Source organism: Henckelia pumila, chromosome 3, assembly GCF_033568475.1.
Source record: "Henckelia pumila isolate YLH828 chromosome 3, ASM3356847v2, whole genome shotgun sequence".
NCBI lineage: Eukaryota > Viridiplantae > Streptophyta > Magnoliopsida > Lamiales > Gesneriaceae > Henckelia > Henckelia pumila.
Window position 1 is genome coordinate 147,534,440 of NC_133122.1, and position 72,089 is coordinate 147,606,528.

The 72,089-nt window shown below is 36.2% G+C and overlaps 5 protein-coding genes across 17 annotated transcripts; 1 reads left to right on the forward strand and 4 right to left on the reverse strand.

The window, feature by feature from the left end:
- Positions 1–14,741: 14,741 nt before the first annotated feature.
- Positions 14,742–18,315, forward strand: LOC140887547 (putative pentatricopeptide repeat-containing protein At1g26500). 9 transcript variants are annotated; one of them, XM_073294848.1, is made up of 4 exons: positions 14,742–16,357; positions 16,446–16,566; positions 16,740–17,420; positions 17,831–18,315. In XM_073294848.1, exon 1 carries the CDS (start codon positions 14,761–14,763, stop codon positions 16,300–16,302), a length of 1,542 nt encoding a protein of 513 aa, XP_073150949.1. In that variant the 5' UTR covers positions 14,742–14,760; the 3' UTR covers positions 16,303–16,357; positions 16,446–16,566; positions 16,740–17,420; positions 17,831–18,315. The 9 variants fall into 9 exon arrangements, with proteins under 9 accessions (XP_073150949.1, XP_073150950.1, XP_073150951.1 ...); XM_073294849.1 differs by having other exon boundaries at positions 16,740–17,086; XM_073294850.1 differs by having other exon boundaries at positions 16,740–16,819; positions 16,887–18,315.
- Positions 18,316–20,833: 2,518 nt separating this feature from the next.
- On the reverse strand, positions 20,834–25,345 carry LOC140891530 (pentatricopeptide repeat-containing protein At1g77360, mitochondrial). 2 transcript variants are annotated; one of them, XM_073300057.1, is made up of 4 exons: positions 25,240–25,345; positions 23,235–24,847; positions 22,622–22,712; positions 20,834–21,409 (listed from the first exon to the last, which is right to left on the reverse strand). In XM_073300057.1, the coding sequence occupies exon 2, from the start codon at positions 24,810–24,812 to the stop codon at positions 23,370–23,372; it is 1,443 nt and encodes a 480-aa protein (XP_073156158.1). In that variant the 5' UTR covers positions 24,813–24,847; positions 25,240–25,345; the 3' UTR covers positions 20,834–21,409; positions 22,622–22,712; positions 23,235–23,369. The 2 variants fall into 2 exon arrangements, with proteins under 2 accessions (XP_073156158.1, XP_073156159.1); XM_073300058.1 differs by having other exon boundaries at positions 22,618–22,712.
- LOC140889703 (VQ motif-containing protein 25-like) lies at positions 21,078–21,446 on the reverse strand. Its single transcript, XM_073297427.1, has one exon. It carries the CDS (start codon positions 21,444–21,446, stop codon positions 21,078–21,080), a length of 369 nt encoding a protein of 122 aa, XP_073153528.1.
- Positions 25,346–35,335: 9,990 nt separating the features above from the next.
- Positions 35,336–38,819, reverse strand: LOC140887478 (zinc finger CCCH domain-containing protein 52-like). 2 transcript variants are annotated; one of them, XM_073294731.1, is made up of 4 exons: positions 38,774–38,819; positions 38,562–38,673; positions 37,947–38,007; positions 35,336–36,258 (listed from the first exon to the last, which is right to left on the reverse strand). In XM_073294731.1, exons 2-4 carry the CDS (start codon positions 38,647–38,649, stop codon positions 35,511–35,513), a joined length of 897 nt encoding a protein of 298 aa, XP_073150832.1. In that variant the 5' UTR covers positions 38,650–38,673; positions 38,774–38,819; the 3' UTR covers positions 35,336–35,510. The 2 variants fall into 2 exon arrangements, with proteins under 2 accessions (XP_073150832.1, XP_073150831.1); XM_073294730.1 differs by having other exon boundaries at positions 38,562–38,813.
- Positions 38,820–39,230: 411 nt separating this feature from the next.
- On the reverse strand, positions 39,231–55,202 carry LOC140892554 (protein PHOTOPERIOD-INDEPENDENT EARLY FLOWERING 1). 3 transcript variants are annotated; one of them, XM_073301479.1, is made up of 22 exons: positions 54,798–55,202; positions 53,260–53,311; positions 52,982–53,074; positions 51,683–51,763; positions 51,494–51,601; positions 51,257–51,337; positions 51,075–51,163; positions 50,742–50,881; positions 50,587–50,648; positions 49,845–49,980; positions 48,852–48,920; positions 48,706–48,776; positions 48,482–48,616; positions 47,734–47,784; positions 47,330–47,398; positions 47,115–47,177; positions 43,938–47,043; positions 43,575–43,639; positions 43,338–43,408; positions 41,936–42,686; positions 40,627–41,141; positions 39,232–40,257 (listed from the first exon to the last, which is right to left on the reverse strand). In XM_073301479.1, the coding sequence occupies exons 3-22, from the start codon at positions 53,039–53,041 to the stop codon at positions 39,810–39,812; spliced, it is 6,171 nt and encodes a 2,056-aa protein (XP_073157580.1). In that variant the 5' UTR covers positions 53,042–53,074; positions 53,260–53,311; positions 54,798–55,202; the 3' UTR covers positions 39,232–39,809. The 3 variants fall into 3 exon arrangements, with proteins under 3 accessions (XP_073157581.1, XP_073157580.1, XP_073157582.1); XM_073301480.1 differs by lacking the exon at positions 53,260–53,311 and having other exon boundaries at positions 39,231–40,257; XM_073301481.1 differs by lacking the exon at positions 39,232–40,257 and having other exon boundaries at positions 41,017–41,156.
- Positions 55,203–72,089: the final 16,887 nt, after the last annotated feature.

Consider the following 72,089-nt stretch of genomic DNA (forward strand, 5'->3'; position numbering starts at 1 on the left):
TCCTTCCTATATATTTAATTTAATTTTTATACTAACATATAAATACTAAAATAACTTTCATGCATAAAATAATTAAATATATAATTAGGACACATGCAATTTCTTATGGTTTGTGCTGAACTGCTGGCCCTAACACTCAAATCCATTTTCTTAAATTCTGGCCCATTAACACTGAGACTAGCTCATTACAAACTTAAGCCCAAAAATACATTTCTAAGCCCAATTAATTTATTCAAGCCCATTAACACACACTTGGCCCAATAACAACTTAATCTGGCCTAATGGGCTCAAAAGCCCAAAGACTGGCCCAATAACTTCCATGGGCCCCCAGGCCCATAAAAATTATTGGACTAACTTAATTAAATTTATTTAAGCCCAATAATAATTAAATTCAACCCAATTAATTAAATGGAACCCAATTAAATTTTTGAATTTAATTAGGCCCATTTAACACTTAATTAAACTTAAAACTTAAAAAAATAAAATACCCGAGCCCGACTCACTTAACCCAGACCCGGACCCAACTAACATAACCCATGACCCATTGACTTGACCCGGACCACCAAACCCGACCCAGACCCATCACTGAAACCCTAACCCGTTCCACCCCCTTACCCGTCTTCCCCTCGGCCGTGAGCAGCAGGCCTTCATGGCCTGCTGTCGGCCAGCTCCGGCCACCCCTGGCCGGAGCGCCGCCGCCCAGACGTAGCCCACGTCTGGGCAGTCCTAACCCACCATGGCTCAGCCCGAGCCATGGCCCCTACCTGAAACCCGAAGCCTCCTTCCACTGAACCCTAAACTGCCGACTCCCATGACCCATCTCGATCCCAGCCTTGAACCAGGCCAACTCCAGCCCTTAGCCCGACCATGGTTCTCTTCCTAGGACCCTAACTCACCTCTTGACCGAGCCCTAGCCCCTGGACCGAGCCATGCAATTAAAAACGTGAGCCATGAGTGAAAGAATCATCAACATGCATCAAAACCTTACCCACATGTATAAATCGAAAAGTTCATGATGATAAAAAAAAAAAACTGGAATAAAACCATCATGCATGAATAGTAGCTTATATGGTGTTCAAACGAAAGAATAGACATGCCTTGATAATTAAATCGACGAAGATAGATGCGTTTACGGGCTCCGGGACGACGAAAGGACCAAAATCTTCAAAGATGGAGCTTGGTTGGATCGGCTATAGGTGTTTTCTGCTGAAGAAAACGTGAACAAGGTTGAAGAAAGGGGTTGGAGGCGGCTGATGGTTTTTTAATCGGTCATAGGGATTTAGTTTAGGTTTAAATTTGAGTAGATAATAGGTTTAAAATATCTCAATAATTTAATATATAAATATTATACCTTAAATATAAAGTTTTAAACTCCTAAAATATTTAAAAGTCTGATAACACAGCCAAAATCCCGAAATATTAATTTTAGGGAATTTTAAAGGTAATTAAAAGTCAATATTTTGGCTAAATTTGGATAAAAATGGACTCCTAAAATTATATAAAATTAAATACTGATAATTTTGAGGAAATAAAACTCAAAATAATATTTTTGGGCTCCTAAAAGACTCATAAAATAATTTGGGTAGAAAGTTGTCATCTCGTCCGTCCACGGTCCCGTCCTCGCGATAAAATAACTAAATTCCCATAAATCATGAAAATCACTAATTATGGGTTAAATGCTTAAAAATAACTTAAAACATGCACAAATAATTTCACATAATTATTTAACCTGTAATCTAAAATTCTAAATAAATAAAATCCCTAATTATGCATGCGAATTTACGTACTAAAAATACTGGGTGTTACAATACTCCCCCCTTTAATTTGAATTTCGTCCTCGAAATTAAAGTACTTACCCGAACAACTCCGGGTAGCGAGTCCTCATGTCTACCTCGGTCTCCCAAGTAGCTTCCTCCTTCGAGTGATTCAGCCACTGGACTCTGACCATCGGTATAACCCGCGTTCTCAATCTGCGCTCCTCCCTAGCCAAGATTCGTATAGGCCTCTCCTCAAATGCTAACTCCGGTGTCAACTAAAGAGGCTCAAAGTCCAACACATGTGACGGGTTCGAGATGTATTTCCAAAGCATGGATACATGAAATACATTGTGCACTGCCGCTAGCCCTGGTGGTAGAGCTAAACGGTAGGCCAACGTGCCAACTCTCTCCAAGATCTCGAATGGCCCTATATATCTAGGGTTAAGCTTGCCTCTCCGGCCAAATCGCACTCCCTTCATAGGTGACACCTTCAGGAATACGTGATCACCTACAGCGAACACCAAATCTCATCGTCGAGTATCTGCATAACTCTTCTGACGACTCTGAGCAGTCCTCATGCGATCCCGAATCTGGGTCACAATATCAGCAGTCTGCTGCACTATCTCAAGACCCAATAGGATTCTCTCTCCAACCTCATCCCAATGAAGAGGAGATCTGCATCTCCTCCCATACAAAGCTGCATAAGGAGCCATACCTATAGACGCCTGAAAGCTATTGTTATAGGTAAACTCCACTAACGGCAATCTCGTCTCCCATGAGCCCTGAAAATCGATGACACAGGCTCTCAGTAAATCCTCAAGAACCTGTATCACCCTCTCAGACTGACCATCTGTCTGGGGATGAAAAGCTGTGATGAACAGTAATCTGGTCCCCAATGCTGTATGCAGACTCTTCCAAAATGCGGATGTGAATCTCGGATCTCTATCGGATACGATAGACACTGGTATGCCATGCAGTCTAACAATATCCTTGATGTAAAGTTCTGCATACTGTGTCAAGGAGTAGGTAGTCCTCACTGGCAAGAAATGTACTGACTTGGTGAGTCTATCCACGATCACCCAAATAGCCGTGAAACCTCTGGCACTCCTCGGTAAACCAACTACAAAGTCCATTGTAATGTTCTCCCATTTCCATTCCGAAATAAGAAGAGGTCTAAGTAGTCCTGCTGGACGCTGATGCTCAGTCTTGACCTGCTGACAAGTCAAGCACTCTGACACAACTCTCCCGATGTCTCTCTTCATCCCGGGCCACCAATACAATAGCTGTAAATCTCGGTACATCTTCGTACTTCCGGGGTGAATGGAGTACGGAGATGTATGAGCCTCTGCTAAAATCTCAGCTCTCAACTGATCGACGTTCGGTACCCACATCCTACCACGGTACTGAACAATGTCATCCACAACTGTATACAGAAGACCACCCTTGGCCTCATCTCTCTGCCTCCAACGCTGCAACTCCTCATCTGTAGACTGTCCCTCTCTGATCCGATCCCATAGAATCGGCTGCACCGTCAACACTGACAAGCTCGGTGCATGACCACTTGAGTAAAACTCCAAATCAAACCTCTGAATCTCACTCTGCAGTGGTAACTGCACTGTCAAACACGATACCACTAACGACTTTCAACTCAAAGCATCGGCCACTACATTAGCTTTACCTGGATGGTAGCTAATGTCACAGTCGTAATCCTTAACCAACTCCAACCATCTCCGTTGCCTCATGTTCAACTCCTTCTGAGTGAAGAAGTACTTGAGGCTCTTGTGATCAGTGAAAATCTTACACTTCTCGCCATACAGATAGTGCCTCCAGATTTTCAAAGCGAAGACCACTGCTGCTAACTCCAAATCATGTGTCGGGTAGTTCTGCTCGTGAATCTTCAACTGCCTCGATGCATAATCAATAACCTTACCACACTGCATAAGTACTGTGCCTAAACCTAGCTTAGATGCGTCGGTGTACACCACTAACTCCTCGTGTGGTACTGCCATCGCAAAAACCGATGCGATAGTGAGTGCTTCCTTCAGCTGATCGAAGCTCCTCTGACAGTCTGGACTCCAAATAAACTTCGCATTCTTCTTGGTTAAGGAAGTCAAGGGTACTGCAATAGAGGAAAAACCCTTGATGAACTTCCTATAATATCTTGCCAAACCCAAGAAACTACGAATCTCCGAAGCATTCCTCGGAATACCCCATTTCTGCACTGCCTCAACCTTCGACTGATCCACTGCAATCTCATCTCTCGAAATAATGTGGCCAAGAAATGCCACCTGCTCAAACCAAAACTCGCACTTGCTGAACTTGGCATACAAACGATGCTCCCTCAAAGTCTGCAAGGCTGTCTGTAAATGCTGTCTATGCTCCTCAACGCTCCTAGAGTAGATCAAGATATCATCAATGAAGACTATGATGAACTGATCAAGATACGGCTGAAATACCCGGTTCATAAAATCCATGAAAACCTCTGGAGCATTGGTCATCCCAAATGGCATCACTAAGAACTCGTAATGCCCATAACGTATCCGGAAATCAGTTTTGGACACGTCTGCATCTCTAACTCGCAGCTGATGATAACCAGATCGCAGATCGATCTTGGAGAACACTGAAGCTCCCTGCAACTGATCAAATAAGTCCTCTATCCTCGGCAGTGGGTACTTATTCTTCACCGTGATTCTGTTGAGCTCTCGATAATCGATGCACAGTCTCATACTGCCATCCTTCTTCTTCACAAATAACACTGGAGCTCCCCATGGAGAAAAGCTAGGACGCACAAAGCCTTTCTCTAATAACTCCTGAATCTGCTCCTTCAACTCTTTCATCTCGGTAGGAGCAAGTCTGTATGGTGCCTTTGAGATAGGCACCGTGTCTGGCAATAAGTCGATACTGAACTCCACTTCTCTCACTGGTGGAATCCCTGCAACATCCTCCGGAAAGACGTCCGGAAAATCACGAACCACCTCTATCTCTGATAATGATCTACTAGCTGGTTCTGAGTCCGTGACAATACTTGCTAGGAAACCTCGGCAACCCCGTTTCAACAGCTTCCTCGCCTGAATAAGAGATATCACCTGAGGAATATCACAGCTCTGAGATGCATGAAAAGTAAACGGGTCGCCTCCTGGCGGTTTCACTGACACTGTCCTCCGACGAAAATTAATCGAAGCTCCATTGACTGTCAACCAGTCCATACCCAATATCAAATCAAATCCGCTCAACGGCAAAACCACCACATCTGCGCGAATGGAGTGCCCCTGTAGCTCCAACTCCAGCTCTCGAATGACACTAGAGGTAGAAATAATCTGTCCTGACGGCATAGTGACATCATAACCACTGTCGGCAATCTCAGGTGTGATGCCTATCCGTCTGATAAACTCTAGAGAGATAAACGAATGCGTAGCCCCTGAATCTAGCAACGCAAACGTGGAGTTGCCTCCAACTAGAATTCTCCCTGCACGCAGAAGAATTCCAACAACTTCATACCACTACTAAACTTTTCCCCCAAAGATGAGTCACTAATAACCCTTAATTCTAATCACAAGTAAAACATGCTTCCTATTCTAACATGCAGATAGAAAAATCCCAAATAACAAATTATTCCACAAAGAAAAATCGAAATTCTTAACCAAAAGAAGAAATTATAAAATACTAGGGGTAAGATATACCGGTGATCAAGGAGGTATTTGGGTCTGCCTCCTCAGCCTGCATCACGAACACTCTCCCTGTAGTGTTCTTCTTCCTCGGGCAATTGGCCATCTGGTGCCCTGACTCTTTACAATGAAAACAGACGCCCGCTCCTAGAAGACATAGTCCTGGATGCATCTTCTGGCACTTCGGGCAAGTAGGATATCCTCCAGCATTAGGAGCCCCGCCCCTAGGCTGCTGTCTCTGCTGCTGTGGCTTCTGCTGATTCGGGCCCTTAGACGGCCCAATAAACTGCTTCTTCGCAGAAGGCTGCGAAGATGGTCGCTGATACCCAGACAGAAACTGCCTCTTACTCTGCTGCTCCCTCTGAATCTCTCTCCTACCCTCCTCAGAACGCAAGGCTCTACTGACTGCAGCCTCATAAGTGGGGACGTCCGCCATGCAAACGTCATGCTTGATTTCTTCCCTGAGCCCCTCAATAAACTGTCTCATCTTCTCAGGTGCACTGTCAACAATCAATGGCACAAGGTGACAGCTCCTCTCGAACTGTCGGATGTATTCCACAACGGTCTTGTCCCCCTATCGGAGACTCATGAACTCTCGGATCATGCGGCTGCGCACGTCCTCAGTAAAATACTTGGAGTAAAACATCCTCCGAAAGTCTTCCCAAAGCATAGTAGTCAGATTCACTCCTCGTGATGCACTCTCCCACCATAAGTCTGCATCACCCTTCAGCATGTACACTGCGCACCTCACCTTGTCCGCATCAGTCAACCCCATATAGGCAAAGATACTCTCCAAAGAACGGATCCACCCCTCAGCAACGAGTGGATCTGTGGCACCTGTGAACTCCTTCGGTCCCTTATTCTGGAACCTCTCAGCCACGTCCTCATCATGGGAAAGTCTCGGACGCGCCGCCTGCTGCTCCAACAGAGCAGTAATCCCAGCCATCATGTTTGCATTAGCTTGCTCCAATGCTAAAAGAGGGTTTTGCGGAGGTGGGGAGGCTCCACGCCTGTTCACTGGTCTCGGAGGCATTCTGCACTATCACATATTTCTTTACGTAAATAGACATGCATAACTAAGTACTTAGAAATTTTCTGCTAACATAAATGCTTAATTCTTAAACATAATACGACTAAATCATACTAAAAGCAATTAAAACTTACAGACCAGTAGCGTGGATTTCTGAGCTCGTATAGCAGTGATGACCCCTCCAAGAACGCGGCTCTGATACCAATTGAAACGACCCAAACATTCTAAAATAATATATGCGAAAATTTTTTTTTTTTAAATAATACTAAGTAAAATAGATGTACATACATGCCCATACATATATGCACAAAATAAACAGATTTAAAAATAACATAAATAAAATGCAACATTTTTACTTAAATAACCTGAGTCAAACTTAAATAAAATATTTCCAAACAATTCCCTTAAAAGTTTGCATGCAATAAAAATTAATTAATAAAAATAGTACTAAAATTCACCACTGGAAACACATAAAAAAAATAAATAAGAAACGGAGTTTAAAAATTCTTAAAATGTTCATAAAGACTCAGCCGACGGTCACGGGGGATCACTGCATGTCCGCTCATACATCCTCACCATCGGTAGGAACTACATCTTCCTCTATGTACTCACCTGCACCATATAAGTGTAGTGAGCCTAGAGGCCCAACATGCTAACATAACAAGGGTTTAAAATAATTTAAATCACTGGAATACTAATACATAACGAATACATGAATGAGCATGCTTAAAAATCATAACACATAACTTAAAATCTTGCTTAAACTTGAACTTAAATATAATCATATAATACATACATAACATTGTTGAGCATATCATTTTTTTCTAACATCGCATGGTCATATCCGTAGTGTAACCTTAAACTTAAAAGGTTCGACTGATCAATCTCTTAAAACCAACGTACGCGGCGGTGACGAATCACCTCTTATTGGTAGTAATCTACTCTTAACATGTGGGGACTTGTCCCCCTTAAATTGTCACACTACTTCAACTTTCAACATAAAAATTATTTTCTAGCTCAACCTTAAACATTAAATCATGCCATAAAATTATTTCATGAATGAATGTACTTAAATAAAAATGTGTGTCCTTCCTATATATTTAATTTAATTTTTATACTAACATATAAATACTAAAATAACTTTTATGCATAAAATAATTAAATATATAATTAGAACACATGCAATTTCTCATGGTTTGTGCTGAACTGCTGGCCCTAACACTCAAGCCCATTTTCTTAAATTCTGGCCCATTAACACTGAGACTGGCCCATTAACAAACTTAAGCCCAAAAATACATTTCTAAGCCCAATTAATTTATTCAAGCCCATTAACACACACTTGGCCCAATAACAACTTAATCTGGCCCAATGGGCCCAAAAGCCCAAAAACTGGCCCAATAACTTCCATGGGCCCCCAGGCCCATAAAAATTATTGGACTAACTTAATTAAATTTATTTAAGCCCAATAATAATTAAATTCAACCCAATTAATTAAATGGAATCCAATTAAATTTTTGGATTTAATTAGGCTCATTTAACACTTAATTAAACTTAAAACTTAAAAAAAATAAAATACCCGAGCCCGACTCACTTAACCCGGACCCGGACCCAACTAACATAACCCATGATCCACTAACTTGACCCGGACCATCAAACCCGACCCGGACCCATCACTGAAACCCTAACCCGATCCCCCCCTTACCCGTCTTCCCCTCGGCCGTGAGCAGCAGGCTTTCATGGCCTGCTGCCGGCCAGATCCGGCCACCCCTGGCCGGAGCGCTGCCGCCCAGACGTAGCCCACGTTTGGGCGGTCCTAACCCACCATGGCTCAGCCCGAGCCATGGCCCCTACCTCAAACCCGAAGCCTCCTTCCACTGAACCCTAAACTGCCGACTCCCATGACCTATCTCGATCCCAGCCTTGAACCAGGACAACTCCAGCCCTTAGCCCGACCATGGTTCTCTTCCTAGGACCCTAACTCACCTCTTGACCGAGCCCTAGCCCCTGGACCGAGCCATGCAATTAAAACGTGAGCCATGAGTGAAAGAGTCATCAACATGCATCAAAACCTTACCCACATGTATAAATCAAAAAGTTCATGATGATAAAAAAAAATCTGGAATAAAACCATCATGCGTGAATAGTAGCTTATATGGTGTTCAAACGAAAGAATAGACATGCCTTGATAATTAAATCGACGAAGATAGATGCGTTTACGGGCTCCGGGACGACGAACGGACCAAAATCTTCAAAGATGGAGCTTGGTTGGGTCGGCTATGGGTGTTTTCTGCTGAAGAAAACGTGAACAAGGTTGAAGAAAGGGGTTGGAGGCGGCTGATGGTTTTTTAATCGGTCATAGGGATTTAGTTTAGGTTTAAATTTGAGTAGATAATAGGTTTAAAATATTTTAATAATTTAATATATAAATATTATACCTTAAATATAAAGTTTTAAACTCCTAAAATATTTAAAAGTCTGATAACACAGCTAAAATCCCGAAATATTAATTTTAGGGAATTTTAAAGGTAATTAAAAGTCAATATTTTGGCTAAATTTGGATAAAAATGGACTCCTAAAATTATATAAAATTAAATACTGATAATTTTGAGGAAATAAAACTCAAAATAATATTTTTGGACTCCTAAAAGACTCATAAAATAATTTGGGTAGAAAGTTGTCATCTCGTCCGTCCACGGTCCCGTCTACGCGATAAAATAACTAAATTCCCATAAATCATGAAAATCACTAATTATGGGTTAAATGCTTAAAAATAACTTAAAACATGCACAAATAATTTCACATAATTATTTAACCTGTAATCTAAAATTCTAAATAAATAAAATCCCTAATTATGCATGAGAATTTACGTACTAAAAATACTGGATGTTACAACTATACTCCAACCAATCACCAAATTCCTTGAACCATGAAGGATTAAACCGTCTAAATTGGCTTAATCCAAATTTTCGTTTTGGGAATTCATAACTTGAAGGTTGACATGGACCTTTTTGCAGATATGTCCTTCGAACTTGATCTCTAATATTAGCATTATAAGAACAAATTGGAGTTCTTAGTCCAGGATCTGCCGGTAGTTGTGAAAAATCAAATTCTTCAATCCTAACATCTCCAATGCTTTGTTCATCTGGTTCTGGTTCTGGTTCTGGTTCTTTTCTTTTAAAATATCTATGCATTATAGATATATGGATTTTCTAGAAAAGTAGCAATTGTCAAATTAGGAAATATCATATTGTTGAGCACAAAAAACCAGTTAAATAAATCAATCAATCCTAAAACCAATTAAATAAATCAATCAGTGCATTCAATATACGTACAGCCTACTCCACGTGATATACATCTGTTATTGGTCTAACTTTTGTAAATCATTCCAGAAAAATAAAATATAATAAAATAATAAATAAATAAATAAATGTAAACGAAAATTACTTTCTAGATGATGCACCACCCCATTTAATATCCACTACATATAAATATTAAAATAACTGAAATTCTGGAAACTATCTTCATCTTAATTCTTAAACCTAATTAGTAATTATTGTTTTTAATTAATGCATGGAAATATCATTAAGAAATCAACGAATAGAACCCTAACCTTTATTCTTTAATCTCTTCTTTCTTCAAACAATTTCTCTTCGAATGCAGGCTTCTGCAATCTACCGTTCTACCAATTAAAAAAACGAGAGAAAAGAAAATACAAAAATCAACCGATTGCAATTTGCATAAAGGAAAAAAAAAAAAAAAAAAAGCGTAACAAATTCTGAGTGTGGGCTAATTAAACTTTTGGGCCTATAAATATTTTTTTTTTAACTAAAAAAATTGGCCCACCCCACACTGGGCCAATATTAGCTCCGCCCCTGCAGATGCATTTGAATCAAAGATGACTGTTATCTTGCATTTATAAATAAGAGACCACAACCAATAGAAGAATTATCCGGCTCCCAAGAACTCACAATCACTTACAACTTATCAAAAAACTATTAAACACTTTCAGTTGTTCATATCCACAGAAGAAGAGTTCAAACGCTTACATAGAAGATCATGCAAAAGCCGAAGAACACCAGCACACGCATCAAGTCTATCAGATCTTTTAGGATCATATTGTGCTAAGTGTTGAGTTGTACAAATATTGTATTTGTAATAGTTGAGGTACTGCAAACCTCCGTGTATCAAAGTTTTCTATTGATATCTTTAATTTGAAAACAGAAGAAGGGGTGTGAGGTAGAATCAGTTGAGTCTCCAAACATCCAGAAACAAATTGTTGTGTTGATTACTTTCTGTTGAACACACACACAACCAGCAGAGCTGGCTGATGTAAATTCAATCTCCAAGTTGACCTTTTTTTCGCACAACCGTATATTTGTTGGTTGACTCTCGGAGATCTAAGAGAAAAGAACAGTATGATGTACCATGTTATCCACATCCGTTTCATTTATTTTTCTTGTTGTATGATGTACGGTTTCTTCTTGTGGAGTTTTCAGTTCTTGTTTTTCTTGCACCTTTCTTTTTCTAGGTACTGTATCCTTCGAACCAATCGATCGACCGTGCTTCTGACGTTTTTAGACTCATTTGCGAGTAAAGTATTATATGGTCCTACAGAAACATCGATCTTTACTAGAGTATTCTCTAATTGTATGTGTGACTTTGTTACATTTTTTGTGTTAACAAAAATATCGGCAATTGATTTGCAATTCGTTGAAAGTGAATGATTCTTTCAACTTCTTCCTCACATTGATTGTTTCAAAGATCGTAATGAATTAATATTTTTTCATTCCAACAAATTTTTCGTTATTCTTTAGGATACAATTTGTTCCTCCTAGTGTTGGAAAATTAATTTCATCAAAATGATAATCTGAAAATCTTGGAATAAACAAATCGCCTTTTAAGTGTTCCAAATATCTAATGATAGACGGTGAATCATATCCCACATAAATTTCAAGTCTACGTTGTGAATCCATTTTGGTCTATTGTGTAGGTGGGATAAGGACTTGTACCGCACAACCAAATTCTCTAATGTAAGAAACTTCAAGTTCTCAACCATATTCAAGTTGCAAAGATGAGTATTGGTGGTAATTAGTTGGACTTACATGAATCAATGATGCAGCATGTATGATAGCATGACTTCAGGCTGAATATGGTAGTTTTGTTTTTATGAGTCATAATACGGTGACGAAGATATAGTGTAGAAATTTTTAAATTTTAAATACGTGCAAACATTAATAAATAATTGTGTTAAAAAAAATTAAGTATATAATAACAATCAAGGTATCATAATACGGCGACGAAGATATAGTGTAGAAACAACATTTTTTTGTCAAAAATATATATTTCATTTCTTAAAAAGTTATGAAAAGATTAGGAAACGCAAAGGTTCATAAAATAAAATAATAAGGTTCCGTTTGAACATGTATTTTAAAAAAGTTTTTAGTGTTTTATTTTTAGTGTTTTATAAGTTTAAAAAAAACTTAAAGAATGTGTTTGGATAAAATTTTTGAAAAATATTTTTGAAAAATATTTTTTAAAAAGTGTTCTTTAAGTATAGTTTTTAAAGAACACTTGAAATGTATTTTTAGATGTTTTAACATGGAATCGTGAAAGACAAAGATGAATAACATGATTTTTGAAATGCTAATGTTTTTTATAGAATAGTTGTTCAAACACATATTTTTTTTCTTAAAACAACTTTAAAAACATTTTATAAAAAGTTTTAAAAAAATATTTTTATAAAAACGTTTTATAAGTACGTGTCCAAACGAAACCTAAATCTTCACACAAGCAATAACATCGATTAATGTTGAGGAATATAAACAAATAAATGCGTAAAAAATATTAATAACAAAACACGCAAATATAAAGGTTTATAAAAGTAAATATATTTATAATTTGCATTTAGTCAATATTCTTTGAAAATATTGGTAAACTTAAGATCTTGAATAATATTTTTTTAGGAATATTGATAAATATTATATAATTATATTGCATCCATGATCTATGGAGATTAACAATATAAAAATATGTTGTGCTACTTCAAGAACAAAAACATAAAATTAAAATTTGTGCTTCTTCAGGAGCATCAATATGAACATAAAATTTGTGCTACTTCGAGAACATCAATATTAAATTTTAATATTATGTTACTTCCGGAGCATTAATATAAAAGTAAAACTATTGACATAAATAATATTTGTGCTATTTTGAGAGCATCAATATGAAAGCTACATATTGTAACGAGAGCATCCATACAAAGACTGCAAATGAAAATTATTTATGATCAGTTCTACTTGAAGAGCACTCGTGTTGGTAACATGTTATAAATTTAGTGGAAAAAAAAATGAGATGAGAGAATGAAAGTTCGAGAGATATACAATACAGAAAGATACGTGTAATTTTTTTTTAGAGTACAATTACAATCAGAATACAACGAAATAAACAAACTGCTCGCTGATAAGTGCATTTTGTATGCATTATTTTGTGTTATTTTTAGGATTATTTGGCATGCAGTCATATTGTTTTATGTATGTGTTTATTGTGTTTTATTGCATTTGTGTGCATTTCACTTTTCGGGTTTTATTTGTAGGAAAAATGAGAAATTAAAGTAGTTTTGTGCAAAAGAAAAGAAAAGACAAGAACGAAAAAAGAGAAGCTTGAAGCGCCGTGAAGAAAAAAAGTAGAGCAACAGCTCTATACAGCAGCTCTAAGAGAAAAAAGAGCGTTAATAGCACTTGGAAAGAGAAGAAAGTAGAGCAATAGCGCTTAAACTAGCGTTATTGCGCTTGCAGCTGTGCATGCCTTGAAGAAGAAAGAAGAGGCACCTCTGTGCTAAATTGATGGAGCAGCTGCGCTCAACCTGTATGTGGAGAAACATGGAGCCGCGCAATTGCGCCTGAAGGAGCGCTGCTGCGCAATATGTAGAAACAACGAAGCGCAATTGCGCTTAAAGATGCGCATTTGCACTGATGCTGTGTCGGGGAGAATTTCGAAGCAGAAAAGCTCTCGCTCGAGCGCAACTTTATGCTTTCGAGAGAGCCTGGAGGAGCGTGAAAAGAAAAGAGACAGAACATGTCTTGCTCGAGCGCAACTTTATGACCTCGAGCGAGAGATCGCGAATCAGAATTTTCCAAAATTAAAACTCCTATTTTGCGGGTTTTATTTCTTGGGCTTTATAAAACATACGAAATTGAGAGGAGAAAAAAAGGGAATCGGCTAGGAGGCATGAAGATTTGAAGAACACTCTATTCTAGTTTCTTCTTCTTTTTATTTTTATTTTTGAATTATTGTTTTCATTTATTGAGTAGTTTTTCTTCAACAAAAACGGCGAGATTGGGCCGAATAATTTTATGTCGAATATGTGGATGTTGATTTGGGGTTTTTGGATTTTTATCTAGATTATTGATTTTTGGATTTATATTTTGTTCTTGTGAATACTCTGATCAATTATTTACTTGCATGTTAATTGATTCTGAGTTGACAAATTAGGAATTGATTTCGATCGCTCCAATAATTAACATATGGTTAAACCGACTAGAAATAGTATTAGGTTTCAGTATGCGGTTTTAGGTGAAAACTGAATTCTCATAATTCTCAATGCATTTGAATTTGATTTGAATTATGAAAGATTAATCCGTTAATATTTGAATGGTTTAACTGTTCTAGAAATATATTGTTAAATAAATTAGGAAAATTCGCCGTGATTTAAGATTTAATCTGGATCATATATTTGTCACTTGTTTGCATAATTTGTTTAGTATCTGCGTGTGTTTTGGTTGTTTCAATTTAATTGAATTTATTTTTCTTCTATTTTAAATTCTTATTATTTTTAATAATTGAATTTTTATTTAATTCTTAGCACTCCTGTTTATTATTCTGTCTAGATTAAGCTAAATAATTAAATTTTGAGAGACTTACAGTCTTTGTGAGATCGATACTTGGACTCGTTGTCCACTTACTATTACTTGACCTAGTATACTTGCTAGTAGACACCGAAATAAGCGGTCACTCGCACAATCAACGAGACTCAAACATAGACCCGAGACTTGCTTATCTCGAGCAAAAAATTACAAATAAACCACTAAATCTACCCGCAAGCAGCGAAAATCGAACTTGAGACCATATGGCGCAGGGCCTCAACCTTAACCAATAAACTAAAATCACAAAAGATAAATATTAATATATATATAAATATTACAATCAAATCAATAAACTAAAAATATCATTTATAAAACATTTCCCAATTTTTTAAAATATTTTTACCCTTCTTTTTCGATCCTGAAAACCGAGGCGAAACCCGTCCCAAATGCTCCGGTTCACAAAAATCAGCAGACCTCCCGTAAGCCACTTCATTCTCCGCCTTCACTCTTTTTCCACCACCGCCGAGGCCGCCGCCGCTCCTCCTCCGACTCAAAGTTCGGTAGCGTCGGTAAATGAATCTCACCTGCTCAAAGTCTGCACTGTCCTCTATCAACAACAAAACTCTCCCAACACTAAGCTCCAGGCCAGCCTCTCCAAAATCCCTTTCAATCTCAACCACGAGTTCTTCCTTCAAGTATGCGTCAAATTCCCATATTCATGGTGCCCAGTATACAAATTCTACCAATATTCTATTTCCCGGTCTCATTTCACCCACAACTCCACCACCTTCAACAAGATGCTTGATGTTGTGGGAAAGTCAAGAAACATTGAGCTCTTATGGGATCTCTGTCAAGAAATTGGAAAACTCCATTTAGTGAACATCAAGACATATATAATTGCATTGAGAACTCTAGCAGTGGCGAGGGAGTTAAAGAAATGTGTGGAGTTTTTTCATATGATGAATGGATTTGGTTATGAATATAAAGTTGAGACCTTTAACAAGGTGGTGGAGGTTTTGTGCAGAAATAAGCTTGTTCTGGAAGCCAACCATCTTGTGGTGAAGTTGAAGGATGTTTTTAAGCCTGATGTCGAGACGTATAGGTGGTTGGTATATGGTTTTTGTGATATTGGTGATTTGATTGAGGCCTCAAAGGTGTGGAATTTGATGGTGGATCAAGGTATTAAACCGGATGTTAATTCTGTCAACACTATGTTGGATACCCTTTTCAAGAACAACAGTTTTGGCGAGGCTTTGAAGCTCTTTCAATCAATGAGAGTGAAAAGAATGGATGATTTGGGAGTTTCGACTTATGGGCTAGTGATCAAGTGGCTGTGTAAAAGAGGCAAGATTGGGGACAGTTATGCAGTACTTGAGGAGATGAAGATGAGGGGACTGAAACTTGATAATGAGATCTTGGGATCAATAATCTATGGGGTTATGAGTAGAGGAAGGGTTGTGGAGGGTTACAAGATCTTTCAAGGGGTTGAAATGCCAGATATAAGTGTGTACAATGGGATGATTAAGGGGCTTTTGAGATTAAAGAAGGCAGGCGAAGCAACACAAGTGTTTAGAGAGATGATCGGCCAAGGGTGTGAGCCTACGATGCATACATATATCATGTTATTGCAAGGTCATTTGGGGAAGAGAGGAAGGAAAGGGGATGATCCATTGATTAATTTTGACACCATTTTTGTTGGAGGTTTGGTGAAGGCAGGGAAATCACTGGAAGCAACAAAATATGTGGAGAGGGTGATGGATAGAAAAGTTGAGGTGCCAAGATTTGACTACAACAAGTTTTTGCATTACTTTTCAAATGAGGAAGGTGTGGTTATGTTCGAGGCAATGGCTGAGAAGTTGAGAGAAGTTGGATTGTTTGATTTAGCGGATATATTTGCTAGGTATGGTCAGAAAATGGCGACTAGAGATCGACGGAGAAACATAACAATTGATGACATAAGTTGCAGTAGCAATTTCTGTGAGACTTAAGCAAAATTTTATTGTCGATGAAAGGGCTTTTGGCATTGTGCATCCTCAAAGTCGGGTACTATTACATTTGCTTTTTGGCATGTTCTACCATCCTGAGATCATTGCACATTGCACTGTCCTAACCATTTGTGCACAATCTGTAGCCAGAGTCCCAATTTCAAGAGTTTGTCCTGGGTAGTTTTATATTTAAGCTAAAATGGAAGGAAGTTATATTTATCCATATGCGGCTTCCCCAAATTCTACATTGTTTGGGAGAGGAATGAGGTAACCTGCATTTCATTCTGCAAGGAACCCTCCCTTTTCTTGTATTAATTACTAAAATAAAGTTATCTTTCAATGGCAAATCACGAGAATGCAAGATGGATTGATGCCACAAATGATGGTTTCTCTTTTGAATGGTTAAGTATCAAATATCAATGCACTTGTTTATTTTGCAGGGAAGTTCAAGTAATTACAATAATGTTTCATCAGTATCTCGGCAATTGTATTTCAACCACAAAAGTCCCAAATGCAAGAAGTAATGTTCATAGAGAATTATAATTTCTATATCATAAAAGTATACTGATCTTTACTTATTTCACCAGTTGCTCTGCTACACCAATCTACCGTTGTGCTTGCCTTTTTTCAGAATGGATCCACGCCTGCTTCTGCTTGATCCCAGAGTTTCTTGCGCTCTTATCCAGTTTTTGTAATTCCGTTGCAAGTGTTTTGTTCACATTATGCCTATTGGGCACTGCCATCAAGTTCATTATTTCCTTCCTGCAAATAAAGTTTCTGATTCAAGGTTTTTGAATTTATCCCGTGTCTATTAAAAAATGAATTCAGTAGTCTAATTTACTGGAATGCCTTATTTAAAAATGCCATAAAAGAACCTCCCAACTTTCACTCTTGAGAAAACGGATGGAAGCCTTCTCTTTTGCAAATAATTTTCGCTCTCTTCCAATAAAAATCCATGGCCTGCTCAATTTCAGTTAAGAGACATTCAGTCACTTGTTCAAAAAATATGAAGAGACACGCTTCTTGCTGTTTTTTTTTGGGTTGGGTGGGGTTATTGGTAGTGTTTTTTTAACGAAATTAGTGATGGGTCTGATGTGCATGCGGTTGCTGCTGCATGTTAGGTAATCATTATTTTTTATTTTCATTTTTAGAATTGTTAGGTAATCATTATTAAATTGCTTTAGTTGTGTATTCTGGAGGTTGTTTTTGATTTCATATCTTGGTGAAGAGATTCCAGTGAGTAGTATTATTGTCCTTCAGTAATTTGAACTCTCTCTTTGGTGCAAATGAAGCACATGTATCAAATCTAGTCGATGCACTAAAATCTCTCGTATAAAAGGAGATAGATTCTGAGAAGCAATCTTCTGTCTATTCTTGCTGCATTTCAGGGAATGTAAGGCGTGAACATGACTGAGTTCAAATCTATTCTTTTGTTTTGTGCTCCTCCTGTTTTTGCCTGAAACAATTATGATTATTTTGACTCTCGATGCATTTCATCTCATATATGCTGGATTCTCCATCTTAAATGCAGATAAGAAGAGATACTGTTGGAGTACTTGATGTTCTCGCAAGACTATGGTAGTGTTTGGGGTTGATTCTAGGAAGATTTTGCGAAGGAAAAGCTCAAAAGTACTTCAAGCAATCTCAAACACTACCTATAGCGTGTACTACCTTCACGAATTGTTGAGCTGATGACCGAATAAAGGCACACATCTGAACCCTCGATTTTGACCCATCCAACGATGAACTAGTAAATGCTTTCTTGGTTTAGGGATGCAAGTCAAAATTAGTTAGAAAAAGAAGCAGGTAGTAACTAGAAAAGGAGGAGTTGTTATCGAAGTCATCATCATGTTCACACCTGGATTAAGCGCGTTTTACTACATTTGAATCGGGTTGTTATGATCTCATGTTGCAGTTCACACATGTTCAACACCATATAGACAAGAGTGTATGTGTGGGTCTATGTTTATTTCACCTATTTACTATATTTTATTTTTATATCAATTGTTTACTGTATTTCGTGAGTGGCAAAATCAATTCCAGAATGCAACTCTTACATGTACATTGATAAAGAAATGGTGCAAGTTGAGCGTTTCTTGTACAACTTGTTTTAGACTGGAGATAGATATTAGTAGAAGTAATTCTTTACTATCGAGTCACATTTAGACTTTGCAGCTTCTAAGTCAATATCAATGTTATAAAAAACGTTAAGACAGTAGGAAGAGCGGTAACTCACCGCCTAGCACTTAGTCGTCTAGGCGGTTTTTTTTAAAAGCTTAAATAATAAATACCTTGGAATATTCATGAGTTTTATTATAAAATATTATTTTTATGTTTTATGTTTTTCAGTTTTTGTACTAAATTTTTATAAAATTTTAATAATAATAATAATAACAACATGGATATTACTCCCTTCATTTTAATTATATTGTTCACGTTTTTTTTTTTGTTCCAAATATATAATCATATCATATTTAATAATATTTTTTATATTTCTTTACTAATATATCCCTATTAACTATATCTTGAAAATTGTGCAATCATTTTTTAATACATTGAATAGAGATAAAATAGAAAGTTTATATAAAATTTGCTTTTTCAATACATTTTTCTTAATCTGTGTAAAAATCCAAAGAGGACAATATATATGAGATGGAGGGAGTAATAGATATCAAGTCTTCATACGTAATATGAGATTTAATTTTTTGTTTGATTTTCTTTTCTGCAATTTTTTGTTCTTTCTGTGTTTGTTTCTCGCGTCGCATCTTTCTATTTTATTTTTTATTTTTATAAAAAAATAGTAATCGTCTAAACGGATTTTCTAAACGCAACTTTTTAGAACACCGATCAATATTGTTGCACGCGTGATCTTTGCTAAAATTTGGGTTCCCATGATTGGATTTTCTGATAATTCAGTCCCCCTCTTCTTTTTCTTCGTGAATTCATGAACGTTTGGAGTATTACACACTATTCAAGTTGCGCACACGTGAACTTCAAACAATATGTTATTTCCCATTGGGTAAAGTAAAATATAAAGCAGTCAAATATTCAAATTAATCCATCGAATTATTACGCATGAAACAGGATGCCCAACAGCATAGATTTGACCTGCGTCTAAACAATTGGCAACTACTCTCATTCATGTTGGAAATTGTTATTGAATGAATTGTGGAAATAATGAGCTTGAAAAGCTTGTCCCAAAACGCTTGAAAAGTTTGTCCCAAGTGTTACAAATAATTTGAATTTGGTGAAATAAATTGAAGAAAAATGGGGAATTGGTTGTCCCACATTGGAACAACTTCAATTTGTTGCTCACCTTATATAATCCAACTTAGGATTATGGAATTGGGCCCTTAGGGCACCGATGTTTTGTAAAGGGGCAAGATGTTAATCGATGCAACAAACACGCGCGCGGCCGGCTCGGCTCGGTGAGGCGAGGTCTTATGATAAATTATTCTTTTTGGATAAAATTTGGTTTAAGAATAATATTTTATTATTTTTGTGAGTGCGATCGATCGGTTAAAAACAACCGACCGAGCGCAGCCCTCCTCTGCCGAGACAAAATGTTTCATAAAAGTTGGGCGCTCGGTCCGCTAAATTTAACCGACCGAGCGCACCATGGTTTGAGCGAGACAGAATGTCTGTCAGAAGAGGGGCGCTCGATCGGTCAAAAATAACCGACCGCGCGCGCCTTTTGCAGACTGAAAAGTCACGACTGTTTTTGGGTTTTTTCTGTCATGGGTTGCATCCTTACACCTTATAACGTGTTGTTTCGTGTATAAGTCTATATATACGGTAGTTATAACACATAAAAGATAGACAAAACATTTGATAACAAGTATACATCAGATTTCTGCAAAATCTTCCTTCTCTCTCACAAAAAAAAAAGTTGATACATATTTTAGTTCGACGAAGATCGAGATATTTGTTGTGCTGCTATATCTCGATTGTATAGTCATTGTATCTTAGAGACGATTGCCGCCAACGTTGAGCACTGTTAACGGGCAATTTCGTCTTGCGGATAGAGAGTTTTTCTCGCCTCAACTTTGTTCGTCTTTGTTGCTGCTGTTGTTGTTGACGCACTAATTTTCAGAATTCGAAGTGCACCCTATTAACAATTCCTTCATCAAATTATATTGATTGATTTGGATTGTGGACCAAAGCCATGAAAATGTTACGTAACGCCAAAATAATGATGATGATTTGTTACAGTAAGGTAAAAATGTTTCTCTAAAAAAATAACAAGGTAGAAATGTTTGAATTACATGCACGTAGGCCTAAATTAGCACATCAAACTCTTGGTTTAGCAAGAATTAGTACTAATACTAAACCTCAAATGAGGGGAAAAATTAATTAACCTATTGTAATCTCATTAAAAGATGGAACCATGAAAAATAAAAGGAGCTCCAATTGGTATACAATATTTCTTTAAAAAAAAAGTGTTGAACCACTGATTTCAAGCTAAAAAATATAACCACGTCTATGTAAGAATATCACTGCAGTATGTACCACATTAACCATTAGTATTCTGATCGTAAGTTATAGCTTATACCACGGATTTAGTTCAAGATAACAAATACAAAAACAAAAATATATATATAAATAAAACAAAGCAAAAATAAAAACACATGACACAAGTACACAGTCATTAAACTCAGGACTCAGGAGAATCTTGATATGGTAATCATTAGACTCCATCTTTAATTTATAAACAGGAAAGAAGAAGTAGCTTGACTAGTTAATTAACTGGTAGCTAGGCGTCCCGTTTGATCAAGTGCTTAATATTCTTCAACAATTGGAAACTGATTGAATATATCTTGCATGAATCCATCAATCTCTGCAGAGAATCCGCCGCTTGAATTTGAACCTCTCCAAATCTCTTCTTCTCCCTTTATCCTCATGCAGCCACCTACGTCCATTCTCTTGTTGCTTTTCTTGGCCATGTTATCTTCTGTGGGCTTTCCAGTGAGTCTCTGCACCACTTCTCTAAAGCTTTCAGCATTTATCTTGATAATCTCTGGTGCAAATATGTGTATTATTCGGATCGGCTTCACTTTGGATATAAGATGTGTTTTCTTGTGCATCGTGCGAGCTGATGGAGTGGTGTAATCTGCAGTACAAACTTGTTTCTCAATCAACCTTTTCATTGTGTAAATGGGTTTCCAGCTAGAAACACTCAATTGGAAAAGTTATATGCATAGAGAGAGTAGGTGTTCGTGTTGGTAAGAAGAATAAGAGGATGTTGTTATATAAAGCAAATTAAACAACTTTTGATTAACCACGGGTAAAAAAATCCAATGCTGCAGTAAATAAGAATTTTAATAACCAAGACAAGATATAGTATTTTGTGACCAATTCTTTGGAGCACTGAATGCCCAAGTACGCTTAAAAGAGGAAATAATATATTTTAAAGCTGAGGCAAGGATTGCATGAATATCTTATTTTCATCACATATTGAAAAGGACGGAATCCTTAGAAAATATAGTAACTCAAATGGTCCCCCCAAGCCCAATCCCTCCCATCATGATCATATATTTCTATGTTTGAGCATACATGCATTTCATGTCTATCTACCTCATATGACCCGAGTAATTTATAAATACTCTTTAATTAAAGATTATGACAAAACAATGATATAACATAATATATACTAAGTTAACCATCTTTGGAGTATAGCTACACAATTTTTTTTTCTGCTAACTTTTCATTAATATTTTCTCGGTCTATCCTTCCCGATTGTTTTTGTCCAAATTGAGGTATAGTTTTCATATCTGTTCTCCATTGATAGTAGTTATTGCTTTGCACTCATCAAATACAGATGATTTTTAAAGGACCTAAGCAAGTGATCAAACTAATTAAAAGTCATCTGACTAATTGGGTGGACTCTTTCTCAATGTCATTATAATGGTAGGCTTGTACTTAGAATGGATAATTATAAACTAACTTAATCAAAATATCCTTGGTGTGAATGCCTAATCTTTTGACTCAACTCGGACATAATGTGAAAAGTTCTAGTCCATATTTACATTATTACATATCACAAGTATTTTATATTACTTGGAAGGTTTGAATTTTGCAACCAATAATCGATTATTTATCTTAGTAAACGTCTAAAAGATTTTGACTTTGTTCCAAACAATTAAAAGCAACAGTAAATTAGTACTCGTTTGAACACAACTCTTAGTTAGTACACAGATGAAGGGGAGAGATATAGGGTGAACGACAATGAGGCAATATTAATTGGTGGCAACGTATAATCGTGTATGGAATAATTAAATGGATAAAAACAATAAGGCAGTAAGATTATCTTGATCTCACCAACCATTAATCGAGGATTTGTGTTTGAGAACTTCAGATTTGGACTTGATACCTACTCGAGGAATAGAAAGTAGGCTTCTAACAAATTGTTTGACCTGCAAGGAGAGTAGATAGATACCAAGTTAAATATCTGTTCGTAACTAATGACCAGACAATTAGATCGACAACCATAAGAAGATACATTATACAGCGGAGTCCACCTGATATTTATACAGCATGCTCAAAAGAATTTGCACCAGATGATAAACCAACATGCATCCACTAAAATTAGGAATCATTTATTAATAATCAGTAAAAAACTGAATTTCTGAACTACTTCTACAGGAGCGTATTCTTGCATGTTAGCCACATTATGTTTAATCTTCACAGCAACTCTATGCCGCATCGACATAGAGTCTGACACACTTGTTTACAATGATATATTCTAAGCTTTGATCAAGTCGAGCATAAACTGAACTAATATAAAAGAACTGGGGAAATTTATGAAGTGGATTTCCCAATTAAGAAATTCAAAAATATATGGTAAGTGCTGAACATGACAAATGAAATCTGAAGTTCAGCTAACAAGCGGTCTACACTAATAATATGCTAAAGAAAAACAGGTAAGAACAACTCACCATGAAATTCAGACAACACATTTCTGGAGTGCACGAAAGCTTCCGAGGTTAATGGCAAATTCCTCATCTCAGGCCAAATACACAAGCCATACAGAAAACATGACTATATTTCTTAATTCGTCATCAATAAAAATCTCAATCATATAACGGATCCTTAACCAAAAGATTCATCTTTTCCTGCAGAAATTCAAGTACGTCATTTCTCCCTTCTTTCAAAAGTAGTTGCCTCAGCTTCCCAAAGGTATGCCTACCGGGTCGAAGTCCTCTTTCTATCATTTCTTCCATCAAAACACATGCTCTAGAGACATCAGCCTTGTTGATGAAGCCGTTAACTAGTGCAGAAAATGTGTGCATGCCTGGAGCAAACTGCTTGTTTTTCATATACCTCCACACCTTGAGAGCCATCTCAAATTCTTCCCTCTCACAAAACATCTTTATCATCATAGTGTAAGTGTCGGCATCTGGTTCACAGAGTTTGGACAACTTACGGAACACCTTAATAGCCTGATCAGATTCCCCGCGATACATCAAACCACTGATGAGAATATTACAAGTCCTTGAATTAGGCCTCACCCCGTTATCATTCATCTCAGCCACAACCTTATAGGCATTCTGGAATTTATTTGCTTTACAAAAAGCACTAATTAAGGCATTATATAGTGCCACGTCAGGTTTAGCTCCATTTTTTTCCATTTGGAAAAAGGTATTTATGGCATCCTCAATTCTATTTTCAATCCCATATGTATGGATTAAAACACTATAAATAAAAGATGTTGGCTGACAACCACCAAATTCCATCTCTTCAACAACTTGAACTGCTTCATCAGTCCTTCCTGCTTTGCAAAGAACGTCAACCATGATTCCGTAGGTCACAACATCCGGACGGCAATGAGCATCAACCATTTCCCTGAAAATTTCCCTAGCTTTAGGCAAATTTGGAGCCCTCCCCCACCCTTCAAGCAAAATGCTGTAAGTTTTTGAGTCAGGAAGAAATTGATTTTTCATGCCATCAAAAATCTCCTGAGCTTTCCTAACATTCTTTGACTTGCACAAAGCACTCAGCAAACCATTAAACGCAGCCAAATTTGGAGGCACATTATACTTCTTCATTATGTTAAATGTATAAATAGCCTCATCCACCTTTTGGGCCCTTGCATACCTCCTCATAATAATACAAAAGGTTTCGATGTTCAGCATTCCCTTGCTGTTCATGCAGTTTACAAGATCCCACACTATCTCATACTGCCTTATTTTTGCCAAAGACTCTATCATAATATGGTAAGCTCTAACACTATGATTGTAATTTCGTTGCTTGCCAGCCCACTCGAAGAACCGATGAGCCAGCATGCCAGCATTTTCAAACTTTTCAAGGACCTTTTCTACAATATCTTCAGAAACACGGATGCCACTCTGGTTGAGTGAAGTATCAAGCCCTGATTTGGAGCAGGACAAAATAATTTTGCAGACACTCTTTGTTATATCAGCTGAGTCTTCCTGTACTTCTGTTGAACTATACATTCTGCTAATTACAAGTCCTCCCACGGAACATCTATATCGACAGTGACTTAGCTTGATCATGATGGAATGTTGATAAAACTTTAGGGAGTCACCAACTGAAGAATGTGAAGCACCAGATGAATAAATATGAGCACATTATATTCTACTACAAGATTAAACACGGTGAATTAGATAATCAAGTAACAATTTCTTTTTCTTTTTATGGGATTATGTTGTTTTTTTGTGGGAACCATCATGTAAGCATTTCAACAAGCTCATGGCACACAAAATGAATATGGGCATCTCTATTCTAACTTCCGAGATTCCTGTACGAGATAAAGATTCTTATTAATGCATACATCCGAACTTGTGTATCTCTGCCAATTTTCAGTAAATTACAATTCACGCGAGATCAGAGCTTATCCAGAAAATCCAAGTCCTAATTCCACTTACATAAAACACAAGCAGACAAATACGCGGCTGAAACACAGAAACATTGAAAAGGTACCTGGAGACCAATTGAACAAACGCCAAGAAATGATGTCGGATCGCCGCAAAGGTGGGTGCCGAGGTTGTGGGCTGGTTTATGTTTGTGCGTTGGAACGAACCTGGACAAAGGAAGTGAATTTTGTTTTTTAACAAAATAACAAAAAAAAAAAAAAAAATTTAAAAGTTAACAAAATAACATTTAAATTGATTTTTTTTTGGTATTTTTTACTTTTTAGAAATTTAATATGTCACAAATTTTAAAATATTTTAATCACATTTTAATTTTAGAAATTAATAATAATAATAATCTCTATATCTAGAGTCTCTACTATTTTATAATAGATTATGGTACTAAAAAAACTGTTTTTGATATGCTTGGACACACCAAAATTTGTTTCCAAATTTGCCTTCTCTTTTACAAATTTTTTCAATCGAGAATTCATTGTGCATTGTTTGAAAAAACTTCTATATTTGAAAATTTTTTGAAAGAAAAAAAAAAACCACTACAACAGAAAGAAAAAAGAAAACCGCTACAACAGTATGTTTTACAATAGTTTCATCACGTCTGAAATCTCACAAAAAAATAAATTTCAATGATACCAATAAAACAGTTTTGTTATGATACCCACTTTCCGTGCCCACCACCATGCCTACCTATGAGGTGGCACTCATCCATTGGATGAACCATTTGTATATGATTCATCTCATCCATTGGATGATTGCCACCTCATAGGTGGGCATGGAGGTGGGTGACCGACGATTTCGGTTGGCAAAAATTCTAGCAAGTGAACTAGGTCAAGTTATAATATAGTTGGACAGAGTCCAAGTCGATCCCACAGAGACTAACGTTTAAATACTAAGATATAGACTATTCAAATTAATCTAGGCTAATTAAACTAAATGATTTTTATAAATTATTAAACTAATAAAAATGAACTAAATTATTCTAAAGCAAAAGTTTAAATTAAATTAAAAGAGCAGAAAAGCTTTAAGACTGATTCAAATTTTAGGAAAACGACCAGGAACACACAACGGTACTAGACATCGATAATTGCCACGTATTGGATTTAATCAAACAAAAATCATTTATATTCACGACGAAATTCCCTAGAATAATTATTAATCTATTTCTAGAATTAATAACCCTATTTTCATTTAACAGTTTAATTATTTCTAATTGAATTTAATTAAACAAAAACGCATTCACGAGTTATGGAATTTCAGCTTTCGCCTAAAATCGCACATTGAAACCGAATACTATTTCTAGTCGGTTTAACCATGTGTTGATCAATATTTTTGAAGCTAATTTCAATCTTTTCTTTTTCAAGTCCAGATCGAACGACAGACAAGCAATTAATTGGCCAGATTAAAAGCAAAAATTATGCACAAACATTAATCAATAAATATTCCATAAATCAAAATTCAATCTATCTGTTCCATGAACAAAAATCAATAGTCTGGCCCAATTGTGGCCCCGGTCAAAAGACGACTACTCCATAATAATAAAATCAAACAAAAGTTTCATGTTTGAATTCATAATAAAATAAAACAGAAAAAGAGGAAAAGAAAATTCTCAGCAATAGTGCCGAATCTTGCTTGCGTTGCGCGTTTCTTCTCTTCCAAGATCTCAGCCGCCAAATCCCGAAAATCTCGCCAAAGTTTATCAGTCAAAAATCAGAAGTTCCAAAGGTCCTCTCCAATTAGGGCTTTATTCCCTTTTATACCTCCTTTATTTTCGTCCAAAATAATGTCTAATATTGCCCAAAATAATCAGAATTCCAAAAATCCCAAATTCTGCACGAATTATTTTTTTCCATATTTGCAGTGTACACGGACTCCGGACATGGTCCGTGCCTAGGTCCGTGTATTAAAAATTCCAGCCCAAACATTTTACGAAGCCACACGGACCCTCTTCCAGAAGGTGCACGGGGTCCGTGCTATTTTCTGTGACGAACATCTCAAAAGCCGATGGTACACGAACCCTTTTCCAGATTGTGCACGGGGACCGTGTATTATTTTTCTTCCAATGTCTTTTGCTTCGAACAGGCACGGACCCTCCTCCAGACGATGCATGGGGTCCGTGTATTTTTCCTTCCTTCAATTCTCTTAGCTACATAAGATTTTTCCGTGTTCTCCGGCCAAGTTCCAACGTGACATTGAATTGTTTGACTTTTTCTTCAATATTAAGTTCTTCTCAAATCTTAGTCAAACCTACAAACATAGAAAATATGACGATTTATGCACAAAACTCGGAATATAAATGCCAAATAAGCACGAATACGACAAAATAAAGTGCCAAATAAGCTATAAAATTCGTGCTTATCAAATCTCCCACACTTAACTTTTGTTCGTCCTCGAACAAATCAGAAGAAATTAGATATGAGAAATATCGACACAGAGTGGCACAATCAAAATCTTTCAATCTACCAAATCTCGTCACACCCAATCAAAAGCTCATACGTCGAAAATCACAAGCCTCGCTTTCATCACAATTCAAAACTCGAACACTACCCAAAAAAGATCAACAGAATGAGACGTGTGTAGTGTGAGTGTCAGAACTTATACTCCCCAAAAGTTTTTCGGTTTAAAGATCTCTCATGTTTATTCACCAACCAATATTTTTTTTTCTTTTTCTCGCCCCATATGCTTATCTTTCATATCCCTCTCTACTAAATGTGGAACAATTATGACTCGGTCAATAGGTCTCTTAAGCTTATAACGTCAGGTCACGGTTCACGGATACAATAAAGGATAGGAAAACAAAAATGAGAGACAACAAACAAATTGTCATTTAGCGCAATTAAAAAGCTCCATTCCCCATCTATTATTGAATTTCATCACTTTCTTTTGATTCATCAATACAACCCATTCTCTTCTTCTTTTTCCTCATTTTCTTTTCAATACCCCTTGAATTTTTTTTTTCGAGTACTCTTCTTTTCTTTTTCATCATTTTTTTTTCAAATCAACCCTTTCTTTCATTCAAAAATAATTCACCAACTCCTTCAAATATTTTTTCTGTGAATCCTTGGAATTTTTGTATATGTAAAAGTGCCAAAAGGGTTTGTTTCTCTCAAAACTTAGGTAGGAAAAATAGTGTATGGTTAAAAATCAGGTGGTTAATGTAGGACAGAAGAGATGACGAATGGGGTCTAATTGCGTGCCATTGGCACACACCATTAGATTTTTATCAGGCTCAATGGGGTTAATAGGGACAAAAGTGATTTCTCAGGTAGGCTTGAAAGGCTCAAACGGTCCAAAGATCGCCTAAATCATCCCTAAGTCATAATCATTCAAATTTTCGCTTCGAGGGCTAATCAGACAAGTTTTAGGGATAACAACAGCTTCGAAAACTCTCCATTTTTTTTTCATGAGATCACCTCTTACCAATTCACAATTAACTTGCATAAGTCTGACAAAAGTGCATGAAGGATGTCTCATAAAGTCAATGCAAAACTAGTTCATATCAAAGTCTCTCCTTGCAACTACAGCTAATCTCATTTAGTTCTAGGCACAAAACAATTTCTCAGGCGATCAAAAATCTAGAAAACTAATTGGTATGTCATGTAAACCACAAGCGATCATCTCTTTTTATTTTGAAAATTTTTGCTAAGTGATGTAAAACATAGTGTAATGAACGACCTACCCTCACACTTAGAATGCGACACTATCCTCAGTGTTAAATGCTCAAAAAAAAAAAGAGGAAAATAACAATAACAAAGACACTTCCCTGGTTTTTTATTCATCCTCTTCCTTCTTGACAGTATCCGCTGGGACGGTATCAGCAGTCTAGATTTATCGGCGGGCACGGCAAACTAGCATGGAAAAGAAACAAAAATCAAATAAAAACAAAACAAAAACAAAATAAAAAGCAAAAACAAAAACACTGTGTTGCCTCCCAGTCAGCGCTAAATTTATAGTCTATAGCCCGACTATGCAGAAACCACCATCAAAGAGCGGTTGCCGCCCATAGTAAGAATCATACAACTCTACGTATGGGTCTGATTTTCTTCGCCCTCAAGCTTGGCGTGATATATACTTTGTAAGCTCGTCGGTCCAACAACACTTGGTCTAAAATTTTTCTTTTGGAAGGAGACTCCGAATCTAGGCTGAAGCTTATAGAGGATGGAATATGCTGGAGGTGGCGTCAATGGCAAGAAAGAATCTTCTAACGGTGTACATGGAACGACCATTGACGAGGTAAAATATGTAGCCTTGTATGTTTCTTCCTCCTCCAAGTCCACTATTGGCTCTTCTTCACAAGACAATTCCTCAAAAATTATTCCTTCATGCACTGGATCAGTTACTCCACTCTCTTGGCAGATCTCCAAATTTGGTTCTCTAAGAAGCGCAATCTGTTCATCCAAAAGACCCCAAGACTTGATACGGCTTTCTAAAAATTGATTTGTCTCTGTCTGTTGCCGCAAAAGATTCTCCAACTGAGCCACATGATCCTCAAAATACCCTACACACTCTTCTTGACGCTCCGGTGGTTGGTTCGAAAATTTTTTAGAGTCGATATCTGGAGGATATTGGTGACTCCAACCCTGCAGTGAAGGATCACAATGCCAATGATAGTCGAAATCTGCCATATCATTTATCAAGTGCATCGCACTGTTTTCATCTCTGCTGAACAAGTGACTGCCAGTGGCCAAAGCTCCATAATCTACCCAACGTCTTGTTAGCTCATCCAAACCACCATAAAAAATTTGAACTAAAGTGTAGTTCGAAAAATCATGACCTCTAAACCTGTTAGCCAAATCATTGAATCTCCCCCAAGCAGCATAGAAGGGCTCCGAGTATTGTTGACCAAACCTTGTGAACACCTGTCGATGATCCATCTCCAAGTACCTCACAAGTAAGAAAAAAAATAAATAATAATTAAAAATAAAAAAAATGCAAGAAAAAAAATGTTAGTCTCAAGTAAATAATCTATCCTAATATTAACTGAACAGTCCCCGGCAAATTCGCCAAAAACTTGACCGACGATTTCGGTTGAGAAAAATTCTAGCAAGTGAACTAGGTCAAGTTATAATATAGTTGGACAGAGTCCAAGTCGATCCCACAGAGACTAACGTTTAAATACTAAGATATAGACTATTCAAATTAATCTAGGCTAATTAAACTAAAGGATTTTTATAAATTATTAAACTAATGAAAATGAACTAAATTATTCTAAAGCAGAAGTTTAAATTAAATTAAAAGAGTAGAAAAGCTTTAAGACTGATTCAAATTTTAGAAAAACGACCAGGAACACACAACGGTACCAGACATCGATAATTGCCACGCATTGGATTTAATCAAACAAAAATCATTTATATTCACGACGAAATTCCCTAGAATAATTATTAATCTATTTCTAGAATTAATAACCCTATTTTCATTTAACATTCCAATTATTTTTAATTGAATTTAATTAAACAAAAACGCATTCACGAGTTACGGAATTTCAGCTTTCGCCTAAAATCGCACACTGAAACCGAATACTATTTCTAGTCGGTTTAACCATGTGTTGATCAATATTTTTGAAGCTAATTTCAATCTTTTCTTTTTTAAGTCCAGATCGAACGACAGACAAGCAATTAATTGGCCAGATTAAAAGCAAGAATTATGCACAAACATTAATCAATAAATATTCCATAAATCAAAATTCAATCAATCCGTTCCATGAACAAAAATCAATAGTCTGGCCCTATTGTGGCCCCGGTCAAAATACGACTACTCCATAATAATAAAATCAAACAAAAGTTTCATGTTTGAATTCATAATAAAATAAAACAGAAAAAGAGGAAAAGAAAATTCTCAGCAATAGTGCCGAATCTTGCTTGCGTTGCGCGTTTCTTCTCTTCCAAGCTCTCAGCCGTCAAATCCCGAAAATTTCTCCAAAGTTTATCAGTCAAAAATCAGAAGTTCCAAAGGTCCTCTCCAATTAGGGCTTTATTCCCTTTTATACCTCCTTTATTTTCGTCCAAAATAATGTCTAATATTGCCCAAAATAATCAGAATTCCAAAAATCCCAAATTCTGCACGAATTATTTTTTTTCATATTTTCAGTGTACACGGACCCCGGACATGGTCCGTGCCTAGGTCCGTGTATTAAAAATTCCAGCCCAAACATTTTACGAAGCCACACGGACCCTCTTCCAGAAGTTGCACGGGGTCCGTGCTATTTTCTGTGACGAACATCTCAAAAGCCGATGGTACACGGACCCTTTTCCAGATTGTGCACGGGGTCCGTGTATTATTTTTCTTCCAATGTCTTTTGCTTCGAACAGGCACGGACCCTCTTCCAGACGATGCACGGGGTCCGTGTATTTTTCCTTCCTTCAATTCTCTTAGCTACTTAAGATTTTTTCGTGTTCTCCGGCCAAGTTCTAACGTGACATTGAATTGTTTGACTTTTTCTTCAATATTCAGTTTTTCTCAAATCTTAGTCAAACCTACAAACATAAAAAATATGACGATTTATGCACAAAACTCGGAATATAAATGCCAAATAAACACGAATACGACAAAATAAAGTGCCAAATAAACTATAAAATTTGTGATTATCAGTGGGCAACATAGCATAACTCACCAATAAGATATATCAAATTTAATTATGTTTCTTCTCATCTTTACATAGATTAAATAAATAGATTAATATCAATTTATTCATTTATTATATTACACGTAATCAATATGTACATCTTATATATTATGATACACACGCAACACGTGTGCATCGGTAACTAATAATCACGTCACAAAAAAATAAAAAATAAAAGTTGTTTCCCGATTAAAAAAATAATAAAATAATTTTGTCGTCGTAAGAAGGAAAATAGAAAAAAATTAGTTAACAAAATAGCAAATGTTAATCAATCGTATAATAAAAAAAATCAAACCAAACTCTATATGTTTTATCACATGATTTCATTTATACAATCATAAAAACTCTTGTGAGTCGATCTCACCACTTAGTTTAATGAGACGAATGTCGATTTGAGTAATTTTTTTCAAAAATATTATTTTTATATGAAAAATATTTCTTTTTATTATAAATATAGGTAAAATTCACTCATCTTAGAGATAAAATTTGTTAGACTATCGTACAAGAAACCTACTTTTATCTATATATTTTAAATTTTTATTATTCCTGATATATCATCTAAATTATTCGATCATTCAAATATAACCTTAAGCATTGTTCAAGTGTGTATGAGATGTTATCACAACGGAAGTTTGACAAATCTAGTATTCCAATTTTAATTCGAAAATATGAGTTCATATATTTTTAAAGATTTCATGTGTTCAGTTTAATTTTGATTCTTAAATTTAGCACTAGACTATTACTAAGTTCTAACATGAACTCAATCATTGTGCACTAGACTTTAGGTTGCATCTCTTTTTTCATTCATCTCAATTATGTAGTTCAGATTTCATATTTAATATTTTTTTTTGGTACTATTTTACAAATTTATCTCAATTAAATTAATAACAGTAATTATTTGAATTATTTTTTATCATATTAAAATCATCATCAAATAAAGACAAAATGAGAAAATGTTTTATAAACTTTATCCCTTCAAATTTTTTTCTTAATATGTGTAAAGCACGAATAAATGAGACAGGAAGGTGGAAAAAAGAGGGGAGGACCTATGCCACACTGGGTGTCCTTCACCCAATGTAGCATCTGCCCTTCATTGGTCCGGGACCCACACCAACACCCGATGTAGCATAGCCCGAGCCAAAAAAGAGACAGTAAACCGTACTGCTTTTAAATAAGACAGTAAACTGTACTGCATTTAGTACACATCAATTTGAAATTAATGATATTATGAATGCGTCGCATTTAAACTTGTAAATATGAATCTCATTACCACAATTCATACCGTGGATTTCAGAGTAATTTTGCTCAAAGTTCTTTCGGACAGTGTTTTCATAATCGGACCGGTGATCGAACCGGTCTATCTAAAAAAAATGGTTCAACCAATCGGATCGTTTTAACCGGACGATCGAACCGGAAAACCGTTTATATAATATAATCTAATAAATAATATATTTTGAATTTTAAAAACTCAAAAATATATATAAATAGACAAAAAATATATATATTTGTCATAGTTTGAAAGCTAAATAAATATGTAAATATATTCAAAATGTCAATTATACTTCTAAATTATTTAAATAATTAATTATTTAATTTTTAAAAAATTAATAATTATTAAAATAATTTTTTAATGAAGTAAAAATTCCAAATAATCATGTATATATATATAAATATATTAAATTTAAAGTTTTTAAAATAAAAAAAATTCAAATTTTCAAAAAAAAAAAATAAAAAAATTGAAAAACCGGTTGAACCGGTTTAACTGGTTGAACCGGTTTTCCGGTTATTGACCGGTCCAACCGGTTCTTGACCGGTTCTGACCGGTTGGACCGGTTTTCCGATTTCCGGTGAAGTTTTGGACCGGACCGACGACCGGTTCCCGGTTGAACCGGCCGGTCCAGTCCGGTTTTAATAACATTGCTTCCGAAAGTTCTCTCAGTACTATATTATTTTTATTTTGGCTTGTTTATCTATATAGTAACGAATAACGTTAAGATACACACTATATTCCCAGTAATATTGCTCAAATTCTAGTATTTCCTCAAGTACCCCATTTTTACATTATTTTATTTTTATAAGAAAAATATAATAATAAAATAATACAAAGTCGGATGGATGGAAAAATTCACTAATTAATATTGCTTGTGGTGAAAAAAAATTATCCAAAACCCAACGGTTTCCACGTGTACTAATTTGGACATGTGTCTCACTCAAATATACGTCAGTATCGAAAATCTGCACGGTGTCGTCAATATATGAATATGAGTACAGCAACTCCCCTTAGAAATCCAGGTAGTGGTTTTGTTGAGTTTTAGTAGGATGATTTTATGCTACATTGGGTGAGATATATATTTTTTGTGTTTTTTATTAATATGTTTGTGCGAACATTTTGCTTGAAAAAAAAAATCATGTGTCTGTTTCTTTTGTGTTTTTTATTAATATGTTTGTGCGAACATTTTGCTTGAAAAAAATCATGTGCCTGTACTTTTTTTGGTCATTTAGCATGATATTTTTTGTCATTTAGGGAGATGTTCACACGAACATTTCAAAAAAATTAAGGAGTGTTTCATCCGATATAACATAAAATCACCCGTACTTTGTCAGCTTTTACTTAACAGAATTCAAAAAACAATTAAAAAATATTTTCTAAAAACTCTTCAAACATTACCGTAATTTCAAAATGTAATTCATTGAAAATGTCTATGCTAGCATATGGGCAGTAGGAATGTCTATGCTAGCACCAACGGTTTACTGCGAACATTTCAAATGCAAAATAAATTCGGCCATTGGATCGAATGGGGCAGCATAGACTGCTCCCCATTAAAGAGCCGATTGCCAGTATCGCCGCCTCTGCAGGATCAGGCCTGGAGAAAACCAAGGCTGCCCTCCAAGAAAAGGATGACAAAATGAGCGCGCACACAACGTTACTGAGACGGAGGAAGAGAGGGTCCACGGTGCAGAACTTGACAAGCAGGACGCCGCGGGGAGGCGCTCCGGAGACTGGACGTATTCTTACTCCACCACCGGGTAGAAGGGCAGATCGATGGGCCCATACACGGCATCGGGGAGCCCGCTGGGCAGGTGACCGAAGGCTCTGTGAAGTCTCATCCGATCGGCACCACCACGGGCACGGGACGCCCCACTACTGCGCATAACACGCATGTGGGTGCCGCCACTAACAAAGGGCACTGGTGGTGAATTTAGTGGTTAAAAACATATATGCGAATGTTTTAGAATATATATTCACTTAATTATTATAACGCACACAGGTTACTGCTCCAGAGCGACATTGTTAATTCGCTGTTTCTTTTCATGCAATCAGGGGTTTGTGTATGTAATAAGATAAAGCCATTGTATATGATTCTCGTGTATTTAAATGAAGCAGCTTTAGTATTTATGGTATACATCCAACTCTTGCGTGGATTCTCATCAAATCACTTCTCAACATCTTCTAAACGTTTTTTTCTTGGTGAAGAAATCGAACGACCGGACAGAAATTCCAGATGTTAATGGAAGTACGCGCGGTAGGTGAAATAAGTAAACATATCACAAATCATTCTAAAGGTTTGCATCCAAGACAACAGCAAACAATGAACATTAATATGTCCGTTTCTACAACTCATATGGCGTGGTCTAGGGGTCTGTAGCAGCAACGGATGTCGCAACCCAACTGCATTTGTCTGAAGTAGATGGAAGGCCATTACTCATGGCCCTGTTCTACGTAGCTCAGCAGCCCCATGCGCGAAGTGGCACCTATCACCAAACGTACAAGACCCTTTGGAGAAATTCTCGCAAAGCTTGGTTTTGAAGTTGCTTCCTGGTGTAGAAGGACCTCCTCCAGGAGTTCCAATGGCTTTACCCGAGCCGTTTCCCGAACTAACAGTAACAATGATCTCCCTCACCATTGTACTAGCTCGCTCAATTTGTTCAAATGTACCCTCCAGCTCGATGTTTCTGAGATTTGGATTTGCTTCATGATCTCGAATAGCTAGCTTGGCTCCCGTTTGCCTGCAAATCTGCTTGGAATTCACTCCACCTTTCCCAATGATGGCACCAACTAGTGATGCGTCTACACTGATCTTGGCAGTGGCAGACACACCAAAGCTGGCTGCAGGCCCTGCCACTGGTGGCTCCATTGGGGCATTAAAACGACCGCCAATGGCTCCAACAGCACGAGGATCCTCATGAGATGGTATAATAGGTTTTCCAAGCTCCCATTCTCCGTGAGCAAAGTTGCATTTGTCACCAAATTTGCAGCCTTCTGCAGAATTGAATCTGTTGCATATTTTGGTTTTAACGCCTGCAGGAGCAGAGCCATTCTGAATAGCCGGTGGTCCTGCCACTGTTCTGTTGACTGGAGGAACCAGGTTCATCATCTGGGCAACAGCTTTATAGCCACCGGGAAAATAGTGGAGAAAGTGGCAGTTATCACCAAATGGACAACCAGAAGAACTGCATAATAGGAAAAAATCTGATATAATCAGAATTAGTTCATCTATGTATAACAAGTCCTTCCCAATGATTAAAGGAGGCTTGCCACATATGACAGATACAACCTCTGTTTATCTAGGGACAAAGTTTATTACAATTAGATCTCAAACCCCAGACCTCATTCCAAACTTGAGATCAAATGGGTTATAAGCCATCGGCAACAGATATGATTTTTTCTATGTGAGAGAAAATGTTCGAAGATCAGTGAGAAATTGTTCCAAGATTAGTGAGAAGTAAAAAGATTGGGCTAAGACATCCATAAAATTCGGTACATGGAAATAAAATCCCAACTCTTTATTTAAATATATTTTTATTTGTGGGGATTTACCTAGTGGGAAATGTGAATACCACTGAAGCATATTCGTTAGTGGCAAACAAGGTAAAGTTGCAAAGAAAATGGAAAAGAGAAAAAACCAAAATTGAAAAGTCCTTTAAATGCTTCAGCAGCTAAGGCTCACAAAGACGATAGAAGTGGACGCCAAATTTATATCCCAAGTCACAGGCATTATAAAAGATCAAATTCAAAAAAGGCACAACCAAAGGAAAATTAAGATCCCAATCCCCTTTGAATACCCTTTTTTCCCTCTAATATTTCATTTCATATGCGTCGCTAGGCGCGGAGAGGATGGCTCTTAGTTCTCTGTTATATATGGCACCTATGCACTTGTTATTTAAAAACCATAATTGAACTCCACCAAAAGAAAATTAGAGATGTTCGCTTAAAGAGCGAAAGAGGAGGCAGGAAACAAAGATTTTAAGTTGCTGCTTCTGTCAACAGGCATAAGAGTGCAGCCCAATTTCATAATGTTAACCTTCATATTATTAAAATCTCCCCATTACCAATAGATAGCATTGCAAGCGAGTGGTGTCTCAGGAAAGGTAATGGTTAGTTTGAGCATAAAAGATACAATCACATAATGAACAAGAAACTGACTGACCGTGGAAACAAAATAATCATAGTAGAAAGTAGTAGCGATAATTCCAGTTTTTATCTCATCTTCCTTTCTTCCAAGGAAACTAAAAGAACGCAAAAGTTGTTCCAAGCCTCCACAATCTTTTCAATCACACAAAAATAATCAAACTACACCAGACCAGTAGTAGTAGGGTCAAAGACAAATCACGGAGGAAAATTCTAAACAAACAATGTAAAAAAAAAAAACGGCCATAAGCTGGTATTTATTTCGTCAAGAATGAAAACTAGACACCACACCAAAAAGCTAATTTAGCATGGAATGCTGCTTTGAGAGAATTCCTGACCATTAAAATATAGAATAATTGCAAAATTAATTTATTGATACTGAAACGGTAAGATAAACAAAAACTGCTGCTTATATTGACGTCAACTGTTCGTGAAATGTTTGTAAAAGTGATTTCTCTCTCCAAAAGCATCAGAATTGGGAACAAAATTATTACCGGAAAGGTATAATAAATAGTTCAGAACCCAAAAAGACACGGGTACCAAAAATTGTGACATACTGCCACTGTAATTCGAGTTGTAGAGCTACAAATAAAACCCTTTTAAGTTACCAACCCAGAAACTTTTAATGATGCAAACTAGAAAGTAGAAACATAAATTATAATTACCACTCGCACAAAGTGGAAGAACATTTAAATTTCAATTTTTATATTAAGTGGGTTGAGATTATAACCTGAAAAACTTGGTGCATGGCTTCGATTTGCTTCCTATACCACTTGATAAAGAGTCGAATTCTGTTACAAAACATTAATTTCTCTTTCTGAGTTAGAATTTTCTTAGATTCTTGCCATTGCTCATGTATGCATGTAAACATGTAAATGTGTGGGGTAACGTACCATGATTTACTTGATAAGAGCACAATTATTTTAACAAAAAACCTCACATTTTTCAATAAACAAAGTATGACATCTAGATGCTAGGGGAAAAAAAACCCATCTGCTCAACATGAATTGCATGAATAGTGGATCATAACAAATCGTTCAAAGAGTAAAGAGGGGGAAAAAAAGTATTACTCCTTTCAAAGAACAGAAAACACAGAAGCTGTCCGTGCAACGTTCACAAGAGATTGTTCAGCATACACGGATGGATAAACAACAGTTTTCTAAAAACTGAAGTATTTCGGTGTAAATAGCAACTAAAACGAGTTAAACAATAACTTAAATCACCGCATATTAAAAAAGATTACTAAAGATCCACAAATTTACCCCTGAAAAATTACTCTATTATATCACAGCAGCCCACATGAAAAAACGACATAAATACAAGAAAAGAGGTTAAAGTTAAAAACCTGGCTTGGATTTCTTAAAACCGCCATTCCCATTAAGACCGAATTCACCTCTTGCTCTCTTGCGAGGTTCCATAAGTCCGAAGCTCATAGATCCAAATTCAGATCTAGCTAACTAAAAACAAAAAATAATAATAAGATAGAGCAGAGATATATAGAGATGAAGCAGGAGCTTCCAAATGTGGAAACCAAACAAGGGTTTTCTTTTATCGTACACCCACAGACTACAGTACACAAGACTAGAGGAGCATTGCATTTGCTTGCGGCGATTCAATCCCATGAGATGGGTCACGTGCACTCGTAATATAATGAAGATGGGCCTCTGTCGTTTCACAAAAGCCCATTTTGAGGGCCCATTGTGGTTTCAGTACCAAATACATTTTTGTGCATTCCCCAATTTTTTAGAAAACAAGCATTAATTCGTGATATGTTAATACAAAGATAATACCCTCGCATTATATCTAGTGATCTAATTTTAATTTGATTGTGTACAATTTGTTAGATACTTTGATTATTCTAATGCTTACACAAACTCAATGAATTCTGGTTTAATCGGACCAGAATCCCTTTAAATGCAATGTGATGGTCTACAATCTAAATATTTTGACGTTGAAATTTTGCTAAAGCATCCTAGTATAATTGTTGTGAACCTAACGAGACAGAGTTTTCTTCTTTTGATTAATGGGTTTCGCATAAATTCTAAGAACCCTGAAAATATTACGAAGATAAATATACTTGGGAAGATGGAAATAATTTTCTGCACGCAGATAGAAAATGTGCCAGACCCGAGCATTCAATAATGAAAAATTTAATAGAAATGTGCCCCAAAATTGCAAGCACCCTTCCACCACCTGCAAGAATATTAAACCTAAAACCTACCTGTGATCATTTTATATCCCCATCCATCGCCCTCCCCGTCCCCGTCCCCCAATGTCTAGTACAATATATTCATGTGTATCCTCCGGAGCACCCCTGCTCTCTCGCCATTCAAAAAAGCAAACGCCCCGGGTGTAAAAACCACTAAGAGGTTGGAGCTAAACAGCCACAGAGATCCACATCAAATGAGGCCATTTTCGGTAATTAAATCTCCGACAGCACAGCGCAGTCCTCCCCAGCCTCGGGTAATAAATACTTTTCATTGGCAGGGAGCGGCACTGCGGCAGGAGCATCTCCATCATGAGATTGAGCCCTTCCAATAGAACACGGCTACTCTGTGAACAGGACTGACTTCTGGTTTTGCGTCATCTGATATTATCCAATATCAGTGAATTCAGGTAACATTGACCAATCATCCAGTTCAGATGTCAAATCCGGCCAAATTTGGAGTGAATCTAATCCCACCGTGTTGCCCAAAGGAGCAATTTCATTATCCATACCATTACCAAGCAGGTATTTATTGTCACATTCAAGTCCTCCATCATCATGGAAACAAGGTGGCAATTCATCAAAATTCGGACTAGAGTCGCTGACTGTCAATGGCAGAGGTTGGAATACTTGACTGGCGGTAATACAATACAAATCAGCACTCTCAATACCAGTTCTTTTTAACTTCGATTTAGAAGGCTTTACCGACTCAGAAACAAGGAGCTTGTGTCTCCCAAGATGTTGTAGTTGTGGAGTCCAAGACGCAAAGTCACCAACGGGAAATCCTAGCAATTCCTCACCAAATAACCCTTCAACACACTGCAGCCGGGGGTTTCTGCAAATAGCATAATACAGGGATGTTAGTAGAGCAATATGGGTATTTACAGATGGAAAGCTGAAAGCAAATCAAAAACTATTTGTGAAGCAGACAGACGGTATATCTCCAAATTTTATAATCTTCCTTAGTCAAGAGCATGCAAAATCTTGGCACAAACTTTAGTAGAAAGGGTTTTAAGGTGGATTCGAAGTGGTAGGATGGAGGTGCCAAATAGCCAGCATTTCAAACAAAGGATCAATTGTGCCTATACGAGACAATGATGGACTTGACAAGACGTCGACTTATTTGAAATCAATATGACCAATGTCCATACAACTATACAAAAGATTGCACAAATCTAAAATCTAAATATGAAGAAGGTCATACCTGAATTGGTTTTCAACCAGGCTCCAGGAAGATTTGAAATTACCATCTTCACTAGCATGCATCTTCAAGGATGGGGGAGGGACTGGGCCAAGAATTGAAAGATCAACAGTAGAGGGAAGGGGAGTTATTTCATCCCTCTCTCCTTGAAGTGCAAGAGAAATATCCAGTTGCTCTTTTGCAACCAAAAGTTCCTTGCTTGAGTTCACAATGCTTGATACTTCATCGGTTTGACGACTGCAGTCACCATCTAGGGCGGCAGCGACTAAGACCCCACACTGATACAAATTTGTAAATTCCAGCATTTCTGATGATTTCCTCAAGGAATTCTGATGGTTAACCGAGTTGCCAAATTGTGGAGAAGAATAAAATCCATTTTGAGCAGATAAACAACTTTTTTTAAGGCTGGGGCGTGATAACCTCCAAGCAGCAGAAAGCGCAGCAAAGTTGTGCCTTTGTAGAAGCGGTTCATGATCTGGTAGTTCAGAAGTGATGCTAAGCAGCACCCGTATATTATCCTAATGCAGGAAACACTGCATGAATGAATTGAAATGTACAAAATTGCCGAGCTAATATAACTGCAAATCAAGCCACCACAAATAAAAGAAACAAGTTGAAAGTCGAAAAAAAAAGAAGAAAAGCAGAGAATCAGGGCTACTAGAAAGTCGTGGTGATCTGTTTGGATGTGTTGGACGAAGTGGAGTCCAACTCCAAGACATTAGACACCAGGTGACCTAGAGTGTCGCATTCACTATTCATCAGCCACCAATTTGCTTCTTTATTTATACAGAACTTAAGTGAACATTCATAATGATCAACAATTTTTTTACTCCAAATAGTATGCCAATTCTGCCATGGCCCACATTCTTAGTTTTCAGGGAGGCGTCAGCAGTTTGAGCTTCTCATTACACTCATATTCAAGTTAATCCATGTCAATCCTTCAGTTATTCTGTTAAGGGTTATTTTCAGTAGTAAGCGCTAGTAAACATCCTTTAGTTATTTAAATTTTACTGAATCAAATGAAATATAGGACAAACTATAATCTCGGTACAGTGCAGACACCTATGCAGCATATTTACCTCAAATAGTTTAAGTGGATAGAGCATGTTCTTTGCTTCATTCAATGATATAATCCTATCCAAGTTATACAAACTGTCTGTTAAGTTCAGCAATATATAGAAACTCAACGAACATTAACCGACACTCAAAGTAGTTTTTTTATCTCACTTACTGATCTAAATTCTTAAAACTAGATAGTGCAGTCTGTCTTCTATTCAGTAGCTTAAGGAACAATTTCTTCAAGAAAACATACCTCGGTTACTTTAAGAAGAGCCTTCCCAGAACCATTATTAACCGCTTTGTCAGTATTGGTACCATCACCACCAGACAAAATGTATCTCTGAATTAGTTCCCTAAATCTCTCACAGCAATGAACAGGATGGCGAAATCTGCCACGATAAAATCCGCCAGCAGTCATTCCATACAATATTTCACAAGCCAAGTTCCAATTTGGGCCATACTCATGAACCACGGCACATAATACAGCATCTTCACGTGTTGACCAAAGGTCAGGTGAAGGAAAATCCTTATACCAAATGTTCCCTTTCTTCTTTAACTTTTCTGGTTTTATGGTGAAAACCCGTTTCAGAGGCATAGCAGAAATAGATAGTTTCCCCCGTGTTTTTCCCCTACTTAATTGCTTACTCTCAAGATCCACACCACCATTATCCAAAATTTTCAACTCTTTATGATTGTTATAGTACTTGCTAGAAGATTTGGAAAAGACGACCATGTCTTCCTTCTTAGACTTCTTTTTGCTCACCAGCTCGTCATCATCCAAGGCAGGTTTACGCTTCTTTTCCCTAGTTGAGCTTGGAGATGGAGCATCTGATGATGTGATCATCTCATCATAAATCAAATCATCTATGGACATTGGTTCAGTGGATGACTCTGCCTTGACAGATACGGGTTTAGAAACTAGAGCCCCTTTCTTCAAAGACTTGAACTTGGCTTTTTTGTTCTTTTTCTTTGACTTCGGTTTAGGAGCCGAAGAGACATCATTCCTGCTTTGAGAAAAAGAATAATTGATGCAAAAACAGCAAGAGATCAGTTGTACAAATCAAATTTACTAGGAAGAGACAATATCTCAATTAATAATTTGCTCCAAAGAGAAGCTAAATTTCTACATGTCGACAAAGCAACAAGCATGCAATATCCCATACTAGTATGACTAAATGAAATCATTTTCATGCCGGCACTTTAGGAAGCAAAATCCCAAATCAAACTGAGATATATTATGTTGAAGGACATGTTATTCACAGGACTCAACATTTCATTCTACAAAGACGAACACCAGTAAGATGTCTGGTAAGTCCATAGGCTTGGGAAATCTTCCACAAAATCAACATTATTACAAACCAGATCAGTACATGCATCTGGAAAATTTCAGGATGTTATTAGTTGTCAAGATAAGCCGTTCCACATTTTTAACTTAGAATTCTTCATAATCAAATAATTATGCAGAAGCTTCGACCCAAATAATTGAACGCAATATTTGTTTCATGCATTGACCTAAAAAAAGTATCTTGCAATGCAAAATTGCAGGCACCACAAGAAGAGATTTACAAGCCAAAAAAAATACAAGAGAAATCACATCAACTATTTCAAGAACATTGCATTGACAAATATAAAATGTGTTGTAAAACAGCAACTACCTGAAAGAATCTGAATTTCTATATTCTAAAGCATCCTTCTCCTTGGCTTCACGTTCTAGATCTTCCATTAACTATGAAACATGATTAATACCAGATCACATTAGTAAAACGGCAATGTAGAATGTAAAGCTGGGGATATATCTCACATTTAAACAAGATGGTGGCAGAAAACAGATACATGGTCCAACAAAAACACACAATAATTTTCTTTATAAAAGTTTAAAGTTCATGCAAAACCTGATGTTGAGCTAGAGCTTCAACTTGTTGTCTGTATACTTCTGTTGCAAAATCAGCATCCCATCCTGAAATTAGATGATTGAAAATATTAAGTTATTTGTGTACACAATTGAAAAAACAGAGTTTAAATAAAAAATGTGAACTAAATAACAATTGTTCGCTTAAATTCATATACCACACTAAGCACTCAACGGATTAAACGAAAGAAGATTAATTATTTGTAACAAATTAAATAAAAAATGTGAAGTAAATAACAATTGTTCGCTTAAATTCATATACCACACTAAGCACTCAACGGATAAAACGAAAAAAGATTAGATATTTGTAAAAAACATGAAAAAACCAAATTAGGGATGTTCATACTTTCATAGACTAAAGGCTCTTCATCATCATCGATTTCGGCTTCCATGTCATCCTTTAACTTCTCAATGCGCTCCAACTCCCATTCAGTTTCCTCAATCTGAACATGCGATTCCACTGCTGCCTTATCTATAATTGGGTCCCATAATTCTAGAAAACGTACAGCATACCGGTCAATTGGGCGTAGCTGATCCTCAAAAGACAGGATAGCTTGTCCTGCTGCAGCAGCTGCTGCAGCCATCTGTTTGACATCACCCAGCATATCAACATCATCTTCTTCACCAGTTAAAACAAGAGGATTCTCCTCGACTGGATGACTTCTGCTAATGAAACCTTCATCTGATTTTGTGTTAAGCCCACCATGCTCAGCAGTATCATCTGGCTTTATGTCCTCTTCATTAACTAGATCATCGTCTTCCAGTTTGCCAATGGCTTCCTCTGTGAATTCCTGATTATCCACAGCCTCTTCTTCTTCAACTTTCTTCAATGCCATATAGTCTGCCTCATCTTCAGCATTTTTTAAAGCAGCCTCCAAATCCGCACTAGATAAATTGATCTCTCCATCATTATTGACAGTCTTATCTGTATGTGCATCTTCTATGGGAATTGTTCGATGGCCAGAAAACAATTCCATTGGATCTAGTTTCTTGAAAAATTCAGTGTTATAGCTTCCACCTTGTATAACCAAATTGTCAAGAGCACGCTTCTGATTAGCCTTTTTCAGAATGTTCTCTTCAATGGTGCTCTCACTGATTAGCCTATAGATGTTGACTTCACGTGTCTGCCCTATCCTGTGACATCTATCTTGGGCCTGTTGATCCATGGCCGGATTCCAGTCACTATCATAAAAGATAACAGTATCTGCCCCAACTAGATTAATGCCAACACCACCACTGCGGGTCGACAAAATGAAAAGAAAAATTTTTGCATTTGTGTTAAACCGCTGCATAAGTGCTTGCCTCTCTTCAGGCGGAGTAGAACCATCAAGACGCATGTAAGTGTAGCCATACAAGTTAATGAAAGCCTCCAAAATGTCAAGCATCTTTGTCATTTGGGTGAATATCAGTGCACGGTGACCCTCTGATTTCAATTTTCTGAGGAGCACTGCAAGTTCCTGCAGCTTACCACAATCAAACTGAATAAGTCTCCTATCAGGAAAATAAACTTGCCTCCGAACTATAGCAGGTCTAAATGGGGTCAGAAGCGGGAAAAGAGCTTCAGAACATTTATCCTTGTAATTTTGGTTTATAAACACAGATGATCCACCATTACTGCACCAGCAAACTGGGGGAGTGGCACGTGCTGCTGGTATTGCAAACATGAAACTTTCAATTTGATCGACTACCTTCGCAAATCTTTCAGCAGGTGAAAGCACAATGTCAGCTACTCTGGATGAATATACATAAGACAAAGGATTGTACTTCTGACTATGAATATCATGGACTGGGTGCTTCACAGTAACAATCTCTCGTAAGTCAGTGGCATATATTGGTTTTTTCTTACACCTCAAAGCATTCCACCATGCAACAGTGGCTGCTCTCTCATTTAGTTCTCTCAATCTTTCATTCAAGAGTGCCTTTTGGATCTCCGCGAAAATATTTGTGGCATTTAGTTTTTTCTTATGGTTAGCTAAGCTTGGAGTTCCTTCCAAAATGTTTGCACGACGCTCAATTAAACTTGAAGGAGTAGCAATGGCTTGAATTTCTTCACCCTCCCAAGAAGTCATAATGAAATCCAAATGTGTGAACACAAAACCCAAGCCTTGGAGGTCAACATGTGACAATGCGACAGGAGCGATGATTGAGCAAACAGAAGAACTCAGTTGCATATCAATACCACTCATATCGAATGAACTAACAATGGGGCGGCCTTCAAACAAATCGGGATGATTGCAGACTTTACGAAGTTGCATAATAATACTTATCATTCCAAAAAAATTAGCACTAGATAGAGTTGCTTGAGTCTCAGAGCTAGCTATGAAATCCTCGTATAAGTTACGCTGTCTTCGCGAAAGTCTACAATTAATAACATGTTCATGTTTCATTGGAAGCTGCTTCTCGACATCCCTTTTCAATCGACGAAGAATAAATGGACGAAGAACATTATGCAATCGATCTACTACTTCTTTGTTTACCTTTTCTTGTCCCTCTACCATCCCAGATATAGGATTACTGAACCAGTCCTTAAATTCTTGGTGAGATTGAAAAATATGTGGCATCAAGAAATGCATAAGAGACCAGAGTTCCATTAGATCATTCTGCAATGGTGTACCTGTCAGAAGAATACGCCTTTTTGAGTTAAAATTAAGAAGTGTTTGCCACCTTTGTGACTTCCAATTCTTTATCAAATGAGCTTCATCCAGAATAAGGTACTTCCATTTCTTCCTCTTGAAAACTTTAGAGTCCTGTATGACAAGCCTGTAAGTAGTTATGCAAACATGAAAATAATTAGGTTTCATCCATCCTTGTCTCTTAATTCTCCGCTCTTTAGCACTTCCAAAGTAAGTCAAAATTTTGAAAGCCGGACACCATTTTAGAAACTCTGTTTCCCAATTGAGCATGACACTAGTTGGGACAACAATAAGATGTGGACCCCATATTCCTTTTTCACAAGCTAGGTGAGCAAGTAATGCTATTGTCATAATTGTCTTCCCCAAACCCATCTCATCGGCAAGAATTCCATTCAATCTCTTTTCATACATGGTCACAAGCCAATCCAAGCCAATATGTTGATACTCCCGCAACGGATACTTGATAAGGAAAGGAAACTTTGTGCGCACTTTTGTTGTCGAGAATGTGTTACCAGTCGGTTGTGCTGACCTGGCTGCAGCTGCTGCATCTGCAATTATATCTTCACTTTGAATATCCTCTCCAGATTTACCCAGATGTTCAGCCTCATCATCTTGCAGATGAGGGCATATCTCACGCTCCAAGCCAGTAGATTCATCACCAGGTTGCTTAAGTTCAGAGCGCCCATGTGCTGATGAATCCAGAAACTCCTCAGAACCAGAAACCTGTGAGGACTCGGAGTCAACCCCCACGTCTTCATCAGAGTCAACTCCTGCATCTTCATCGGAGTCAACTCCCACATCTTCACCAGAGTCACAACCCTGAATGGCAACAGGAGAATCAATATCCCATGTGCACAATTAGAGAAAAAATGAAGCCCAGGTCAACATACCTTTTTATACCTTGCAATCAGCTCCTCGACAGGAACTTCACTTTCCTTCTGCAGAAGTGCAATCTGGAAATGCGATGGTTATTGCAAAAATCAAATCAACATCATGTAGCATGTGCACATGCAATTATAATTACCCAAAAAGAAAGGTTATAAATATAATAGTATCAAAATTAATGGGCATAGAAGCTACAGATACATGATTTCATGGTTTTCACCTCATCGACAGTATTGTCTGATTCTGCATTTGCTAATTCTTCATCCTCCAAGAGGGTTGTTTCATCATCCTGGAAATCAAAGTAGGAGTGGATAGAAAGAAAGTAATTTAATTACCATTTTGAAGCATTCCAGGCTACTCCCAAATAAAGTGCCAACTTTTCAAGTTATGGCAAGGTACTTCTTGAAAAGGAATACTTGGAGCTACAGAAGGGTATCGGGGATTGAGAGACAGTAAATGTGTTTGATAAATAAAAATAGTATGGCTCAGGTTCAGATATCGCTTACAGCCTACAGGATCGCCATTTAGCAATATCGAAATTCTAGAAATCATTGCAAATGAATTGGAAGTGATTGGTCGTGCAAACAAATGAAACCTCTAAAACCATCACTGAGATATACATACCATGTCGTTCTCTTTTTCTTCTCCAGATGAAAGTACAAAATCATCATCTTCCTATAAAAAATAAATAATGAATTCACCAAAATTTAAAATTTATAATCAAATAAGTAGACTGTAGATGAGAACACTAAACAGCTACACATGGCAGATTGCTAGAAGTTATGTACAAGTCTCAAAGGGTGATTCCAGTATGAGATATATAAGCAAAATAACAGCATAGCAAGATTCAATTAATCAAAACCTTGGCACCACTCTAATGCAAGGGACATTATTTCCAAATCAAGCAACATATTCATATTTTGCCAGATGGACAATACATCACTTGCGTGCTAATTAGAACTACTTGGGATATGATACCTTAAAGACCAGTCATGTTCCAATGGACAATGGTCAGACAACTCAGCTACAAGCGTTAAAGATGCTAGGAACAAATCCCCAATATCAACCACAAAAAACATTCTCAAGCACATTTGTTAAAAGTGAAACAGGTGCGAACCAAAACAAGACACTTCAAATGCAGCACAGCCCATAGAAGCTCAATAAGTGCTTTTAAGCATGCCTAGCATGAATCAAAATTTCCTAGTCAGAGAACTTCAAACATTTTTTATCCATGGGAATTCCTTTGAAAATCTAGATTCTACAGAACTATAACTCATCACGCCTCATTTCATGCCTTGTGATTCGGATAGGCACGAGGGTGCCTTGGTACATTTATTGAAGGCTAGATGCAACTTCCATTATATATTCTTACATGTTCGTCAGTAAAATTCTGCAACAGCAACTTTTTTTCTGACTCGAGAAGTTTCTTCGAAGAATTTCTCCTCTTGTATGTCTCAACCTCTGAGTAATGGTTTTCGGGAATAGACAAGACACCGTTACTTTTAGCCTGCATCATAAGTCAACAGAAGAATGTTAAGCTAACAATTGGACTCACATGACAATTTGTGACGGAATACATAAACACATACAACTTACACAACGACAACCATGCCTTGCTGGTGAGCTTGTTCTCTCTAACTCAGCGTCACATTCCATATCTTCTATACCTGATTAAAATTGGACAAAAGGTGAAATAACTGAACAAGTTAAATACATATAGAACAGCTACTAAACACACATACTGTCATGATTGCTTATATCAGTTGCTCCAGGTACATTATCAATCTTGTCAGGACTCTTGTTTTGGCTAGCTGAGAAACAATCAAATGAATAATTAACAAAATGTAACCATACAAACATAGCAGATAGAGAAACAACCAATACATACATCCACATCCAAATTTCAACGGGCTTACAAAACTGTGGCTACAAAAAAGTTTTAAACTTCTTTTCTGGTACACATAGATGAAATACATATTGTGAGAGGACAAGGAACTATCTTCTCTAATCAAACAAATGAGAGGGCAAGGACAATTTTAAGTATTCTCCTAGAAGAAAATAGGACTTCTCTATTGCCAACCTAGTTCACGATGTGTGTCAGAAATGTGCATGACAAATCGTTTACAAGAAGATAGGACAAGAAACCATCTTCTCTTAAAAAAAAGGGGGCAAGGCCTTTCAATGTCGTCCCCTTGAGAATATAGGACATCAGCATTTCAACCTTGTCCACTTTGGTGTGCTAGAAATGGGTATGACATGGTTTACAACAAGAGAAATAATAAGCCCTGTCAGTGGGCTCCTCTAATATCCTTGCACTGAATGAAGCAAATCCGAAAATTTTGTAAAACACAATTAATTGTTTGGGGGGAGAGAGATTACAATTTAAAGCCAAAACGAACTTATCAAAACATTCATCCGCTCAGCTTGTATAAGAATGAAGGCAATAATGCCCTTTCCAGTAATGTTTTCTTTCAAAACCTTAAAGTCATTCATTCCCTTAAAAGGAGCAAGTCCCCTCCTTCAAAGACACAACCACCCCTCTCATCCCTAAAAACTAGAAGATACATAACCAAACAATGCTATCAATTATCAGTATCATCACAAATTAATAAAAATGAGAACTTGGATATCTATTTAAATAGCTAAGAATGACAACAATTCATTTTACAGACTATAGCACGTAAAAAATTCATGGGGTCATAGATTTGCGACAATGACCAAAACAAATAAGGCACCTTCTTGAGCAGCATAACGTTTGAGTATCTCTTCAAGAGGGAGATCAATTTCACTTCGCAAAGCTGCTAGCTCTTCTTCCCTCTCTTCATTGGTGATCAGAGCTTCGTCTTCGTCAATAGTATGTTCATCATCTACCTAAAGTCAAAAGAGGTATTTATGCAAGTGAAAACAAAATCCTAAACACACAGGGTTTCTCACAAAATCAGGGTTTTAGACAAGGTTACAGCATGCACACTCAGAACAAAATCAGGGTTTTAGACAAGGTTACAGCATGCAGTTTGTCACAAATACACTCAGAACACAAAATCATCCATTTCAAGACACACCGCATTACATGGTCATTGGTCAATATGATGCATATTTTCACTTAATGAATTTCACAAGCAACAAAAGCCATAAATGCAGCACGGTCACAACAATAAAAGCAATACAAGAAAATACTGAACTATGGCACACATGATGCCCAGTGAGTAGCATCCCAAATTAATTCAACTTGAAGCCTAGGTGCCATTTTTTTCTAAGCATTGAAACTGAAAAGGAAAAAAGTGAAAGCCCAGTTACTACTGATCAAGTACCATAGAAACTAGAAAAATTCAAGTGAAAAACTTAATTCAAGTAAAAAAAAATGCACAGTGGATGCCACAGTTTTCGGGGAACTATAAATCCCAGAGTATCATATGGACAAGAACTCAAACCGCATATACTCCAAGAAAGTTATCTTAGAAAAGCAGTAGAGCTTACTGATTCATCTTCAGACAGTAAACCATAGTCCTCATCTAAACCGGGGGCATTTGACTGGGATCCTAGCATTATCAGTTTGATTGAGAGACAGACAAGATTACATAAACAAATGAAATCTTTAAAGAAATATCAACTGGGAAAATATTATCACTCACCAGCATCTGATTCAGATTTTGTTCTATCGATATCATCTCCTTTCTGAGAAATATTTGGTTTCTCTTGAACAGCATAAAGGTGAGATGATTTGCAAGCAGTTGGCGAGTTCACAAGGTTCTCTGCTAGCATCGTCGAGTACCTAAACAATTTGCATTGTATTGTAGTCATTTCAGATGTCTATTAAACGGGGATGAACTTAGTTTTCAAGCAGGAAAAATAATAAGGGTGAATCTGCAAGTACCAGCTAATGACAGAAATATGCAACAAATTTTAGGTTTATAAGATAATTTTCACAAGGAAGGAATGAAAATGTAGTCAGAAGCATATTTTACCTTTCTGTTTGCCCTAGAAGAAACTCAAGCTGCTTATCAAGTGCTTTTTTCTTCTTCTCATCTAGCTCTAGCTGATGCTTGTACGCCACCTGAATCAGCCATAATACGAAGAAGCTTCCATTACTGAAGTGTGATGTCGGTGATAACCAAAGAATAATAATGTACAAGAAATAATGACTTGCCAGCTTCTCTATTTTTATCCAGAATTTCTTTACATCCTTCGAAATATTCAGCGCTACTTTTCTTAACCTCAGTTCCTCTTCCTGAACGATTTTATAGCTCAGCATCAACAAATTATTGCATGATGGTAAAATTAAAGATAGTGTCACCATCAACAAATTAATGCAAACCTAAATCTATGTCTACAGATAGGACATTGAGGCTAAATAAAATTTTACAAGCAATGTATAAAACTAGACCTTTACTCTCTTCTCCCCTCTTGTGGCTTGATCCAGCATGCCCTTGCTGGCTCTCATTGCAACTTTCTTTGCCTGAGCAAGTTTCCATTTCCTTTCTGACTCAAAGTCCTGAAGCACTATTATCATTAGCATAAAAAGCTCCAACGTTCAAAACCACGACACCAGATAACAGTATATACACTTGGTTACCTTTGATAACCAGATCATCTCTTCCAAGACATGATCCCAATGAGTTTTAGGGCGTTTCGGTTCTTTTGGGGCTTCAAGCGCCTATAATAAAAACAGTCACCTTTAAATCATGTAAATAAAACAACAGGAGATTTCAAATACATCCTAGACAAAATTAGTAACATCAGGCCATTACTAGGATCATTCTACATCCTCCATCTCTACCAGCTGCTACTTCGTACAGAACGAAAATTCATGCCTTTTAACTTTACCTCGCAGAAGATGTGTTCATTCAGCATACACTCCGTATGTTCGAGTTAATCCACAGGGTGGAGACATAGTTCATACAAAATGCACTAAATTGGAAGATTACAAAATTGTGGAATGCTTTTGAGATTTAATTCCACAATTTAGATCTCATTTATGAGACTAAAAAAACGTTCATCAGAGAAACTGTTATATAGTTAACAAGAATTGTTAAAAACTTAATGTGCAGACCAACCAACTGGCTTAGTGGTACAGTAGTTGGTTTCTAATAAATCATGATAATGCCATGGGTTGGAACCATTCCGAGCACATGCACATTGAAGAAAGAAAATTGAAAGAATGGTCCAGTGCATCAAGGATGCATATAAAGGCACTACTAACAAGCAAAAATCCACACATATGCATAAGAAGCATCGGCAATTATTAAACACATAGACCAACCAACTAGCTTAGTGGCAGAGTACTTGGTTTCTCATGAGTCATGACATCCTCATGGGTTTGAACTTTGAAGTTTGAACCATTCCAAGTACACGAGTATTTTTTTTTTAATCAGAAACATAAATATTATCAATAATTAAGATAATTAGAGTACAAATTGTGGACCAGTGATCCACTAATCCTCAAAAGAGGTTCAAGTAAATCTAGCTCAAAGCTAAGCTCCAATCCCAAGTACACGAGTATTAAAAAACCAAAAGAATAATTCGATGTATCAAGTTTACAAACAAATGCACTACTAAATGCACTAGGATGTACATATGTATAAAAAGCATCTCTGAAAGCAAAGCATGTATGGTACTTCAATTCCATTTTAGCTCAAAGGTGAGACTTCCATCCCCAAATTTTCAATCAGCATGGAATTTTGGATCAACAAAAAACACCAAGATCTAGTTCCTGACAAATATTCACTAAGGGCACATTGAGAAATAAAAGAACTTGTACGCTACCATAGGCCAAGTCGGCCCTTAAAGTATCTTATGCCCGTTGATTAAAGTAGTGAATACACCCATGGCTTCTTAAAGTACAAATACACAAAAGATAACTGCGCGATGTTACCTTCTGTCGCCGAGCCCGCGATTCATGATCAAGTTTAGACCTTGGACCTTTGGAGGCCATAATCAGCTCACAATATTGATCCCATAACAAAAACTATAAAAGAGGGGAAAAACAATAATAAGTCATAAATAAATGTCAATTGGCTGCATTTATATTCCATGTGTCAACCAATGTCAACATTTATACGAACAGAACTTAAACAAAATACAGCAGGCAGGGGATAAAAAGCAGGAGGAAAACAAATAATTTATAGAATTGCTAGAAAACGTTGTACTGACTTGTTTTCGTATGAAAAGAATTTCAAAAGTAGGTCATCAAGCTCCATCCGACCTAATTAAAGAGAATGTAAACAAACATTTTCATTAGTTTATTCAAGCCACAACCATTCACATGAAACGTGGATTTTATTTTACTCCCATAAACAAAACAACTCTCTAAATCATCAAACTTGATCCACTGAAAGCAATTGGTTTTATTAGCAGGTATAAATTATATTTGACATCAAGTCTGGAGATGCAACCATGTGAAAAGAGTAGTGCTCCACAATTATATACATACGTCCATAAAACCTTCAAGATTAACAACTCAATCCCGTTGTCAGAAATTCACAATAATCTTTCAAGATGCTTCGGTGTCTACTTATAAACTCATTCTTTTAAGCAGAACTATTGAACAGTCACCTGACTCAGGCTTATACAGCCATATGATAATGAGACCACCTCTACATCATGAACAACTATCAGTGAAATGTGAACCTACGGAAATTTAAAAGCTAGCCACGGAGCCAAGTCGAGATTGCCGTGCCCCAGACAATTAGATCCAATTGGATATGCTCACAAGTCACAACAAACTACCCAAAGTTGCCGTCAAAAAGTTTTCATCATACGCTAAAATTAAAAGCCTTAAATCATGTGAATCCCACCACATTTGCAGTAAGTCATTGTATATCTATTTTGCCTATCCACCAAACTTCCCTTATCAGGTGTCTTCCCTTCATGATTTATGCAATATTCAATAAATCACTGGCCTCATGGGTGCAAAGACAAATCACTGGCCTCACCGGTGCAAAGACAACTTATGCTCTCTCTCTATTAGATTCCTTAGCCTTTCCCTCTAGAAATTTACAGTGCCAGAAATTAGATGAGGCCAATCTGTATACTAACATCGTGCAAGCTTATAAAGCGAGCACTGAGATGCATTTGAACATGGACTGACGCAACATTTGGTTGTTTTGATCAAAAGAAGAAGGCAAACTATAAAACCAATAAAAGACACTCTCAAGATCTGTCTTCTCGAACTTTCTCAAGGAAAATGGGAAAAATAGAATTGCAGTACGCGCTTACTTTTGTCATCATATTAATGTCGATGGTTTACTCAACTCACTCTCAAAAAATAAAATAATAAAATAATCAAGCACACTGTGCACTACAACTCAATAGGATTAGCAGAGAAACTTAGTTTATTGTCCCAGCACCCAAAAAAATCCTCACGTGAAACGCAAAGTTCATAACTTCATGCAAGCATTTCACCAACGAAACATAAAAAGCAATCCTGCAGGTGAGCACCCTTGAATTTTAATAGCACACCAAAACCCAATTCACAAAACAAAAGAAAAAGGCAGAATAGGCATGAAAACTCGAACAGAGAACCATAAATCTTCGGGTTTCCCATCAAAATAAAATCACGCATCGAAACAAAAAACCCAAGAAGCACAAAGCTACTAGCGCACACACGCAGTCAAAGAACATATTTGTTTATCTGCAAGAATGTAACCAACCAACGCAATATCCGGAAAAAAAAAACCAAAAAAACTCACCTGTCAAGAGTTGTTTCATACGTGAACCCCCCAAGAAAAACAAAAGCAGATGCTAGGAACTCCGGGTCCTCCCTCCACTGCATAAACGAACAAACACGAACCGAAAGATCCAAAGGACCCGCCGGGATCGTCTTAGGGTTTTGACATGCAAAACTCGAAAGCGCTCGGGTTTAAGCACCGGCGAGCTCCGACGAGTCTCAGATCCAGAAAAATACGTATACGACTGAGTATATATCGATCGGTCTCCGTAAATCCGATAAAACAAAATATTTTTTACATTAAAAAAATACAGAAAATGGGATTTTTCCGATTTTAATTATTAAAAATAAATTAATGGTAATAATGAGAATGAGTTGAAAGAAAAGAAGGAAGAGTGGAGTTGAGTTTAGTTTAGTACATACACATACACTACACTGTTGCGGACGGTGGTGATATGTAGGCGGTAGGTTTAACATGTGAGTGTGGAATTGCATTTGCAAGGATGGGTGGAATGGACGGCTGAGATTAATTGATTGATTCGAAGGTACCACAAAATGGCTGCTACTCCTTGCACTTTACTTTCCTTTCACTCCATTACTTTGAACTACAACTTGGACTGTATCCATGGGCCCAAAGGCCTGAGATTTCAATCCATCATGAAACAAAAACGAACACGCCCATTTGTTTCATGGATCTATTTTTCTAGAGTTGTTGACGAGTAATCTGTGAGACGGGTCAACACGATCAAATATATATTTGTGATGAGAAGTAGTTTTTTTCATACGGTTCGGATCGAAGATCTTTCACCAAAAAATTAATCCGTGAGTTGGTGGCTTTTTTGTGTTTTTGGGAGTTCGATTTCAAATAAATTAAAAAGAAAAAACTCTTAGGTATGATGTATATTTATTTGTTTGTTTAACATTTACTGAATTCTTGGATGGCATGATATAATTAATATTGTGAGTGGAATTTGATATTTGTATATCTATGTTAATATTTTTAACATATGTCATTACTTTTCACCACATTTCTCTCGACTAATATTTATTTTTTGGTAAATCGGTTTTTAATGTATTTAATCATCATATAAATATGGGTATGTTTACTTGGCTTGATAACCATACGATAAGCTTATTAATTCAATCTCATCTTATAAAAAATCAATTTTCTCAAATCTCAAAGCACATCATTCAACCCCGATTTCATGGGATTTCTCATCCTTAATTACATAAGATATTACATATCCTGAACAATATTTGTGGAAAAAAAAATCCACAAAAATTCTGATATACCCTCCTTTAATTCCTTTGTTTCCCTCTCAATTTTTCTTTTTTTTTTTTTATAAATCGGTTTATCTATTTTTAAAAAATACATATTTTTATACCCAATAATTTTGATAAGTTAAAATGACTCACATTTGAATCAATAATATTTTAAAATATTCAACAATAATTCAATATACAAAATCAAACATAAAATTATTTATCATAGATGGAGGGTAAAACAGTAATTCGTCCCTCAATCATTATTTCAATCCCAAAATTAATAATTCAAAGTAAACATGGTATTGTTTATCCATCATTATTTCACATCCTTCAAAACCATTTTAATAGTCCTAGTATGATTTATCCACGTGTAATTTTATCTCACTAAGTAAACGTAGCCATAAAAAATTATATTTAAAATGATAATTTGAAAACTAAGGGTGTGCTTACTTGGCTTGATAACCATAGGATAAGCTTGTTAATTCAATCTCATCAATTGATTACTTTAAAAAATCAATTTTCCTCAAATCTCAAGGCCCGTCATTCAACCTTATTTTATGGGATATCTCATCTTTAATTATATATGGTATAACATATCATTAATAATATTTGTAAAAAAAAAAATATACAGAAATCCTAATCTCCCCTCCTTTAATTCATTTGTTTCCTTCCCATTTTCTCTCTCTTTTATAACTCAGTTTATCAATTTCAACTATTTTAAAACAATACATATTTTTATACCAAATAATTTTGATACGTGAAAATGACTCAATTGTGAATCAACAATTAATTGAGAAAACTGCAATTTTGGTCTTATATGTTTGTCACTTTGCGATTTTGGTCTTCTATGTTTTTATGTTTCAGTTTTAGACCTGCATGTTCCAATTTTTGGTAAGTTAAGTCCTTTTCTTCGAAAATGCTTACGTGATATTATACACGTCACATTTACATCAGCGCTTCATTGGTGCCACATCAGCGCCACATCAAAAAAAGGACTAAAATTGCCAAAAAAATAAAGATAGCGGACTAAAAGTGAAATATAAAAATATAGAGGACCAAAATCGCAAAGTGACAAACCTACAGGACCAAAAAACAATTTTCCCATAATTATTTACAATATTAAAAAAATAACCAAATCCAAATTATATATAAACACAAAATTAAACATAAGATTATTTAACATAGGTGGAGGGTAAAACTGTAATTCGTCCATCAATTATTGTTTCAATCCCAAAATTAATAACTCAAAGTAAACATGTTATTGTTTATCCATCATTATTCCACATCATTCGAAATCATTTTAATAGTCCCAGTATGATTTATCACATGTAATCTTAGCTCATTAAGTAAACGCAACCTAAAAATATAGATATGCAAAAAATAATATTTATATATTGTAGTTATACATGCAACATCAAATAATCGAACCTGTCGTTAAAAGTAGGGTATGTGTATTTTTTTATTGTGTTTATATAATCAAAATTCAAAAGTATTCCCTATACAATTCATAATATTTAGTTACAGTAAAAATATTTATAAATTAATATTAGAATCATAAAATTTTATTAATTTATAGATATATCAATTAATCAGTAACTTAATAATTTATTATTTTACAGAATATAATTTCGATCCAACAAATATATCTTTCTATATCTTTCTATATTATAATACAGAAACACATTAGACTAACTCTATTAGGTTCAAAATGTGTCATTCCTATTCTACCCTTCGTTTATCTATTCAATTGTTTTTCATGCTTTAGGAAGGAAAAGAGAGTGGTATGTCCTCGATGGTAAAATTTAACATATGCACAACTTCTCCACATTTTCTTCCATCAGGTCTCCTACTCTCCCTCCCATCAATTCCTTTTCTTCCATCATGTTTCCTACTTTTCTAGGCTCCTACCCAACTTCAATTCTCATCAGTTTTTTTCTTTAACTATCTTCATGTTCTAATAAAGTTTTCTGGGTGTTTCAACAGATTTGAAGATTAATCTCATCAATGGCAGTGTTGAGCAATTGTGTTTCAACATATTTGAAGAAATATTCTCATCCATGGCAGTGTTGGGTAAGGGTGTTTCAACAGAATAGAAGAAATCGCATCGAAAATCCAAAGAATCTAATCCATGCATGCCAGTGTTGGGTAAGGCAGTTTAATCCAATTTCCTTTCTAACTACAACCGTTTTTTGGTGTTTCAACACATTTGAAGAAATTACATCGAAAACCGAAGAATCTCATCTATGGGCAAAAATTGGTGTCTCATAATCCTTAAAAAAAAATTTAGTTTGTTTCACATTCGGAGATTCATAGGGAATATGATGATTTGTTCTTTCTAGTACTGCTTAATAAATATGTCAGCGCATGTCTTATTTAATTTCCTTTTTTTTGTCATATCGTGTATTAGCTTCGTAATTTTGGTTATGTCTGCAAACACAATTGTCTTGCGGTCTATTAAAGGTAAGGATGGATTAATATATAGCGTTGCTATATAACCACACTGCCGATCTATGGTCTGTTGGTGTTATTTTGTTTGCAAGCTTCCTTCTTACTGTTGTGCAATTATGTATATTTTGTTTTATTTTTTGAGTTTAGTTTTATACAACATTCACAATCTTTCTATTGTTATATGCACGGTTCTGAAACTATGAGCTAGACCGCACAAATGAGCCAAATTTCTCTTTTGTTATTATTGTATTTTCCAACTTTTTTTTTCAGCTTACGAATGAAACCGCACAAATCAAGAGTTCAAGACAATTTTTTTTCAATCTATGAGCTGTGACTCAAACAATTGATTATTTTGCAAACCAATATGACAAAAATATTATTTGTTTTATGTATATTTTTACTCCTTTCATATAAGTATCATTCTTCATCTTCGTCTTCATCTGTTAGAATTATCACTGTAATTAAGGGTGGTTCGGTACGGTATACCGCATATCGTACCGGAAATTTTGATACCGAAATTTCCGATATCGATACCGTACCGAAAAATATCGTTATACACGGTATCGTACTGATACCGTGCATACCGCTTTTTTCAGATATACCGAAATATAGAAAATTCGAAAATCTTATACGGATACCGATATCGAAAATTTCGGTACGATATCATACCGTACCGAAATTTACGGTATACCGAAATTTTTGATATATTCGGTTTTTTTTCGATACGGTAAAGACAGTATGACGACATTTCGGTATTTACTAAAAAAAAAAAAAGTTTTCACACCATCCAGGTGAAAATGATGATTTTTTTCACAAATACAAAGTTTTAAAAAATTGTTGCTAATGTAATTAAAATCATGTTGCTGATGAATTTGAGGTTGATAATGTATTATTAAAACCTAGTAAGCGAAAGAAACACTCGTATAGATAATAACTCTTCACAAATTTTTTTATTACCGTCGGATAATGCAACACAAAACTTTTGAGCAATGAGAGAAATTAGAGATGAGATATGATTCAATTAGATTTGAGTTTCAAGAAAATTTATTATCTTATTAATTTTTTAAAATTATTGATTTAATCAACTGGCTCAAGCCGGGGATGAAAAAAATATTATTTTAGAGATATTATTAATTTATCGAGTATTAATTTAAAGAGATTTTACTGTATTGTTGTCTATTTTTTCTCAAAAAGCATATAACATCTTTATTAAATAGAAAAAACCACTACAAGAATATTCAATGGCATTTATAATGACACACTAAATGCCCTTACATAAAACATTTAGTGACATTCAAGTTTTGGTGACATACTAACACTTACAATAAATATCATTTATCTATTGTCGTCTTAGCCTTCCTCATATTTTGAAATATCACAATAAGATATTAATGCTGATCACTTTAAAAGTGTCACAAATTAAGGTTTCAAGATATTTTAAAGTGTTAAAAATTTACACTTTTAATGACACTTATTTATGCCTTATTTTTTATTTACAACAACAATAAAAATAGTCATTAAAAGTCATTTATAAAGGCAATTTAAAATGCGTCCTTAACTAGATTATTATGACATATATAAATGTTTTTATACTAATTTATAAGAATATTGAAATGTGTAATCATTTATTATTTATAAGGGAATTTTGAAATGTCTTTATATTAGTTTTACAATCACATATAAATATATATTACTTAATTTGTAGTTTTGACACTCCATTATGACAGCAAAACATATCATATCATAAAATAATTAGCTGTTTTCACACCATATTCACATAGATAACACGTTATCTTAAAACATAAATAAAAATATTAATAGAAATCAAAGTATTAATACATACGTTACTGATACGTACGTGATTGTCAAGTTTGTCATACCCTAACAATAATTTGAATCAACGAAATTGAAAAACTTATTTTTAAGTGGTTATGCACCAACAAAAGATACCAAAAATTATTTAGTTCATGTACTAGCAAAAAATTCTAGCTAACATGACCAAAAAAAAAAAAAAAAAATCAACAAACTGGTTGGTAGAGCACCTTCATCCACATCCGCATAAAACCCAATATCCGTTGCTTGTTACCTACAAATACAATTTAAATACTCGCACAATTAAAACAAAAAAATATAAATATAAAGTAAATAATAGGAAATTAAAAAGAATTGAATAACATACCAAATGAGAAACAAAGCATCCTTTCTATAAATGTACTTAATACAACTATTCATCAACTGTCACCTACAAATATAATTGATATATGTTTAAACTTAAATGATATAATAAAAATATTAAAAAATTATTGAAAATGTCAAATATCAAACCAGATGACAAATCAAGCTATCAATCCTCCTAGCACATCCACAAAGCGTAGTAAAAAGTCGTAACATTTGGTCTCAATGTTTATCTCTCTTCTATAGGATTTGAATCCATACAATGCATCACTTCTTTTGCCATAATTTTGTTTGGTAAAATAGACTTTTGATCAAAAGAGAATTCTGATCTACATAAAAGTGCAACAAACGAATATTTTGTTGAAACAAACATGTTAGTGAGAAGAATCACAAACAAGATGAGAAAAAAAGATGATTAGTAAATAATTATAAGCTCATACTAAATTTAGCTAACAAAAAATAAACATTCGATCTAACATGTCATGTAAATTGTTGAAGAAAATCAAAACAAAAACAACAAATCATATATTATCAAACAACATATATATACAATATCAGTAAAAGACTAGCTCAAGATATAAACCCCCACAAAACACGAATTACAAGAAAATTAAAGAAGCTTTAACCCATCAAGTTGCATCAAACGACACACGACAAAAAAATCGGCAATAAATCATTTATTGATATAACTTTTATTCTCAACCAAAATACATAATGCTAAAAAAAAGCAGTTAAGATAATTATAAGCCACCGTGAGATAACAAGAAAGTAAACTTTAACACATTACGTCACATCAAGGTAAATAATATCAAAATAAGCACAAAGAAATCCGTTATTCATTTAACTTATATTCTTAACTAAAATACACCAGCATGATCATATTACCAAGTTCACCACATGACAGACTTAAACAAAATAAAAAATATGCATACAAATGAAAAAGGGTTACATAAGAAATTACAAATCAACCAATAGATTCTTGACGTATGTAGTGAGATGCTACCTTGTTGTTTTGAATGTAGATTTGCGTAATTTGTACTTGTAGTTGACAGTCGTGTATATGTCTCACCTCGAAATCGAAAACGAGTTTTTTACATGATTCAACACTTAAGAGACATTCCTAACTTTTAAAAAAACAAAGGTTGATTTGTTAGAACCTAATGGGGGGATTTAGGTTCTATTGGCAACTTTAGCAGATTAAAGCGATTATGCTAGTACGCAAGCGGAAGACTTAAAACAATCAAATATAAGTGCAGTAAATAAATGTGTAATGTAAATAAAACAGTAAAAGGGATAAGAGATGTTTATGGAAGTTCGACGATAAATCGTCTACGTCTCCCCTTCTTGGTTAAGATCGATTAACCAAGGATCCACTAGCACTTCAACGTCTTGGTCTTGATGGCTTCAAGGATAGCCGTACAACTCAACACGATAACCGCTCCGATACAACTCGAACACTTGGCCTTAAGGGCTCCAAGGATAGCCACAACACTCGCAAAATACAGTTGGCTTCACACACAAGTGTTTACAATAACCGAGCAACTAACTCACGAATGAACTTATACAAACAACCCTAGATTTTGAATATATATAACACACAAATATTTTTTGAACTTTTGAAGGAGAGGATCTTTCTTGCAAAGAGAGATGAGAGTGAATTGGTGAGTTGAAATGGCTTCAAATGACATGTATTTATAGTTGCCAATCCAAACGGGTTCGGAGCCTCCGAACGGGTCTTCGGGTCGTCCGAACGTTGTCTGATTCAAGTTCAAATTTCTACGGCTGGTGAACTGTTTGGGTGGTCCGAAGTCATCTTTGGGTCGTCCGAACGGCTGCATTAAATTCATTCCGGCAAATTTTTTTCCGACAAAATCTTCGTTGGCCGTAAAGTAGTTCGGGTCCTCCGAACTTGTCTTCGGGTCGTCCGAAGAGTACATTTCGTGGCCTCCGAGACTGCCTCCGAGCAATTTTAAAATCCAGGAAATCTTCGGATCGTTCGAACTGTACGAAGTAGTCTTCCGTGCCCTCCGAGCCTGTCCTCCGATCTTTATTTAATTCTGGATAATCTTCGGGGTCGTCCGAACCTTTCTTTGGGTCGTCCGAACCTGGGCAATTTCGAACCTTGAAAATTTTATTTACAATTTTCGATTATAGGACCTTGCTTCCAATATTTGTTCATACTCAAAAGTAATATTTTTTGCAAATTTCTCACTTTAAACTGTTAGTAACGATTAACCGAGTTTTGTAATAATCAAAACAATTTAATTATGAGAATTGTTAATGCATTAAAAATATTAATCTCATAACACTTGTATGCGTTTAAGGCGTAACAATCTCCCCCTTTTTGATGATCACAAAACTTGGTTAAATAGGAGAAATAAAAATATAAGCAATAAAGAAATATTTAAACAATTAACCAAATATTGTTCATAAGTTATTATAACTCCCCCTTAATTTAATAATTATTTAACCAAATTAATTCTTTTCCTTTTTGCGATAATCAAAAAGAAATTAATAAAAGACAAGAAAATTAAAATACACAATAATTTCATTTAAACTAATTTTGAATTTTACATTGAAAGCATAAAAAAATACAACTTAAAATGCAAAATAAAATCTAAGAGTCATCATCGTGCTGCGACGGAGGATAGCGGGAGAGAAAGTCGTCAAAGCGAGTCTCCAACGATATTGCAACTCTCATAGTCAAGGCATCCATAAAGGCAGTAGAAGATGCAAAGTGGCTGGCTAGATTCCCTTCAATGCGCTGAAGAGTCTCGAAAAGACGATCAGGCTAATGAGCGGGGGTAGCAGGAATCTCGGGAATCTCAAATGGAAGCTCGCTAAGATTGGCTGGAAAGGTCTGAAAGCCAGAAGAAAAGGGTCCTCCTTCTTCTGCAGGCGGCCCATTGGGAAAGCCCTTAGCCTGAGAGGTGGGTGAAAGACTCGAATAAGAAAGTGAAAAGTGTTTTCCCGGAAGATATTTCTTGAAGGCACGAGTTGGGTCATTGACCCAACAAGAAAGGACAGGATTCCAAGATAGTTCCATCTTGGTAATCATAGAATGGTTGAAAGTGTGAAAATCAGAGGATGGAAAAAGAAGTTAAGCCATCAAAAGAAATGTCAAAATGAGCCAAAATGCGGTTGATGATACGAGCAAAAGGTAGAAAAACTTTCCTCGTGGCTTTAGCCGCATTATGCATAGCCTGCATAATGAATCGAGGAAGGTTGAAAGGACGGGAGGAAACGATATGGTAGAGAACATAGAGGTTAAGATATTTGCAGGTGGAGGAGTCTCCACTGCGCTGAATGATGGAAGTGGTGATCAATTTCTGAATGATTTGGAGGTCGGGACGGAGTTGCTTCAAAACAAGACGATCATCGGCAGCAGTGGCTGGACGACCAAGAATGGTAGAAAGGACCTCATCTCGATCAAAAGTGGGATCATCAGTGGGTCATCTCTGACCGAAATAGTTGCTAGGTCCCACCGTAGAAAGATCAAACCACTCAGCAAAGTTGGAGACAGAAAAGCGAACATGCCGACCCTGGACAATCATGGTGATATGGAGTTCCTCGCCAAGTTCGAGTTTCAGGTTGGCATAGAGCTCGTAAAGTAACTCTAGGTAAATAGCATCTGGAATGAAAGGCTGGAAAAAGGATCCCCAATGCTGGGCAGCAATGAGAGGCAACAACAGTAGATGAGATGTTGCAAGGTAGGTGACATCAAGAATACGACCGGGTAAAATTGGTCGAGTGGGGTAATCGTTGGGGATAGGACGAGAAATAGCAGGTAGGTTTGGATCATGGATAGGGATTGGGCGACTAGAGCTACCTTGATCACGACGGCGTTTGGCAGACATTTTGTAGGCTAGATTTCGGACTAGAGAAGAGAAAAGAAGGAATTTAGGTGTGAATAAATCGGATGGCCCGAGGGGGTATATATAGCCGAGGGTTCGGACGATCCGAACCTAGGTTTGGACGGCCCAAACCTGATTACCGAGGTGATAAGTTTTATCTTATCTGACAGGCTGTAATTGAGTTCGAAGGGCCCGAAGTGCGTTCGGGTCATCCGAACAGATCAATTTAAGTTCGTGACGTCCGAATAACTTCGGATGGCCCGAAGATTGGGCGGTCAAATTTAGAAGTTTTACCGCTCAGGGTTCGGACGGCCCGAAGATAATTTTTGGACGATCCAAACTGGTCAATTCGGAGAGAATTTTGAATGTTTTTAACTGAAAGGGCGCGAGGAAGTTTGGATCTTCCGAACTAGTGTTCGGGTGGTCCGAACTGGCCGAAGTCAAAAAATCGAAAATGACCTTAAATATTTAAATTTTGAAATTTAAGTTTTAAATCAATTAATTCAGATTAAAATGTGAGCTTTTTAATTTTGAATAAATACAATTAATTTATATTATCCAAAATTAAATTGCTCGAATTTAATAATAAGCTCCCCCTTAATATGACATTAAATTTATTTTATGTATACAAACGATTACAACTCAATCATGTCAAGTTCACCACGCAAACGAATAAAAGTATTTTCATCTAGTGGTTTTGTAAAAATATCGGCAATTTGATTTTTAGTGTCAACATATTGAAGTTCAACTTCATTCGTTCGATGTGATCACGAATAAAATGATGACGAATGTCAATATGTTTGGTGCGCAAATGTTGAATCGGATTCTTTGTAAGACATATGGCGCTAGTGTTGTCACAAAAAATAGGGATTTTTGAAAAAGATACACCATAGTCGAGCAATTGATGCTTCATCCAAAGAATTTGCGCACAACAACTACCGGCAGCCATATATTCGGCTTCGGTCGTTGACAACGCAACACAATTTTGTTTTTTTGAAAACCAAGAAACTAAACAGTTTCCTAAAAAGAAACAAGTTCCACTAGTGCTTTTCCTTTCCACCTTATATCCACCAAAGTCGGCATCACAATACGCTTTTAAATCAAAAAAAGAATTTTTCGAATACCACAAGCCGAGATTTGGAGTATTTGAAAGATATTTAAAAATACGTTTTAAGGCGAACAAATGTGATTCCTTTGGACATGATTGAAATCGTGCACACAGGCAAACACTAAACATAATGTCCAGTCTACTAGCAGTAGCATAAAGTAAGGATCCAATCATACTATGAAAGGAAGATTGATCTATAGATTTACCATTTTCATCCTTGTCGAGTCTGATTGATGTGCTCATTGGTGTAGATGATGATTTTGTGTTCTCCATCCCAAACTTCTTTAGAATCTCCTTGATGTATTTGCTTTGGTTCACAAAGAACCCATCCTTGCACTGTTTGATTTGCAATACGAGGAAATAGTTAAGTTCCCTCATCATGCTCATCTCAAAGTGTTCCTGCATAAGCTTGGAGAAATCATTATTATGAATGTAGCATTTTGATCCAAAGGCCCAAAAGTATGAAATGTTAGGCTTTCTCCCTCTCCATAATTCATATGGAGTTTTCTTGAAATTTGACCTTATTGATACACGATTGATAATGTAACAGACATTGTTCATTGTTTCAGCCCAAAAATATTTTGGTAGAGAATGCTCACATATCATGGTCCTCGCAATCTCCACAAGTGTCCTATTTTTCCTCTCAACAACCCCGTTTTGTTGAGGAGTCCTAGGACAAGAAAAATTGTGACCGATATCTTTCTCTTCACAAAAATTTGTAAAACTCTCATTTTGAAATTCAGTTCCGTGGTCACTACGGATCTGTTTTATTGAAATATTTTTCTCATTCTCAACGCGTTTGACAAAAGTTTTAAAATAATCAAATGCATCATTTTTGTGGGCTAAAAACAATGTCCACGTGAAACGTGAGAAATCATCCACAATGACAAATGCATAAAGCTTTCCTTCTAGTCTAGCATTCCTCGTGGGATCACATAGATCTAGGTGAAGAAGTTCAAGGGGCATAGAAGTTGATACAAAATTTTTGTTTTTATTCCCTTGTGTGTTTGCCAAGTTGACACGCATCACAAACAGAATCTAATTTTAAATTGAGTTTTAGCATACCAACAACTAAATCAAGTTTAAAAAGTTTTTCTATGGTACTAAAACCAACATGACCTAGTCGTCTATGACAAAGAATGTTGCCATCAACATTCAAGGATACAAGACTTTTAATATTTGATAAAGATAAATTATTTAAAAAAATCTTGTAAAAATTTTCACTTCTATATCCTTTGAAATTTATGGATTTGTCAGATGTGAGTGATATAGTGCAGTGTTGGGGAGTGAACTTGACTTCATAACCTTTATCGCACAATTGACTTATGCTTAGTAGGTTATGCTTAAGTCCTTTCACAGGAGTAAATTATCAATCAAACAAGATTTAGAAATACCTATTGAGTCGATTCCTTCAATAACTCCTTTACTGTTGTCTCCAAAGGTGACAATTCCCTTCTCCTTTGGTTTGATGGATTGGAGTAGCTCCTTGTTCCCCGTCATATGTCTAGAACATCCACTTTCTAGATACCATATGCTAGGGAGAACAGTTTTCCTATTTTCCCGCAAGAATTGATTTTGGTACCCTTTAGTTTTTTTGGGTCCACAATGTTAGAAAAGAGAGATACAAAATGGATTTCTAAAAGTTCAGTCTCTCATAGCAACATCATCTCCACTTTCCAAGAGTGCTCCCAGTAGTAGGTAGGGCTATGGCCTCTTTAAAAACATATTTCCTTGGACAGAGCAGCGTTCATCAGGAAGACCAGTCGCAAGTCAAGACAGTTTAAACCGGTCTATGATGAACTCCCTTAGATCATGATCTCATAATGCCGACTGATGAGTTGTTAAGTACTCTTAAGCCTCCATTTCATATAGCTCTTTTGATCATATTGATATTTCAAAGATCTACATTTATGTCTAGCATGACCTATTTTACAGCAGTAAGAGCATATAGGGGGTGATCTCATTTTTGCTTTAGCAATGAGGCTAGTAAAGTCTATAGATTTCTTACCATATCCTATTCCACCCTTATCAAAACTATATTTTTGCATTCTTAGTAAATTATTTAATTTATTACTACTAACATTGAATTTATCAAATGATTTTTCTAAGTGAGCTATGTCATCCTTTAATCTTAGGTTCTCATGCTCCTTAGTTTCTAATTCATTTTTGAGGTTTCTATTTTCCTTTCTAAGTGACTTATCCATATCAAACATATGTTTATATGCATGTAGTAATTCATCATAGGAAGGTAACTCATCATCGTTGTCAGAAACGATGTCATCACTCTTAGCCATGAGGCAGATGTTAGCTTCCTCCTCGTCATCATCGCTATCACTCCAAGTGGCTATGAGTGCTTTCTTCTTTTCCTTGTCAACCTTCTTCTTGAGAGGACACTCATTTGCATAGTGGCCTTGTTGTTGACAGTTGTAGCATGTTACTTCCTTGTCCGTCTTCTTTTTGAAGTTGTTTCCTCGCATAAATCTTTTGAATTTTCTTGCGAAGAGTGCCATATCATCATCATCTTCTTCTTCGACTTGGGTGGATAAGGCAATCCCCTTTGCCTTGATCTTTTCATCCTCCCTCTTTGACTCTTTCCTTGTAGACACTTCTAACTCATGGGTTTTAAGGGTCCCATGAAGTTGATCAAGGTCATACGATGTGGTGTCGCCTTTGTTGGACTCAATGATGGTCGTCCTCTTGGCATCCCACTCCTTGGGTAAGGCGCGTAGAGCTCTCCTCCACAGTTGCTTGGTTGGATATTGTTCTCCAAGTTGGGCTAGCTCACTGATGATTTGAGAAAGTCTTCGGAACATTGTGTCTATATCTTCATTCGATTCCATCTCAAATATCTCGTATTTGAGTTGTAGAAGATCTATCTTTGTCTCTTTGACTTGGTTGGTTTCTTCGTGGCATTTCTCCAATTTGTTCCAAATCTCTTTTGCGGATGTTCACATCGAGATCTGGTTGTACTCGTTCATATCTAAGGAAAAATGAAGAATATTCATAGCTTTAGCATTTTGAGATATCAATTTCATATCCTCCTTTAAAAAGTCGTCCATTCCCTTAGAAATTTTGACTCCCTCAACCTCTTTCGTAGGTATGTAGGGACCTTTCACAGTTACTTTTCAAAGGTCATAGTCTATGGATTGGATATATAGGGACATTCAATTTTTCCAATATCCGTAGTTTAAGCCGTTGAAAAAAGAAGGACGATTGGTTGATTGCCCTTGAGCATAATCACTAGCAAGATTTTTCATAGAGCCTTTTTGAAAATATTTTGTAAAAATGTGGCTCTGATACCACTTGTTAGAACCTAATGGGGGGGGGATTTAGGTTTTATTGGCAACTTTAGCAATTTAAAGCGATTATGCTAGTATGCAAGCGGAAGACTTAAAGTGTTAGAACCTAATGGGGGGGGGGGGGATTTAGGTTTTATTGGCAACTTTAGCAATTTAAAGCAATTATGCTAGTACGCAAGTGGAAAACTTAATGAAACAACTCGGTCTAATAAAATGCTAGAATTTTTTTTTAACATTTAAAAATACTTAAAAATAAATAATACTAAGAATACATATATGCACATACATATATGTATAAATACTTAAAAATACATTTAATAAGAAACTTGACAATTAACATAACTGAGTATCAAATAAAATAAAAATCTTGTAACGTACAATACTTCAAATAAAATCCCAAACCATTATTCAACTCGCCAAGCATACATAATAAAAATAATATTTTGAAACCACCATAAAAAGTGAATGCGAAAGTCTTATTTAAAAGGACTGATAAAATCTCATGACATAGAAACAATGATAGCATCGGTCACGGGTGCCGTCTGCGTGTGAACTCATAGGCCCTCACCGCCGGTCGGAGCTATCGTGTCATCAACATACTTACCTGCACCATATAAGCATAGTGAACCTAGAGGCCCAACATGTTTTATCTCATAATAACAAGGTTTAAAATCACGCAAACACATAATCATACTAATACATATACGTACATGAACATGCATGCATGATAAAAATATCATGGTTATCTGACTGAACATAATCATAACTGAACATACCGAGCTTACTGAACATAGTTGAGCATATTATTTTCTAAACAGTCTATGGTTATATCCGTGAGTATGACTAAATCTGTGCCGACTGATCAGTCTCTTGAACCAACGTACGTGGCGGTAAAAAATCACCTCTATGCCGGTAGTAAAGTACCTCCTGAACTGTGCTGGTGGTAAACCACCTCTGAACTGTGCTGTCACACCACTTCAACTTCCATCATAAAAATATTTTATTGCTCAACTCTTAATCATGATCATAATATAACTGAACATTTCATGTATGCATGCACAGAAAAGATGTCCGTAATATATATTTAATTAATTTTCATAATAAAATACTTACACTTAAAAATAACTTTCATGCATAAAATTAATTAAATATATATTTCGGACTTAGTAAATTTTCATGGGTTGGTCTAGACTGCTGATCAGTCATTCTAAGCTCATAAAATCTTAATGTTGCACATTACTTAATTAAAAGTCCATAATATAATTTAATACTTAACTAAAAGCCCTTAATCATAATTGGACCTAAATAAAAAAAATATTTAAGTCCATCAACTTAAACTAAGCCTAAAAATTATATTATAGCCCAAATAAATTACTTAAACTCAACTGGGCTTAAATAAAAATATTTAAGCCCATTAACTTAATTAAGCCCAATAAATTCCTAGACTGACCCAAAAATTCACGGACTGACCCAAAAATTCCCATGGGCTCTCAAGCCCATAAAAATAATCAGGATAATTTAAATAAATTATTTTAGGCTTAAATAAAATTATTTGGAAGCCCAAATAATTTTCTAATTAATTTTTAAAAGCCCAAACACACTTAAACTGATAATCACTTAAAAATTTAAAATACCCGAGCCCGACTCACCTAACCCAGACCCGAACCCAAGTAACTTGACCCATGACCCAACGGACCCAACCCGGACCCCCAAACCCTGACCCAGCCCGTCCCCAAACTCAAGCCCGTTCACCTCCCTTCCCTCAAGCTGCTGTCGTGAGCAGCAGCTACTTCCGGCGATCGGCCGGCCAACTCCCTCCACCACTGGCCGGAGTATCCCACACAAATCTAAACTACTCCTAGGCGGTTCTAACAAAACAAGAATCAGCCCAAACGGTTGTCCGAGGAAGGAGAACGAAGCCTTGCAACAGGCTGTTCCCCCAGCTCGCATCCAGCCCTGAGCGGCTGCCGTAAATCCGATCATTCTCCCTACTCCGACCATATTGTTTTGTGAAACCACTTCTCAATCCTAGCCAACATCTAGGGGGTTCTAACCCTTCAAACCTCACTCCAAACCATGTCCTGAGGAGGGAGAACAAAGCCTTCTTCCTCAGAACCACAAATTTGCGCGCCATGAACATCAGAAGATGACAGCTTCGTTTCCAGACTATATCAGCCTAAAACCCCGACCTAGTTTGACCCTAGGGACCCTGATACACTCCTTTAACGTTGAGCCAGCAGCCTAGGTCCTCACCATGTCAGAAAACATGAGATTCATGCAAAGAAACATGCAAACCGTGAGCATCGTAGGCATATATGCAAGAACTTCATAAAACTTTGTGATGTAACATGCTAGATCAAAAGTTTCTGATTCATAAAAATTTATGTAGCTTATATGGTGTTAAAGAAGAGAATTTGACATGCCTTTGATTTTTATTTGAAGCTATAACGTGTGTACGGACTTCGGGACGACGGATCTACAAAAAATAGCTAAAAATCTTGAAGTTTCGGCTAAGGGGCTGAGTTTTCTGTTGATAACCGATGAAGAAGATGAAGAATGAGTTGGGGGAGATGGGGTGTCGGCTGATGGAGGGAGGCGTGGGGTCTTGGGTAGGTTAAGGTGGGGTTTAGGATAATTATTAGTAAAATAATTATTAACTAATTAATATATATAATATATCATATCATAAACAAATAAATTTTAAACTTTTAAAAATACATGCTAAAATACTTTATAATCATAAAATCCCGAAATATAATTTTTGGAAATTTTTAAAAGTTGATAAAAGTCATTAAAATGACTTATTTTTGTTAAAAATGAGTTTTCTAAAATATATAAATAAAATATCATAAATTTTGGGGAATTAAAATCTTGAAATAATATTTTATGGCTACTAAAATCCCTTAAAATAATTTGGATGAAAAACCAATAGCTCGTCCGTCCACGGTCCCGTCTACGCGATCACATAAATGATTTACTCAAAAATCTTCAAATTCTATAATTGCGGGTTAAATGCTAAAATAAACTTTAAATCATGCACATAATTCACATAAAATCACATAAAATCATTTAACCAATTTCTAAATTTTAATAATTAAATTCTCCAAATTATGCAGGCGAATTTACGTATTAAAAATTCCGGGTGTTACAATCCTCCCCCCCTT

Excerpts from the sequence above, each read along its gene's own strand:
- LOC140887547 (XM_073294846.1), top strand. The coding sequence starts at position 14,761 with ATGCTCCGGTTCACAAAAATCAGCAGACCTCCCGTAAGCCACTTCATT.
- LOC140889703 (XM_073297427.1), bottom strand. The coding sequence starts at position 21,446 with ATGAAAAGGTTGATTGAGAAACAAGTTTGTACTGCAGATTACACCACT.
- LOC140891530 (XM_073300057.1), bottom strand. The coding sequence starts at position 24,812 with ATGATCAAGCTAAGTCACTGTCGATATAGATGTTCCGTGGGAGGACTT.
- LOC140887478 (XM_073294731.1), bottom strand. The coding sequence starts at position 38,649 with ATGAGCTTCGGACTTATGGAACCTCGCAAGAGAGCAAGAGGTGAATTC. Across the intron at positions 38,008-38,561 it reads TTTTAAGAAATCCAAGCCAG|AATTCGACTCTTTATCAAGT; the intron begins GTTTTTAACTTT and ends GTTTTGTAACAG. Across the intron at positions 36,259-37,946 it reads CCATGCACCAAGTTTTTCAG|TTCTTCTGGTTGTCCATTTG; the intron begins GTTATAATCTCA and ends CCTATTATGCAG.
- LOC140892554 (XM_073301480.1), bottom strand. The coding sequence starts at position 53,041 with ATGGCCTCCAAAGGTCCAAGGTCTAAACTTGATCATGAATCGCGGGCT. Across the intron at positions 43,640-43,937 it reads AGAGCCTTTAGTCTATGAAA|GATGGGATGCTGATTTTGCA; the intron begins GTATGAACATCC and ends ATCTAATTTCAG. Across the intron at positions 43,409-43,574 it reads AAGCTCTAGCTCAACATCAG|TTAATGGAAGATCTAGAACG; the intron begins GTTTTGCATGAA and ends CATGTTTCATAG.